The following is a 72089-nucleotide window of genomic DNA, read 5'->3' on the forward strand; positions in this document are numbered from 1 at the left end:
TTTCCAACATAGAGGTTGAAGAACTCACTGGTGCTAGACCTGATAGCATATCAACGAGGATAAGCACAATCACTGACATGGATATAAAGTTTGCAAGCATGATCATAGGTTATAAGGTAACTCAATCCAGCTGATTGAATTTTGTTGCTAGTTCATGCATTCATGCTGCATATCAGATACTGAGGAATAATGTGAAGTATGATTTATGTGATTGGATGAGGAGTGAGTTGATGTTAAACCTTAGAAAGATCAAAGGAATCAAGAAAGACACCTTTAGTTATGGAAACTTGATTGTTTGTTTAATGCTTTACTTCCTAAAGAGCTACCTGGTAAAGGGAGGTAACTTTTGGATAAATCCCTTAACAGGAATACGAGCTTCATTCATATCCATGTTTAACTCTCCTCCCACATCTCTATAAAAATTTCTCCCCAACAATAGGCCATAGGAAGCCGACACATCAACTACCATTACAGTCATCTTAATTTTCTTTTCTGGAAATGCAGTGAACTCAAATTGTGCGTCCTTGATCTGACCTATCAAGGGGGCTTTCTTTTTATCCATAGAGAAACATCTTCCAAATGTTTTGGTCAAAGTTAAACCAAGGGCATTGGCAACTTTTGACAATATAACATTTTCAAATGCTCGAGAATTGATTACACAATTACTAAGCTTATAACCATTTATCAACAAAGAGATATAAAATGGTTATATCTTTTTTATAGGAGAAGGGGAAGTCGCTAAGTTATTTATAAGTTAGACTTGGGAAGATTACTAGGAGAAGTATCTTTTTATTTAAAAACTTAACCAAACGGTCAAATTGATCTGGATTAGATCTCAAAAATTCAACCTTAGACATTTGTATTTTGGTTTTCCTAGAATGGTCTAAAATATCAAATGACTGAAAAGAATTCATCAAAGATTTATTTGGGTTCTCATTTTGAGAACTCAAAACATTAGGTGCACTAGTCTTCGATGTATGTGAAGAAGAATTGACAGGTGCAAAAAAATGGACAACAGTCAAAGAAGCACTTACACTTTTATACTTCACAACATCCTTCGAGATGGAGTTGTCTTTTGAGGGATTTGGTACGGGAGTCGCATGCTTAGCAATAGTAACTAGCAAATGTTGAGAATCCTTGGTTTGAATAGAATCATCACTCTTCACATTGATAGGCGACTGAGCTACCTGTGCTTGCGACCATTGCATCAATGGGAGTGGAGAATCAACAATCTTATTTTCATAATAGATTGGGTCTACTATGTCATCAATATCCTCCATGGTCATTGGGATTTTTGCCAAATCTAGATTTTCAATCTACTCTAGGGTAAGATGAATGAAATCTATTCTTCTTATGTCTTCTTCATCTTGGCAATCCACCCATACATCTTGAAACCTAAAAACATGGGTGTAGTTTTTTTTGAGCTTATTCTTCATGCCATGAAAATCAAAATTATTTCATTCTTTGAACCTCCTCATAGTATTCCATTGCATTTCCTCTTCAATGTGCTTCGCCTTAGGATTAGTCAAAACTAAATATTGGCCAATAGATTTTGGGAACTTTAATCGAGTCTTATGGGCTTGTGATTGTTTTTTATGCATATAAATCAGTTGCCGACATAGCTCCATGAGTATAATCTTGTCAAACGGATATCTTAGTAGAATGAAAGGTTCTCTTGAGAAACATCTTATCCGGATGTAAGTGAATGTTGGGAATTGAAGAAAAACACATCCAAAATGAGAAACCCTATGAGAAAACCTTAGGAGTCAAAATGTGCACATCGAACTTTAAAGTCCAGTGTTCAAGGGTAAAACATCTTACTTGCATATCAGACTTTAAAGTCTGATGTGCAAGGAAGGGCCGTTCATAGGATAAGTACATCGGACTTTAAAGTCTGATATGTAGGATGTAACCCTCCTGCTAACATGTCAAGTTTTAAAACCTGACTTATTAGCAAGAGGGTATCTCCCGCATATCAAACTTTAAAGTCTGATAGGTAGGAGATATCTCAATCCATTAGCACGCATGTCAGGATTTGAAACCCAACTTGTAGGTGAAGGATAGGATGGACCAAGAGATCAAAATGGAAATCAGACATTAAAGTCCGATGTGCCCTCGACCTTGAAGGAAAGGGAAAAAATGTGAATGAAGAACACAAGGAAAACAAACAACATAAAAACCCGAAAAAGAACAAAAACCTACCTCAATCCAAGCAATCGATGAAAATCTGATGAATCCGTGAGCTGATTGGGAGCAAAAATGGAGAGGAGCAGGAGGACACAGAAGAAGGAGATATTTGCAAAATGAAATGAGGAATAAATACCCAAATTTTGATAAATAACCCCAAAATTAACAATCAATACCCTCATTAATTGTTAAGCATGCCATGCGTGTTGGAATTTAAAGTCTGACATGCATGATTAAACCTCTTTTAAGTAAGACTTTAAAGTCTAACATGCAAGCCACAACAAACAACCTGCACATCGGACTTTAAATTTTGATGTGTAAGGGCAAAGACCCTGCAAGTCAAACTTTAAAGTCCGATCTGCAAGAGAAAAAACAAAACATTGCACATTAGACTTTAAAGTCAGATGTGCAATTCATTCAAAAGGGAAAACCCTATAGGTTGGACTTTAAAGTCTGACCTGCACGCAAAACTGCAAAAACAAAAGAACTTAAAAACAACAAAAATAAACAGTGAAAAGCCAAAGGAGCTAACCGACGAAGTCAGTCAAGCTCTCCCAGAGGACGTGAGGTATGAAATGGACCAGTTTCATAGGATTGCCTCATGATTTTAGCTACACTGAAATCGAGGATAACAATTGGCTCTAGTTGGGGAACAAGCTACACCACTTGAAGCTTGTAGAATCCAAAACTTTGAGTGCCTGTATCCATTGGGCCATAGAGTTAGGCGACGAAAAGACTAAAAAGAAAAAACTATACAAATTTTACAATAAGTACAACTTCCTTTTACATTTCTCTTAATTGAGTAAAGAACTTCAAATTTTCTCCACTGTAAGGTAGCGAGAATAGGGTACCATCCGCATATGCAAGAAAGAAGCTATGCTCACCACATATTTTATGAATAATGAAGGGACCTCTGCATAAGGAGTCAAACTTTCCATGCAAACCCTTTGGTTCCCTCCTCTTGTCCCATAACAAGACTTGATCACCAACTAAGAACTCACAAGAAGTTGTTTTCTTATCAAATAACACCTTCACTTGGCTTTGGTGTGCAAAAATCCTATCCACCACTTTTGCTCTTGTTTCTTCCAATTGAGAAAGAAACATAATTTGCTTATCAATCAAATCTTGATAGGTTTCATCCTCAACGGCCTTGGCAAGTTTCAATGTTGGAAGTTCCACAATGATAGGAATCTTGGCATTCAACACATACAGAAGTTGAAAAGTTGACAAACCGATTTCTCTTTTTGGAGTTATACATTCCACCCATAGCGTATCATAAAGAACTTTATGCCAAGCCCATTGCCTCTCATCAACAAGCTTCCTCATAATAGTAACCAGATTCTTGTTGCTTGACTTGGCTTGACCATTTCCATGCGGATAATAATTGGATGAGTGAGAAAGGGTAATATCATAATCAAAGCAAAAGTTAATGATCTCATAATAAGAAAAACATGAAGCATTATAAGTTACTATCTTATGAGGAACACCAAACCTTGAAATGATGTTTTCCTTCAAAAATTCACAAACCACAACCGAAGTAGCTTGGTTTGTTGCATTTGCCTCCACCCACTTAGTGAAGTAATCTATTACTGTGAGAATGCACATGTGACCAGCACTAGATGGTGAATTGACAAGTCTAATGAAATCCAACCCCACTGTTGAAATGGCTCTTCAATTACGACTGGCTTAAGAGGGAGTGCAACTAACTTAGGCTTACACACAAATTGCTGACATTTCTCACATTTACGATCCCAACTGTATGTGTCCTTAAACAATGTTGGCCAATAGTATCTAGCACACAAAATTTTGTGTGTAGTAACAAGGGCAATAAAATGTCCACCACAAGCAAGATCATGAAAAGCTTGAAGTAACCTTACTTGTTGTTTGTCCACGTAGCGCAAGAAATTACCATCTAAACCCTTCTTATAAAAACCATTGTCCCATAGGACAAATTTCACTATTTTAAGCTTCAGGGTTCGACTTTCATTACGTGACAAGTGCACAAGATAGTCTCCATATGTTAAGAGATACGCCAAGTAAGAATACCACTCATCAGTGGTGCTGACAAATAGAACTTTGGGAAGATCTTGATTCATGCCTTCATTTTCCAGCACCACTTCATCAATTGATTTGTTGTTAGCTATCAACTGACATAGACCTTTCCCATGAACTACCTTAGTGGGCTTGATTTACATGTCATACTCCTGAATCATAGCAACCCAGTTGCCCCTTTTAGTTCCAAACTCTTGTTGTGTTAAAATTAACTTGACAACAACATCAGGAATAAGAGCGATGACATGTGAATTTAGAATATAAAACCTAAAATGTTTTACCTCTTTAACCACGAAAAAAACATGCTTCTCCATTTTTGAGTACTTGAATTCATAAGATTTTAGCGAACAACTCATTAATGCAATGTGTGATTCCACACCTTCATTATTTTTTTGCATCCGTATGGCCGAACAGGTATGATCTGATGCATAACTATACATGATAAACTCTTTGGTATAATCAGGGCATACCAAGACTGGGGCATTTTCTATGGCCTCCTTAATCTGATGGAAAGATTTCTTTCCTTCATGAGTCCAATTGAAAAGAGAATTACCTTTCATCATGTCAACTATGTGATGAGTCTGTTTGACAAAGTCTGGAATAAATCTTTGTAAGAAAGTTACTTTGCCGAAGAAAGAGTGGGCAATAGTCTTCCTTGTTGGCATAGAAAGTTCATAGATAGCTTTTACTCTTTCAACATCAATTTTTATACCTTCTTTTGAAAAAATATTCCCAAGTAACTTACCTTCAATGACCCCAAAAATAGATTTCTTGGGATTAAGGGAAATTCCATGCCGACAAAACTTCCCCAATACTTGTTGCAAATATTATAAATGATCTTGATGTTTCTTAGAATAAACAGTCAAATCGTCCAAATAGACTACAATTAACTTACAAAGGAAACTTTGGAAGGCCAAGTCCATTGCACGTTGGAAAGTTTCTCCTGCATTTATCAACCCAAAAGGCATTCTCTGATATGCAAAAGTTCCCCAAGGTGTGGTAAAAGTAGTTTTGTGTTGATCTTGTTCAAGAACCTCCACTTGGTTGTAACCCAAAAATCTATCCAACATGGATATCATCTCTGATCCAGTAACACCTTGTAGGACATGATCCATGACAGGTAAAGGGTATTTATCTTTTAAGGATGCTTGATTCAAATTCCAAAAATCAACACATATCCGGATCTCACCATTCTTCTTACGTACAGGTACACTATTGGTTATCCAAGAAGAATGATGAATGGGAAAGATTATCCTTTCTTTCAACATCTTTTGAACTTCAACAAAGATAGTATCAGAGATCTTTGGGTTGTATTTCCTTTTCTTCTAATGAAAAGTTGTGATACTTGGCTTTAATGGAATGTTATGACAGAGCTCTTTGTGGTGAAAAGACTTTAGATCTTCATAGGAGTAGGCCAAGACATCAACATATTGTTGCAATAACACAACAAATTTTTGCCTTTCTTCTTGTGAACAACACTTTCCAATGTTGATCATCTTTGGATTGACTTCAGTCCCAATATTTACTTGCTCAAATTCCATTGAGCCTGCAGCTTGTTTTTGTTGCCTTTTTACATAACGGTCATGCTTGTCAAAAATCTTTTCTAAAGAAACTAGACCCTTAGGGATCTTATTTCCTTTTAATTGCAGAAATTTCTCATTGGTTTTTGTATCAATACTTTCAATTGCATCCTTTGAAGGGTAGTGACTACCTTAAAAATATAGATCATTAAAATTTTCAGCAGTTTGCAAGAAATTGATTACTTGACGATCGTCATTAAACACTTGCCAATGATTGAAATTGTGAGGAATACTTGGTCGAAAGACCATTTTGATAATGTATGTTGATCCTAAAAAATCTTTGTGAGGAACCAAAGAGGTTGTTGATACTGCTAATGAGTCTGTCCTGTCATTAAATTCACAGGAAACAATAGATATATCAAAGGCATCAAATGCCTCAATCAAGTCCCATACAAGATTACAATAATGTCGTAGCCTATCACTTCTTGTCTGATATATGTTCTTGAGTTGACAAACTATCAACTTAGCATCTACTTGAGCATGCAAATTTTTAATCCCCTTCTTTTGGGCAACATTCATCCCCAAAAGAAGAGTTTCATACTCAACAGTGTTATTTGTGTTGTCGAACTGCAATTTGAAGGAGAAAGGGAAAAAATTTCCATCAAGAGACACCAAAATAATACCGACTCCTGATCTAGTAGAAGAACAACTACCATTAAATTATAATATCCAAACATCATTTGAACTACCAATATGGACTGTATCAAAATCAAGAATTTCTTGTTATGAAGTAGAAAATCCCTTGGATTCCGCAATAATACTCTCACAATCAGCTGAAACCTCATTGAGTGGAATGACATCTTCAATCTCAAGAACAACCTCTAAACCATCATTAGCATACAAGAAATAATTACCCATAGCTGATGACTCAAAAAGAATCTAAGCCCGCTGATCATCAAATTTGACAACGGTATATTTTGAATCCTTTTTCAGAAGTAACTTTTGGATAACTCCCTTAACATGAATACGAGCTTCACTCATATCCATGTTTAACTCTCCTCTCACATCTCTACAAAAAATTTATCCCCAACAATAGGCAATAGGAAGTCGGCATATCAGCAACTAATACCGACATCTTAATTTTATTTTTTGGAAATACAGGGAACGCAAATTGTGCATCCTTGATCTGACCTATCAAGGGGACTTGCTTGTTATCCATATAGAAACATATTCCAAATGTTATGGTAAAAGTTAAACCAAGGGCATTGGCAACTTTTGATGGCATAACATTATCAGATGCCCCAGAATCAATTACATAATTAATAAACTTATAACCATTTATCAACAAAGATATATAATGGTTCTATCTTTTCTATAGGAGAAGAGGAAGTCACCAAGTTATTTTGAAGTGAGTTACACTTGGGAAGATTACTAGGAAAAGTATATTTTTCTTTAACAAACTTGACCAAACGGTCAAATTGATCTACATTAGATCTCAAAAATTAAACCTCAGACATTTGTATTTTAGTTTTCCTTGCATGGTCTAAAATATCAAATGAATGAAAAGAATTCATCAAAGATTTATTTGGGTTCTCATTTTGAGAACTTAAAATTTTAGGTGCATTTGTCTTCGATGCAGGTGAAGAAGAATTGACATGTACAAAAAAATTGACAGCAGTCGAAGAAGAACTTACACTTTTATCCTTCACAACGTCCTTCGAGATGGAGTTGTCTTTTGAGGGATTTGGTACATGAATCCCATGCTTAGCAATAGTAACTAGAAAACATTGAGAATGATTGGTTTGAATAGAATCACCACTCTTTGCATTGACAGGCAGCTGAGCTGCCTGTGCTTGCGAATGGGTGAATACTATAAAGACATCTCCATCATGTGTATCTGGTGTATCATCTTCTTGATATTGCATAAACCTGATATTAGGGTCGCCAACCAACTCTGCATCATCTTCTTGATCCAAATTGGCATCTTCTTCACCAAATGGGGGAAGATCATTGTGTTCAACTTCATAATAACCCGTAGCTGAATTTTGGGGTGGTGCTTCCAATGCAAGCCTCTCTAGAGTGGGAGGTAGTTTGTTCTGATTACGCATGGCATAATTGGAAGCATTATTTGGATAAGTCCTTGGGACATCTTGGTAAGAAGTATTTCCTTTTGAGGAAATCTACTTCTTAAGGGATAACAACTCATTCGCTAGCTTTTGTATCATGGGATCAATAAAATTCATTGAAGAAAAAGATGAATCAACAATTTGAATATTCCTAACCTTGTTAGGACCTCTCCTTTTCTTACCAGCAAGAATAAGATCATCTTCAACTGATATGGCCTTCTGTTGTGCAATGACCAAATCTATAAGATTATCCCTTCGCAAAAGAAAACTCACCTCTAGCAATTGAGCGTTGATAAAGAAGCATTTAACATTTCGAGTGGTGGGTTGTGAAGGGACTGGAATGCGATTGTACAATCTGTTGAACTTTGCTAAGAACTCATGCATAGGTTCCTGAAGTTCTTTTTTCATTTGAGTTAATTGCGCCAACACCGCATGATCATCTTCGGTCGACTTGAACCTTGCCTAGAATAGCATTCTAAGAGTTGCCCAATTTGTGATACAATTCTTTAGAAGATGATAGAACCAATCAGCACTGACTCCATGCAAATTTTAAATGAACAATCTCACTAAAACATCTTCATGCTCAACACCCAGAACCCCACATGCGATGTAGAAGGCAACAATGTGTTCGTCCGGATGTTGAGAACCATCCCCCAAAAACTTAAGAAAATTTTTTCATGTACCTTTGGGAAGTTAATGTAAAGGCGCAGTCAAGATCAACGGACCAAAAGTAGTACCCCAAGGGCTAGCAAAAACCATCCTTAATAGATTATATGGTGGTATTACAAAATAATTTGCAAGTGGAACAACTGAAACTTGCAAACTTGATGCTTCACTTGGTATGGGAGATCTCCGTGCAAAAGGAGGAAAACTTTGTGTCCGCTGCAAAGGAGAACGTGTCCATGGAGGTGTCACAAAGGGAAAATTATGTTGTTGCAAAAACTCAAAAGTAGGATCAGCAACTCTTGCTAATCATTGCCCATGAGTGTAACTTCGATCAAGCAGATTAGGATTTTTGAGAAAATCAGCAATAAGGATATTACAATGAAAAGCGCACTGCAACCCAAAAGGAAAGTACCGGTTGCACATTGCTCCCCAGCAAAGACACCAAAAATTTGTTGGGTGAATATTTTGTCACTAGGGTACGAATGACAAAATATATGATTCACACACAGCTATGTTGAGAAATTAATCTCTCCTCTCATCAAGGGGAGGTTCCCTTTGAAATTTCTTCTCTAATTAACAAGAAATTAAAATCCGTGGGTTAGTTTTGGGCATATAACTCTCTTTTTTCAGAGTCTATGTATTATCCCTCCACTTTGTTATAACTCCCTATCACTTTTGATACTTAAAGAAATAATGAATTAATCCAACAAACTATACCAAAATTTACAAGCAAGAAGCACAAAGTCTTTCTTGAATGTAACACTAACTTAAACTAATTATCACAAACGGTAAGAAATCCAACTTGCAGCTCAAAGTCTTCAAGTGTACTTCCGCAATCCTTAAAACTACAAGTAAAATTGGCAATACAAAGCCTACCACTAATCACTTAACATTGGAAAATTTCCCAAATATGTAAGGAGCACAAAGTCTACTTCCACAATTCAAGAGCTCTATTACCCACATAACAATATCTCCAATATCAAGGAATTAAAGGACATATATAAGCAATGAACATAGGAACATTAACTCATATAAGCAATCTTTGACACAACACAAAGTTTGAGATCAAATAGAATTGTTTTCTTTATTTGCTTGATTGAATGTTCATAACAAAAGCTCAAAGTCTTAGTTGAGGCAAAAATTCGGCAGAGTTTTGCTTAGCATAATAAAAGATAAAAAAATATATAAATGAGGGTCCTCCTTATATATGTAAAGAGTGGAGAAAAATGTGGGCACAATTGACTAATTCAACTGCATAGTCCCAATTAACTACAACTACAACATAAACAAATTATGCAACTACGAGAAAACTTGCAGCATCTAACAATGCAACTACATGAAAAGAAAATGTCAAAAGGGGAGACTTTATTCATCTCTCTCCTCCTCATTAGATTTGTGGAATTCTTCTAATTTGGTCAGGATGGACTCCATCTTAGCTTTTTCTGGCATTGGGGTAGAATCTGTGATAAGACGAACACGGGAAATTGCATCCTCAGCCTTCACATATTTCTTTTTTCCATCTTTCAACATAGATGCAAGGACCTCAAAACTAATTTTTATGGAGGAATGCGAGCCATGCTGGACACCCAAAGACTCTGAAATGTCTCACAATCAATTTCCTACCAGCACAATCCTCAAAAGGAGTAATACCCATCAAATCTTTGTGAGGAACCCAATTTTGGATGTGTGTAGCACAACTGATAGTCTCTACCCAAAAGGAGGGATTAAGAGAACGTGCATGTATCATACAACTAGCCATTTCCTTGAGAGTTCTATTCTTGCGTTCTGCAACTCCATTGTGTTGTGGAGTGTAGGCAACTAAATGCCAAAGATCAATCCCCTCAAATGTACAAAAATCCTCAAGTCTTTTGTTCACATATTCCCTTCCATTATTTGTGCAAACAATCTTTACCACTTTCCCTGATTTCTTCTCCACATTAGTCTTGAAGTCTAGAAATCTATCAAACACTTCACTCTTATGAACAAGAAAATAGACCCAAGTGAAATGGGAGTAGTCATCAATGAAGGTGAGGACATAGCGGGCCCTACTAAATGAAGGTGGTGAAAATGGACCTGCTACATCAATGTGAACAAGTTGAAGAACTTCCAAAGCTCTCCAAGCTTTCCTCTTATCAAACTTCTCCTTGGGATGCTGGCCCATGGAACATCCTAAACATACACCCTCTAAAAAATTGATTCGAGGTAGACCTGTGACCATGTCTTTAGTGCTAAGCTGCTAAAGATAGCAGTAGTTGAGGTGACCAAACCGCTCATGACATAGCTTACTTTCTAAATTTGAATGAGTAAGCAAGGCCCTAGAAGGAGAACTTGGCACAAAGTGGGAGAATGAATAAAGCCTTGAGTTGTCATTGACTTGTCCCACTACTACCAAGGCATCATTATCAAGTTCTTTACCACAACTAAATTAGGTGTAAACTCAACATTTTTCTCATTCCCATAGTGAGTGATTTGGTAGATAGAGAGAAGATTGGTAGACAAGTTAGGAACATAAAGAACATTCTCAAATATTTCATCATCCATGACAACCGAACCTTTCCCTTCAACCTCAATTTGAGTATCATCACCTATGTAAATGTGAGGTACCTTTGATGGCTCCAATGAAGAAAACTGCTCCTTTGTAGAACCCATGTGATAAGAGGCACCCGATTCAAGTATCCACTACTATGAAGAACGTGTTTTAGCCACAAATGCTTGCCCTTTTCCCTTAGACTGTGAGGAAGTGGAAGGAGATGATTCCTTCTTGTTGTAGGTGGATAGCAAATTGATGTTGTTCTACTTAAGGAGATGTGTCAACTCATCAACTTTCTTGGTGTGGCATTGATGCTCATCATGACCATACTTCTTGCAATAAGCACAAGTTAGTTTTTCCTTCTTAGGTGGAGCCCCCTTCTTGGAAGAGGATGCAGAATCACCTTGTGATGGAGAGGATGATTGTCCTTTTTCCTATTGTATCTTTGACTTAGATTGCTTCTTCTTCTTGTTAGAATCTTTTCCTTGACTCCCTTGATTCCCTTTATTGGCCACCAAATCCTTGAACTTTGAAGAATTGAGAATCCCCATGTTCAACAACTTAGATTATTCCAACATCAACAATCTTGTGAAAGCATCAAATGAAGGCATAGTGTAGGAAATCCCTACTGTCAAATGATGAGTTTGGAAGCTAGAAACAAATGTTGCATATTCAGGTGAAAGCTTGTCCAACAAGTTGAATAACAACTAAGCATCCTTTTTGTCAATTCCACAATCCTTAAGATTTGCTCTTAGCTCATTTTTTTTGGTGACATAATCTTGGATTGTATCAAAACTCTTGGGATCCAACTTGGTGAGCTCATTGTAAATCTTGTAGCCTCTAATTTCATCAACTTGACCATACAATTTCTGAAAGATATCCCAAGCCTCTTTGATTGTAGAACACTTCTCAATGTCAAAAATGAGGACATCTGATACATACTTATGCAAACTTCCAAGAGCCATGCAATTTTTAGTGAGCCATCTAATTGAGCATTTGGATCAGCCTTAGGATCGGCTAGTGCTGCTATTGTTCCATCTATGTAATGTGTGAGTCCTTTTTCTGCTCCATGCTTTAATTTTCCAAGATGCATAGTTATGTGGAGTTAAAGGTGGAAATTTATGAGGACTCATAGAAACAAAAAAGAAAGAGCACAAGGAAAGAGAGGCACAATCACACAACACACCCCCCAAAATTCACTCAATCAAATAACCACCCCCCCCCCCAAAAAAAAAGGATGATTTGGCACTTTATACTTAGTGCGTGTACAATGGGCCACTTGCAAATAATGGCAAAGTGGACTTTTGATTTCAACTTTACAACTACCACAAAGAGGCCAAAGGAGACTCAAACTAAAAATGCAAGAGATCTAAACTAACATCCAAGAAAATTACAAGTATCAAGTAGGCCAAAAAAGACCAATAACTGAAAGTACAATATCCACTCAAAATATCTGCAAATTGATGACAGATTATGAAACTAGACAAAAAAATATGCACTTTCAAAAAAAATGGAAAAGGAGGTCGTATGAGCCCAAACGAAGCCTTTGAAGTTGCAAAATTGAGGATTGGACAAGTACTGCTGAGAGAATTTGAAAATTCTGAAAAACCTGTTCACCAAAATCAAAAAATAACCACACCACTGCAGAGAGCACGAAAAATTAAACCAAATCAAAAAAAAATTGCACCCAAAAAAGAGCAAAATTGAACAAGTTATGGGCCTCCAAAGTTGACCCAAAAAATCAAACCACTCAACGGAGAGGGGTCTTAAATTTTCAAAAAAGTGTTGATGTAGGCTGACCTTAGCAATTCACTGTGTTAAATTTGATGGTCGTATGACCGTCGCACCCCCTGGATGACCGTACGAAAAATGCTAACATGGTAGCTGACTGTGCAATGATCATACTGTACAACGGCGATGACGTGTCACATAGTGTTTTCCCTCAAACCAGTGGCCACTTGTAATGAGGTGAATGTGGGCCCATCAAAGGGAGGTTATGTGTCCCAGAGTAGGTTGGCAAAAGGTCGCCGGCAGCAGTGGTCGGGGGCCGATGCTAGCGGCAGTGGTTGGGGGTCGTGGCCGGCAGTGGTGGCCAGGGCAGGAGATCGCCAATGGTTGGGGTGGAGGTCATCAGGCCGGCAGTGGTAGACAGATCAAAGGTCACTAGTAGATGGAGTCAACGGTGGTAGATGGAGCCGGTGGTGGTTGCAGGGGGCTAGCGGACGGCAGGGGTCTTGGAGTGAGGCAGCACGACATTCGACGGTGGAGAAAGAGCGATGACAGCATGGCGTTCAACATTCAGAGGAAGGACAATGCCAGCAGGTGATATGGCCCTATGATCTATGTAGAGTATGGCCCCTACAAGAAGCCTGCAGCTTGGTACGATGTGGATCGGGGGTGGGGTGAATTAACCCCCCCCGAAACCCAAAAAAAAATTCTAATAAAACCTTCTTTTATTTTGAAAAAAACTTTGATCACTATTTCTACAAAATAAATATATATTTTTTGCAGAAAATAATTTATTTTTAATTTTTTGAAAAAAATACGTACGATTACCCAAATAGGTGAAATTTTCCTCCAAGCCTGAAAATCAACTTCCTCCAAAATAGGTTGAATTTATACTTGATTTTTATGGAAATGGCGTCCCGGATGCAATGGTGAGGTTGAAAACGCTCTAGGATGCCTCCAAAATGCGCAGTACCTTAGATCCAAAATTAGAAGTCTTCCAAGATGTCTCCCAAAACCAATCAATGAAGCCCCAATAGCTTTGATACCATGTGATATTTTTCGAAGATCAAGGGCACAATGAAAAACACAAAAGAGAGACAATTGTTTGACAAGAACAAACTATATTCTGATCAATATGCAAATGATCAACTAGATTAACCAATACAATGAATATGGGCCTGCTTATATAGGCAAGGCCAAATGGATATGTGAGCACACAATCATGACATGTGGCTCAATGATAAACAAGGGTAGGTAAGAAAAAGTAGGGGTAGGTAGGGAAAATAATATAATATTCCACAAGAGGTGGATCACCCACAGAATGTGGAATGTAACAACAATATAGAACCACAAAAGGTGGAATTTCTCCTACAAGCATCATCCCTATATGCACACTTCCCTAAGTGTCTCATATCCAAACTATGATGAGATGCATTATCCTAAGTTAACTTAAGTAAAGTATAATTATATCCTATAAGAATAAATAATTACACCAATAGAAATCAGTTTCAAAGCAACAATTTCACAGGAAGGTGAAATGTTAAAAAGAAATATTTTGAAATTAATTATCTTTTCCAAGAATCAGTTATGTTAATTGAAAATATCATCGAAAAATAAAAGAGGATATATATGTAATGAAAACAAAGAGTTAGGAATTCTTTATCTGCTATAAAAATAAATAAAAATAAATAAAAAAAGAGGGTAGCGTAGTTTTCTGGACTACACAGTTTTATTTTTCAGAGGTGTTGAGTCTATGAGCCCACATTTTGGCATTGATGAAACAAAGAATATTTTGTTGATTTGTGCATCTTTCAATATTTTCTTTTGATTACCATGAGCTTTGTTTCTCTTGTAATTACCTTTCATTACCTTTTCTGTTACATCAAATGGTGTATATGCATTTCATTCAGAAACTTTGATTTCAGAAATAACTTGTATATTGGAAAGAAATCTGTTGTTAGCTCTTTGCCTAGGCATTCTAATCCCCCTTGTCTTTTGAGACATGAGAGAGACCCCATCAGAATCTAGGGTGTTTTACTTATCTTCATTCACTTCATTTTAAATTAGTTTTTCACATCTACTTTCATGGTTATGGGTAGATGCTAGTTTGCCTTTATTGCTTTCTGGTTAAAAACATATTCAGAAAACATACATTTTATCCAATGAATGGAGTTGTACCTTCATATAAAAATTCAGAGAGCACTTGCAATTTCCATCACAAGTGACTCAACTGTTGGTTTTTTTTCGTCTTTCAATTTGGGCATTTGGGAGTCATTTTTTAAAGGTATTTAAGAAGGACAAATCTGTTAACCAATAGCTTTTTGGCGACTCTGCTGGGGAAAATCGAAAACAAAAGATCAGTCCTTTCTTCCCTTAAGTTTTAAATAAATCTCTATGTGCAAGGAGATTGGTGACTCTATTGAATAACTATGCAAAATCAAAAAGTTAGCAGAAATGGGAGAAGACCAGACCCTGCTGTTAGAGAAATTCTTCAAATGGATGACAAAGTGTTGCATGACTTTTGGGATCGCTACAAAGAAAGTAATACTGAAGCTGTAAAAAACAAGAAGAGTATGGAAGATAATCATGTATCTGAACTCTTACGGATGAGCCTTTGCACTAGGTTTCACAAGCTGAAAGAGCTACAAGAAAGAACAAATTTGATGCAAGCACATGAGAAGAGAATATCTCAGCTTAAAGAGGAATTACAAACTAATGATGAGGATGCTCCAGTTGTCTCATTTTATTTTCTTCCTTGCAACTATCCATTCTTGAGTGAGAAAGAAGTCCAGGGAGTAATGATTCAACCTCATGAATATTTAACATTATTAAGCAAAAATTATCAAGACAACATTGGATGACTTGTGAGCCTGAATGATAAAGATTTGTTGAAATCTTTTTCTTCTCCAAAAGTATAAACTTTCAGTTTTGAAATTATTGAAAGTCAACTTGTCTCAGAAAATTTGAAAGATGAAAGTTTTCAGATTAACACACAGCTAGAATATGCAGCCTTCAATTTTATAGAAGAAGATGGTAAGAATGATTCTTTACAAGATTTTAATGAATCTATTCTGGAGTCATTTCACTTTGAAGATACAATAATGTTATTTGAAGGTTTATCTAATGCGATTTATGTTAGAAATAAAACAAAATCTTGCTCTGTTGCAGATTTTTCTAAAAATATGAAAGAAAAAGAAGATTTTGAAATGAATCTAGAGCAAAAAAGCAATCAAGTTGTTAAAGCATTGCAGTTTCTAGAATTCCTTGAAGTTTTAGAAAATATTTCTTTCTGTGAAGAGGAAATCATATCTCAATTCTTGTCATCCATTGAAGGAGAAGGCTCTTCTATAGTAAGCTTAGGTATTGATACATTTCATGGTTTTCTTTTGGATAGGGAGTTTTTCAGATATGATTGCAGTAAAGAAAGATGAAGTTTTTTTAACCACTGTAGATCATATGCTTGATGAAGTATTTCTTTATTCCAAGATCAGTAGAAATGTTGAAATTCCTTTTAAGAGTGATGATTTTAATAGTAGAAACTCTAAAGATGATGCAGCCATTCCTTTAGGAATTTCTAAGTATTATTATTTACAATCAAAAACTAAAAAGGGTTTGAGTAATGCTATACAGGGGCCTAGAGAAGATTCAGAAGTTTATGATGAAAAATGGCTTTTTGAAGATGAGCACATATATAGGTTTTTCTTCAACACATTTAATCTGAGAGTTAGCAGTGAATCAGTTGCTAGAGGGTCATTATCATTTGCTACATTTCATGGCCACAATCCATTGCTAAGGAAGGGCTTATATTTTTCCCAGCCAGTTAACGACTTTGCATAATTATTTGGGAATTGGTTTTGCTGCACCTAGTCTGGGTTTGTAAGGGTCTTAGTTTCCTTTTCCTGTTGTATGTCTTTTGGCTTGGCTTTCTAGTTTTGAGTTGTGGTTAGTTTAGTCTCTTTTTCAGCTTGGTCAATTTTGGCATGTCAGTTTTCAGTTCTCGCCCTGTTCCCCTCTACCCCTTTGCAAAGCAGCGCCCTTTATTCCTGCAATTTCTTTGACTTTGTTGCCCAATGGATAAGGCACTAGGCTCACCCAAACATGTTCTGCATTCTCTTTGTCCTTTCAATCCTCATCCCCTAATCAGAGCCAATTGTTACCCCCTATTTTTGCACTCATTGATTTTTCTTGCATTGGTTTATTTGTACCGAGATAATGTGTGTTTAATTCAACATAATTAATTCTCTTAAGTTGTCATCTTTCGGCTTTAAGTTTGTCTCAATCAATTCCTCTTTATGCCTAAGTGTTCACATCTTTGAACCTTTTTTTTGAACCTGGAGTTTAGTTCAAGAGTCCATCAGTTCATCGATTCATTGAGTCTTTGTATGTATCATGCCTTAGTTGTGGCAAGTCTAACTTGTGCAGAAAAGTTTGTGCGGAGAATGAACTTGAACCTTTGAACCTTCATTGGTTCAAGAGTTCAAGGTTCAAAGATTCAATGCCTACATAATGTATAGGCAAAGTCATTAAAGAAGCATATTGTGGGTGAAGTATGTAATTTTGAACCTTCTGATTGAACCCTACAGTTCAAAGGTTCAACTGATCATTTTGTTGTCCAAATTTCATGGGAAATGGAATTTTTCAAGTTGAAGTTATGAATTTTATTTCTGTGTTGAACCTCCAAACCAAAATAAAAAATTTCAACGGTTCAGTCGGTTCAGTGGTTCAACAGTTCAGTCTTACAGTTCAATTCTACACATTTATCCGCTAGTCCGAAAAAGCAGCCAAAAAAAGTTGCAAATTTTCAAAATCTAAAGACAACCCACCTAATATTTTGGCCTTAAATTCTCCTAGATTTAATTTTATGACCATATGAGCTTACATGATGCATTATTTTAATATTTTCTCAGTGCAACAATATGGTTGGCAGAGTCAATTTACAAAGGAAGTACCATTTTTGGTGAGTTGTTCAAAAATGGTTAAAAATCCATCTGTAATTTTAAATATCATTATTGCTCGCAAATTTTCATGGCACCGGGATACCCGATTAATCCGTGGTGAATTTAATAAAAAATGGCGACATGAAAAATTAAAACTTTCTCAGTCATTTATGTGCAGCAATTTAAAACATTTTAGTAATGTTTTAAATCAATTTGAAAGCAGCAATTTCACAGGAAGGTGAAATGTTAAAGAGAAATCTTTTATAATTAATAGCCTTTTACAAGAATCAATTATGTTAACTGAAAATCTCATTGAAAAAGAAAAAAGGATATATATGTAATGAAAACAAAGAGTTGGGAATTCTTTTTCTACTATAAAAAAAAAGAGGGCAGCATTGTTTTCTGGACTACACAGTTTTATTTTTCAGAGGTGTTGAGTCTGTGAGCCCACATTTTCGCACTGATGAAATAAAGAAGATTTTGTTGATCTGTGCATCTATCAATATTTTCTTTTGATTACCATGAGCTTTGTTTCTCCTGTAATTACCTTTCATTGCCTTTTTTGTTACATCAAACTATGTATATGCATTTGATTCTGAAACTTTGATTTCAGAAATAACTTGTATATTGGAAAAAAATATGTTGTTAGCTCTTTGCCTAGGCATTCAGATCCCCCTTGTCCTTTGAGGCATGAGAGAGACTCGATCAGAGTCCGGGGCATTTTGATTCTATTGGAAAGGGTATTTTTGTGGGTGTGGGTAATTAAACTGTGTTTTACTTATCTTCAATCACTTTATTTTAAATGAGTTTTTCACATCTACTTTCATGGTTATGGGTAGATGTTAGTTTTCCTTTATTGCTTTCTGGTTAAAAGCATATTCAGAAAACATGCATTTTATCCAACAAAGGGAGTTGTACCTTCATATCAAAATTCAGAGAGCACTTGCAATTTCCATTACAAGTGACTCAATTGTTGTTTTTTTTGGTCTTTTAATTTGGGCATTTGGTAGTCATTTTTGAAAGGTATTTAAGAAGGACAAATCTGTTAACCAACACATCCTAAGAAATGATAAGTCCACATAAAGTGGAAATACTCCAATTACTCCTATGCAATTCCCTAAGTAAGCTTAAGTGTAATTATATCCTAGGAGATAAATAAAATAAATTAATTACACCAACAAAACTAATAGAAGTACAAAACAAACACCATTTTTTAAATAAACTTATAACTCTCTAAGAAAATTATTTTAAAAATTCATTTAAAAAAAACATGAAAATTTTCATTAAAAAAATGAAATAATTTATTAAACTACTTACCTTAGATTAGTAAATGTTCCATTTGCAAGCTATATTTGATGACTCAATGATGAACCACTAGTACCAAACCGGTACTGAGAGGGGGGGGTGAATCAGTACAAACACAAATATAGTCCAAAACCGGTTTGACAACAAATACTCCAAACAACTGGCAAACGGGAATACCTATTCAACACAGATTGCAACCGGTAAAACCAAGAGTGTCTAAAACAAGCATTGATCGGTTGAACACTTAGCTTTTCATTTAACTCAAAACAAAACTACCATTTCACCCTCATGCATGAACAGGTAAACTATCCTCTGATCGTCACAACAGTTAGTTCAGTATGCTTTATAGACAGGCATAAAACACTGAACCATCATATGCTCAACAGGTAGTAACAAAGCATCACAAGATAAAATCATCACACATGACACACATATTTTTCACGTGGAAACCCAACTGGGAAAAACCATGGTGGGGATGAATACCCACAAGTTGCTTTAGAACTCTTTTGAAGTCCGCTCTGTTAGGAGCCTTGTCCGGTTAAAGACATTACAATAGCTTCTGCTAGGAACCGATCTTGTTAGGGATCACTCGGTTAAGGGTTAAACCCAGTAGGGTCACCTTGTTAGAGGATTTCAAGAACTCAATAGCTAAAGGATCTCTAGAGCTCTATAGCTTCTCAGAACTCATTAACCTCGAGTTACCCGGTTAAGGGATTTGAATCAAGCCTGTTAAGACCACCCTATTAGGGGATTTTGCAACAAGCCAGTTAAGGCTACCCTGTTAGGGGATTTTACAACTGTTGAAGTGGTTAGAGAACAACAGGAATTACAATGATCTGTTAATAGCACTCAATGCTAATGCAGATCCGTTTAGGCTCCTCTTCTCCTTCTGCACATTCACTTTGTAGGTGTCTCTTCTCTCCTTTGGTCTGGCAAGAATCACATATCACTTCCCTTGGATACACATTCACAACTTTTGCCAATAACCCTAGAAAGAAACACAACATCGACCTTATAGGAAACAGACAGGTCGATATAAAAAACCTAAACCCTAAACCTATTAGGTTAAGCAATTCAAGTGATTCAATCCTGACTGTTGAATCATACTGCATTAAATGCAATAGTATTGAATCGATCTCAAGACATTCTCCATCATCCATTTTCCACCGATTTCATGGTGGCTAATAACCCATCACACGTTATCACCGTTTGACAGACTTCGCACATTCCTGAGGTAGTTAGAAATAGTCTTCTATATGCAAGATCCTTCATGCACACAGAGCTTATGTGGCAACACAATCTGTCCTCCATTATGCTGCTAAATCATCACACAAATATCACCGATTGAGTCACACAGACGTGAGGTACTCCAACCAGAAATCCTAAAGTGGAAGCTACCTACCAACCGGTAGTCATACAATGCTTCCATGTGCCGGTTCGCATAACTACATGCTGGTTCACCTTGAACAAATATACTGCTTCACTTTGGCATATAAACCGGTTCATACATATGCCAGTTCCCTCTTCTCACATATCACATATGCCAGTTCACTTCATAACACATATTGACATCAATGACAACATACAATGTCATTATATCTTCATGTCAGTTCACATAATGCCAACAAGATTCATCTCTATAACACTTTTCAATCGTTCTCCTTTAAAAAACACCAACAATAATTTAAAATGTAGTAATAGAGAAATAGGAATGAGTTTGAGTGAAAACAAGTTTTTTTTGTCAATAACAAACATAATGACCATGTTTTAGGGTTTTAGACACTTTTTAGTTTTCTCAAAATCTTTAAATGTTTTAATTTTTTTTCATTTTTGACATTTCTTTTTTTTAAATATATGCTTGTAGGTCACATGAGAACTCAAGAGCATCTAGCACGTGTCCTTGCCACCTCAAGTGTACCTATAGGGAACCCATGACAATAAGGATGTTTTTAGGTTGCTCTTAATGTGCTCTTGAACCTGATTAGAACCTAGAATAGGACAGGGCGAAGAAAAACTTAGTAACTTAGGTTTTAATTATTGCAAGGGAAAAATAGTGAGAGGTTATCATTTCCTTTGCTACATGAAAGTATTTCAAGGTTATGGGACAAGAAATCAAAGATTGTGGTCCCTGATATTGAAAATTGATGCTAAATTTATAGATTCTAGATATTTGAATATACAGTCAAGATTGATTTCAAAACAGAAGAAAGAGATGGCTAAGATTTCATGAAAGAAGATGAAGATGAAAAGGATAAAGCAAAACAGATGAAAAAAAAAGATTTATGGATGTGCACCTCTTATTTTTCAATTTAAAATCGAGAAGATAAAATAAGTTGCCCAAAATCATTGTGATTCTAAAAATCAATAAAACAAATAAAGGATATTTGTTTCTATTGTTCAAAATTTGGAGAAGGAAATAAGAAAAATAAATAAATAAATAAAAGATTTATTTAATCAAGATGACACAATTTAAAAATTAAATAATTTAAAGAAATCATTTAATAATGGGAAATAGAAATTTGAATTTAATTAAATAATTATGATTATTATTATTTTTTAAATAATGCCTTGTAAACTTTTTAACATGACTGGCGACGCTGGCATGACATGCCCTCCAACTTCACGTGAAACGCTTTTGACCTAGAGCTATAAACCGGTGAGGCCACAACAAGGGGACCTCATCCCCACACTTCACTTGTTCAAACCTGTGAGCACAACGACCCAGCAAAGACACAAGGCCTGCAAACACAATGGCCCAGCAGGGGTTTGAACCTTGATGGTCACTTCACCAACGAAGTGTTTTAACCACGACACTACATGTCTGAAGACAAATAATTATGATGATTTAATTAAATAACTAAAATTACTTAATTAAAGTGAAAATCAAAATTAATTAAATAATAAGGTCATTAAATTAATATTAGAGAAAAAATGATTAATGATGAATTGATTATGGAATCATAGGAATAAAGGTTAATTTGGAAGAATGAAGATAAAATAATTTAGATTATTTAATTATCAAGGAGAAAAATTAGTAAAATTGGTGTTCAAAGTGTAGACCAATTCTAGGTGTCTACACAAAGGATCACCTTGGGAGAGACTAGGATTGTAAGTTCCTAAATTTGATAATGGTTTAAGGTGTGAGTATTCACTCTTTGAGGACAGAATCAAATTCAAGTAACCAAAATGGTTTAGTTGTTAGAATTTTTCAAGTTTCTTCAAAGGAGTTGTCATGAACAAATTGTAAGATCCTCAAAAAAATCATCATTAAGAGTGAACTGTTATATTAGTTATTTTTGGTCATAACCTATTTACAACCTATGTTATTTTTAACTATCACTATTTTTTAGAATATAATCATATTTTGGGAAATCTATTTTTATGATGGTTATTTTTGGATCAACCATTCTTAGACAACAGACAAGGTGTCTTTTAATTAGTAGTAATTGTTGTGCCTCACTCACATCCCACTTTTCCACTTGGTAAAGTGGGGACCCCTCATTTTCTTTTTTCCTTTCCCCCTAATGGATTTTCTCCTAAGTGTTTCCCTTGTTTTTTACCTTCCCCTTTTTGTTTTGTGTTGCCTATTGTTTGAGGTTCAGGATATTGGTTTCCCTTGTTCAATTGTCGCCTTGTGAAAATAGGAAACCCGATCTCCAATCCCCACCTCTACGCCTTTTAGGCATTGGGGATTGAAGGTTTTGTGTTCACTTGGCAACAAGTGAACATATCACCCCTGACCCCCAATGTCATTGTCTTTCACATTCATTGTTGATGGTGCCCCTTACACCCTCGAACCCCAACCTTCCACATTTATGAGGGTAGGTGGCCTACTTTTATTAGCACAGTTACTTATATTTCTAAGGTTTTCTTTCCCAATGTCAACCTTTTGTGACCAATGATTGTCCATACATACTTCTCACTCCTTTACTTTTATAGCAAGCTAGATTGGACCTGCAGAGTGTACAGGTTGGTTTTGTTCCTTTTCTTTTCTTTGTGTTTATTTTTCAGATGGGATTGAGGGTTTTGCGATTAGTTTATTGTTGTTTCTCATTTTGTTCCCTTTCATTTTATCTTGCTAGGCCCCCCTCAATTACCTCCTCATCCTTCCTCGATTTCAACTCCTTGCCATTCTACCCTTTTATGTTTTTTTTACTTGGTGATGGTTTTGGTGTCATGTGCCCTCATTTTAAAAAATGAATAATCTAGGGTTTCTCTCTACAAAACCTTCAAAACTAAATTTGAGCTTGCAAAATGCATTACAAAATACACACTATGGTAGAAACTAAAAAATGTATGTAAGACAATCAAATTGATATCAGTTTTAAGCCAATAGAGAATGAAATTTTGAAATCACCAAATGTTGTGATGGTCAGACCTCGAAGTTACCATTGATTGAAGGCACTAGAATTAGGAATGCCTAAAAAGATAACATTAAACTTGATCTCAATAAATAGGATGAGAAGAATGAAAGAGGAAAAACCAAAGTGTCTAAATGATTAGAGATCAAAGGTATACATTACAATCTTCTCAATAAACATGTTTAGAAACATGTTTAATTATAATCCCCTACCTCACCAAACTCTCAAAAGACAGCACATGATTGTGAATCAATGATCGGGGATAGGTTATCCATTGTCCAAAAGAGGCCAGACTTCCAACAAGGTCACATCAACCCCTAAAGCCTACTAAAATTAACACATACAAAATATTTGTATATTGGGGATACAGATTAGCCTATTCAAGTTTTAATCAGAAGGTTACAATGATCGAGGAAACCTTGACCCCCAACACCAACAATAAGCATAAGAATGAATTAAAGAGACCCTCACATATCGATAATTGGGATTGCATTGTAAGTTGTTCTATATAAATAAAATATTGGCTATTATACTCACAAAACCCAACAATGATGATATGCAAACTAAACTTCATGATCATGGGTATTAGTGATCAGGGTTAGAGTGTACAAGGAGGAAACCTCAACCCCAATGAGGATATTTTCTAACACATATGGAGGATGTTTAAATTAATCAATCTAATAGCTTGAAATCATAATTGATGAGTTGTGTTTTTTATTGATAAAATTAACATGTACTCAGTTTCATAAAGATTGACAATAATCAATAATTCAATGACTCATTTGGTATCTTAATTCTTGTTTCTTCTTAACTTGGCATGTTTTCTTTGCAATAGATACTATGTCAGAAGAGAAGGAACTAAAAGGATTTCGTCAAAGGACATAAACATCTTGGACACAGACCCAAGGCATCTAAACATGAAAGAACTTCTTAAAATAGTGAGTGATTAAAATAGTAAGATTCCATGGGTCACATCATTGGCCAAATCAGGACTAGTCCAAGTAGTTTCATTCCCACAGCTCTTTAATCTCTAGACCTAGTGAAAGCATGTGAAGAATAGTATGATGCAGACCAAAGAAAATTATTTGGGCCCATGGGGGAAGTGGCGTTAGATGATTCTCCTAATAATATTGAAAACATCTTTGGGATACCTTGCATATAAATCACTACTCTTTTATTGACATCAATGTGGAGACAAATACTATGCAGAGTTAACAAAACCCATATACTACAACAAGAATATGATGGATAAACCTAGGAAAGTACTTACAAAATTGGCAAATACCATTCATAGAAGCATGCTCCATGAGGACACGAAAGACCGAGCCACTAAAAGGAAGTTAAGGTATTAGAAAAACTTCCTACACTAATCTTGGGAGGGTAATGCAAAAAAAAATCATATCTTTACAATAGTTACAAAATCTTAACAAAAAAAAACATAAATAGCTTGTATACCACAACATAGTAATTTACATCGGGAAAACCATTTTAGGAGAAAAACCTCACACTCCAAAGGATTCCCAATACATTATTCAAAAATCAACAACAGATTACAATATTCCTATAGAGAATTCTTGTCATAAGAGTATTACGAACAAAGATCTAGAGGTAACTCAACAACTATCAACCTCTCATACATCACAATACAAAGTCATAATACAATTCACTCATATAATAGGGATGCCTTCTAGGGAAAGAAAAGGACACAAAATATACACCATTAGATCTATGACCTAATGATAAATGGTCAATATTTACAATGATGAATTATACATAAAATGTGTCTTTTGGGGGCTATGCCCCTGAACCCCCCATCAAGGGGGCCATCCCCCTAGACCTCATAAGGGGGGTACCCCCTACAAGTCCCCACACTCATTTAACAACAATAATATTTTATTATTGCAAGATTGAGATACCATTTTCCTAAGAGCCACCCAATGAGTGCCTAAATATGATAATTTTAATGATATTTTATGCTTTAAAACTCTTAATATTTTGTTAATTAATGTACCTAGTAGCAGACTATGTACATGCATGTTTATTACTTTTGCTTTTATACTCTACTAATTAGATGATATATATTAGAAATATTATTTTATGTAAATATATTACTTTATGACTGATTAATGAAGAAACAGACGATCTTTTGAATTTTTATTGTTATATCTCGTGCTATCTTTCCTAGATATGTTTCAAATATGCTTGGAATTTATTGTAAGACATGGAATCATGAACTTCTTGTTCAAATAGCATGGAATGTCTGGTCAATCCTAATCACTCCACCTAGACGAAACTTTCATCTTCTCCAAGTCTACTATTATTGGTTGTTTTATGAAACATCAAGTTTCGTTTGAATAATAAATGCATTGTAAAATCTTCTATAGTTTTGGCTAGTTACTATTACTCCTCTATGCAAGTAACATTTCATTTTGAATTTGAATAAGGATATGTATATATATCCTATGGCTTTCATTAAAAAGCTAGCTAGATCATAAGTTAGCCGCCAGTTCAGAGTCTCATTTTTTGTATTTCCAAAACTTGTTTCACACCCTCATGGGAGCCAATTGCAATGAAAATTGAAGTTGATCTAAGATATTTGTTTTCACAGATCCCACCAAAGGAAGAGCGGGGTCTTCTCAATCGAAGGGAGGTGATCCTAAGTTAATTCTCCATTTTGTTCAAATATTGCATGTCCAATTTAGTTACATTCTTTTCTATATGTTCATGATAATTTAAGAATTAAAAATCAATTGCAATCTATAGTTTTCATTCACAAGTTCATTCAGTATCTTTTGAGATAAAATAATTCATTCACATAGGTTCAAATTTGTGGTTTCTTAGTTTGGCTCAGATTGATCAAATGTTGTGTTAGCACCTTCAAAATATATCAAGAAATTATGATGCCCAATTAGAAAATCAAAATTATGTCCCTACAAGAATTCATATGTCCCTTTGGCGAGCATGTTTTTTTTATCAATGAACTCTTGTTCCGGTCACTCATGACTTAAGTTATTTTCTCATGGGTTTCTTATCATTTGAAACTAGTCCCAAGTTCTTAGTCCTTATTTTCCAGCCAGTAACCTTAGGATTTTATTTACCCTAAGTATTTATCCCCACTCATTCAATGTCCTAGGGACACGAGTTATATGCATGTGCTTTAAATTCATTTTAAAGGGGGCCACAATTTAAAGGTTATTAGTGCATGTTGAGTGGTTTGCACACCTTGTCGAGGCTCCGAGTCTTGTATGATGTGGCCATTTGGTCATGTTTTGCAAGGTAACTCAAGACTCAGTGAGAGAGGAAAGTACATCTCAATGAATTTTGAGTAATGATTATCAGTTGTGAGGTTTCCAACCATGCAACTCAGATGCCCATCAGACTATTCCCAAGCTTTGGCTGAGTGTCGAGATAGTGCCACAGGGTGCATGTGATTGTGTACTCAAAGCTTAGTGAATTCATGTGTTGTAACATAACGAGTATCTGAGAAGATGGTCCCGGGGTGATCCTTGAACTTGGGGCACGACGAAGTGCATAAAACAACTTTAGGGAGTCTCAAGTAGAGGAATGAAATGTTGAAGATACATGTGAACTTAGGGAAGGATTAAAGGGATGACATGTGTCAAGATCAAGTGTCAATTCAAGCCTATGTGGGCAGCCATATATTTTTTTTAGATCAACATATAAGGATTAAAAGGATTGACGTGAGAAATATTTAAAGGGAAGGAATTGGGAATGTGAGATTTATGACTAGGGGATAGAAAGATTGCAGCTACTCGCTCACACAAAATCAGCTCCAAATGGGATCGTCAGAAAACCTTGTGTGCAGCAAGCCCGAGGAATTTAAAGCAGTGGTGTAAGAGGTTTCATGCATACAGGTGATGGAGTTTCTTGAAAAAATTATTGAATTGGTGATTGGAATATTAATAAAGATGAGCTTTAGTCTTCTAATAAGACATAAAGCAAAAAAGATTGCTTGCATGCAAGGTACTGTGAAGTTTATCTATTTGTAGAGCTTGTGAGTTCTTCTCAAGTCGGCAGCTAGTGCATTGACCAAGTATGATTTAATTTTTAAAGAAACCCTCTATGTCTATTTTAAGATCAATTTTAGAAATGGAGCAATCAACACAGAAAAGGACTGTGTGTTCGCAAGGTCTAAATTATGTGACATTGGGTGGACGATATTTCAATAAATTGCCTTGTAGCTAAAGGGATATTGAAAATCCAAGGGGTAGCTAAAGGGATATTGAAAGGATGTCTCTATTGCAGAGCAACTTTCAAGAGCTTCACATCATCATCCCTTCACCATCAAATGACTAAAAGGCAAGGGGAGAAGAGAGGAGAACAATAAGGACATGTTGTGGATGGCTCAAATGCAAAGCCTATTAAATTTAAATTGAATACTAGAGTTGGAACCCCAAATCTCATTACAATATTGTTCTTTGAGATCTTCTTTCAACTTTACTAGCTTTTATTCTAGTTCGATGAGCTTCTCCTCTAGTTTTGAGGATGTTTCCTTCATAGTATTGTGGAGCTCCTCTACTAAACTATCTAGCTCCTCTTCTCGCTTGTCAAACTCCTCTTCTATTTTTTTTTAGTTCCTCAGATAGCTACTATAGTGTGAAACTTTTCTCATTTGAGACATCTGCAACGTGATGGTGGCACGGCTCAAAGTAGTTGGACTTCAACGGTGTTATATTCTCCACCCAGGTGGTTTCTAGTACATGTGGCCTAATTTTATCTTGTTCTGAATTTGTAGTAGGGTTTCTTTTCTACATATAATTTGAAACATGTCAAAAGGAAGAGGAGCCAGTTGTAAGCAGCCTGAAGCTTGTTGCATTCGTTTCTATTATAAAAGGAATTCCAAGGCTGTGAGTAGGAGGATTCTAGTCAGTCATATTTTGGATACTATTGGAAACTAGTAACAGAGTTTAAATCATGAAAAGGGTCCAAAACAAGGAAGATGTAAATTTCCTATGGGGCAACAAGAATTAGTTTATGGCTTACTATGATTTCTGTAAAAATTGTTGGAATCAATGAACACTAAGACGGGGGTGAATTAGTGTTCTACAATTTACTAGATTATTAAACTGATTCTTGAATCATCAGATGCATAAGATAGAAAGTATAATGTAGAAACTCAAAGAAAATAACCATACAATCATAACACCAAAATTTTTACGTGGAAACCTAGAAAGGGAAAAACCAAAGTGGGATTTGAACCCACAATATTATTATACTATGGCCAGTAGTAGAATAATATTATAAAAGAGGAATGCACTTGCATTCAGGCACACTACCTAGAGCTCATTGGTCAATTATAAAATAGGGTTGCAACCTCGGAGGACTCATTGTTCTACAAATGAGATATAAAAGTAATTACAAAGCTTGAACTGTTATATAGCATCTACAAATGCCAGAAATCGGTTTCGGTTAAGCTCAAAATGATCCAATGCCACTGATATGAAAAATTGTTCTATTTTTCTCTGCTACCAAATACTAGATCAACAAAACTCAAGATGCACATGTGAAACTGTGCTCAATCACACCCAAAATAATTTAACACACAGAAATTCACAACAAAATGATCACCCAAGTCCATCTTATATATCTGCATCACTGAAATAGATTTCCAACAATTCGGCTTCACAAAATTACAAAATACGAAATGTGTAGTCCCATGTCGGCTCAATCCGATCACAAATCCAAATGCGGACCAAAACAAGATGATAAAATGCTTCCCATAAGTCAGCCCTATCACCTCAAACACAAAACTGATCATCAGAATCATCCTAACATATCTGCAACACATGCTACCAAAATAACTCTATCCTAACTAAGTTACCAGATACCGAAGCTCTAAAATTGCACACAATTCAACATCGGATGTCAGATCATGAAGTAATATGTCTTGAACCTCGAACCAACTACCTTGATCACCGCAACCAAAACTGCATCACCAGAAATGAGTTGTGCTCACTGAATCTGCACATTATGCTTACACTCTATTGGACTTATGCCTAAAGTAAATATGACTTCCGGTAGATCAAATCTATAGGTACCAGATAGGATTACTAGGATGAGTTTCCATCAATGACAACCCCTAAGTAATTTCCATGCATCTAACATCATCAGAATAGTATCTCTTGCCAACAATCTCCCCCTTTGGCATTGGTGGCAACACTGTGAAAAATGACAAGTACTCCAAAATTCCAAAACTACAATCAATCTGAAAATCTATACACTCAACTAACTCCCCCTAAGAATGTGCACCATTTTTTATTGTTCTCTCTCCACCTTTGACATCAATGGAAAAGGTAGGAATCCACCAAAACTTATATACAAAAGAATGTGTATAGTGAGCTACAGAAACTTGAAATGTCTGCATAAGTTACCTTCAAGGACTTCAGATACTCATTCCATCATCTTAGGAAACAATCCAAAACATTTATTAAGGCACTAAACATGTATGAATGCACCTCTATGCCCTTAAGATCTGTCGGTACATTTCACGAAACAATTTATGCATCCTACTGAGAACCAAGAAAAGTGTCCAACCGAGGAGTGATTAGACTCCTCAATTCTCCCACTCTGCCTATTAATCGCTCCTTTTCTGCACTCAAGCTGTTGATTTTTTTTGTTAGATTCATAATTTGGGCTTCAAAACTACTAGAAAAATTTGAAAGAGGGGCAAAAGATTGTGCAATGTTGGCCAACTTCCCTTCATATTCTCTTATCTTTTTGTCAATGTCTACTATAAATTTAGGTAAAATGAGATATGACTTAAAGATCTAACCACCTTTAGTTAACACATCCTCAACACTCTTTACCGCAGATTTCAAAACTTCCCTATCAACCTCAATTGTTTCTAAAAATGTTTGGAGTCTCATCTCATTAAATTTGTTCAAGACTTTTATATCCACTGCTTTCTCCAATGATATAAAATCTGATTCAACTTTGTTTAACATGCCCTTAATCTCACCGAAGGGTGTGTCACTGGAATCCTACTTAAGGTTAGGCAAAATTTTCTCCAAAACTGTAGTAGCCAGAGATATAATCTCTTTTTCTTCAGATGTGGACTTAAGTAAGTCCTCACTAGCTTTTATTTGAGAAAGGGTGGCTAACTTCAGTGCTTGTATGGGAGACAATGTGCTCAAATCAATTGGTCCATGGGAAAATTCATCTTCTCAAAAATAATCTACTTCCCTTTTATTAGGAATAGTGGATCTTGCCATGATCACTAGTGCCTCTTCAACCTTTTGTTTTCCTTTATCTTTCTCAGCACTAGCACTAGCATATGTATCACCCTTTGCTACATCACCTTATTTTTCAACTTTCTCATCTACCCTCTTCTCATCTACAATTTCCTCAGCCTCAATCATTGGAGCATCTACTACAACATCACCAGAGTCATCAAATGATAGATTAGCAGTAGTCAGCTCATCCCTTAGAATTATGATCTACCTTTCAAGTCCATGTCCATCATTATTTGTTTGCATCAATTCAAGCTTTAGCTAATCATTCTCATATGTTAATCTGCAACATTAATTAGATATATCCTTTAGTGTTTGAGTTAGTGTTTCTTCATTCTTCTTCTAGTCTTCAATCTCCTTTGTCAGCTTCATTGCAATGGATTGCATCTCATTCTTTAAAAATGTGTTCTCCCTAGACAACTTCTCACATTCATATGTCTTGTCTTATAGGGCTTGATTGTCAACACTTTGATCTTCTTCCTCCTTCATCTTATCCATCAGCTCCTTTATCTTTTCTCTAGAAATGTTCAATTGATCTTTCCATGTCTCACTGAAGTATAATGTTGCGTTCACATTTCTTTTCAAGCTACTATTTTCCTTCATTGTTGCATCAAGATCTTCAAGTACCACAGTAAGTTGTTTCTACAAACTGGAATCCATTGATTCAATTTCCCATATCTTCCTCAAGCTATTAGGATTCTTCGGAGGAGCTAGGCTCGGATACCAATTGTTGGAATCAATGAACATTGAGAGGGGCGAGTGAATCAATGTTATATATTTATTAGATTATTAAATTGATTCTTAAACCATAGGATGCATAAGATAGAAAGTATAATGTAGAAACTCAAAGCAAATAACCATACAATCATAACACCAAAATTTTTATGTGGAAACCCAAAAAGGGAAAAACCATGGTGGGATTTGAACCCACAATATTATTATACTATGGCCAGTAGTATAACAATATTACAAAAGAGGAATGTACTTGCATTCAGGCACACTACCTAGAGCTCACTGCTCAATTACAAAATAGGGCTCCAACCTCGGAGGACTCATTGTCCTACAAATGAGATATAAAAGTAATTACAAAGTTTAAACTGGAATATAGCATCTACAAATGCCAAAAATTAGTTCTGATTAAGCTCAAAATGATTTGCTGCCACTGATCTTAAAAATTGCTTTGTTCTGCTCTGCTACCAAATACTGGGTCAACAAAACTCAAGATGTGCATGTGAAACTACACTCAATCACACCCAAAACAATTTTGCACACATAAACTTATACCAAAATGATCACCCAAGTCCATCTTATATATCTGCATCACCGAAATAGATTTCCAACAAGTCGGCTTCACAAAACTATAAAATATGAAACGTGTAGTCCCATGTCAGCTCAATTTGATCACAAATCCAAATGTGGACCAAAAAAGATGATAAAATTATTCCCATAAGTCATCCCTATCACCTCAAACACAAAATTGATCATCAGAATCACCCTAACAAATCCACAACACATTTTACCAAAATAACTCTTCCCTAATTGAGTTACCAGATACCAGATCTCTAAACTTGCACACAATTCAACATCGAATGTCAGGATCATGAAGTAATCTATCTTGAACCTCAAACCAACTACCTTGATCGCCACAACCAAAACTGCATCACCGAAAAATGAGTTATGCTCACTGAATCTATACATTGTGGTTATATTCTATCAAACTTATGCCTAAATGAAATATGACTTCTAGTAGATCAAATCTACAGGTACCGGATAGGATTACTAGGTTGAGTTTCCATCAATGAAAACCCCTAAGTAATCTCCATGCATCTAACATCACTAAAACAGTGTCTCTTGCTAATATAAATTGTCTTTATTGTGTATTTCTTATTTTATATGAATGCCAATATCCAAGATTTTTTTATTCATCTTTACAAGATTTCATGAACGTGTAACATTGTTTGTGGGTTTTCTTCAAGGAAGAAATTAATGTCCTTCATTCATGTTGCAATAATCTCATAAATATTCTATAGATTAATTAAAGAATGATCTCTATAGTAACTAGAGGGTTTTCCATCAATGACAACCCCTAAGTAATCTCCATGCATCTAACATCACTAGAATAGTGTCTCTTGCCAATAGAAATTGTCTTTATGGTGTATTTATTATTTTATATGAATGGAAATATCAAGGATTTTGTTATTCATCTTTACAAGAATTCATGAATGTGTAACATTATTTGTGGGTTTTCTTCAAGGAAGAAATTAATGTCCTTTATTCATGTTGCAATAATCTTATAAATGTTCTTTGTAGTAATTGAAGAATGATCTCTATAGTAACTAGCAGATTTTGAATGGAGCTGGGCAGGAAAGATGGTTCTAGTAATTGTGTTAGAATCTTTGTGCCTCCATCACATAGACAGAAGGATTTAGACACACATGGTGAAGTGCATGCAGATGGAGACAACAAGAAGGATGGGGATCCATCTGGGGACCCTCCTTTTGACCCTGGAGATAAAGGGAAATCACATGATGGGGTCTCGAATGGGGAGGGAATCTCGAAAGAGGGACCTGAGCAGAAAAAGACTTTTGTACAGAAGGATCCCTCGAGATTCTGGGTCAGTATTGTTGGATCGATGGTTGGAATACATGAGTTGAAACCCACTGGAAAATCTTCCTTTCCTTATGTTTCTGACTTATCCAACAAGGCGACGGGTAAGTTTTCTATCTCTATTCCTGACATTGTCATTGATCATAACATATCTCTAATGGCCTTCACTTTAGTTAGAAAATTTGTTGTTCCTAGAACAAATATTTATGTGGTGAGAGATTTTGCCAAAAAGAAATGGTGATTGAAAGGCCAAGTTGAAATCTCTGCAATTCCTAAGGGGTTTTTTGCCTTCAACTTCTCATGCTTGGAAGATTTGGAAGGTGTTCTATGTGGAGGTCCCTCGATGGTTGGGAGATCGTCGCTCTCCTTAAGAAGATGGTCCCCTAACCAGGAGTTAAATGATTCCTTTTTTGACAAGGCTCCTGTCTAGGTTAGGTTGCCTAGTTTGTTGATGGAGTTTTGGTTTGAAGATGTCTTCAAGAGCAATGTCACTTCCTTTGGGGATCTTCTTGTCATAGATTTAATGATTGGAGCTATAAAAAGGTTGGTGTATGCTAGGATATGTATTAATTTCCACTAGAATACTGATCTACCATCTTCGATTGAGATTTTCTCCAAGATGGGGAAATGGGAGCAAGCCATAGAATATGAATCTTTACCCTTTGTTTGCTTCCATTGCAAAAAGGTAGGACATTGGGCCAGGAGGTGTCCTAGCATTAAGAGGAATCTTTCAAATAGCAAAGGGTCTTATAAACATATTTGGAGAGAGAAACAAAATAAAGATGATGGTATCTCACAAGGGGAGAAGCAACAGAAAAAGGGGATTTTGGCCCCGTCCTCTATAGGTTTTGCTGAGGAAAAAATGGTAAACATTGTGGTGCAAGAGATAGCCCCTTATGTAAACAAATAGGTCCCTTGTTTCTCTCAAATGCACATATCAGAAGATCTAGGGGTTGAGGAACTTAAACCTATAGGTGATGACTTCTCTGCCATGCCTTGAGGCTTGAATTTTATTTCTATTCTTGATCATGAGGGTATTAAAGAAGTAAATAATCTTGAAGAAGGAGAAATTGAAGTTTCTCTAGTTAGTGGAGATGATCCAATATTGGATAAGGGAATGTGTGTGGTCCCTGAAACTGACTTAGCCCCTAATGGGTTGGATGGTTTGGGATCTCAAGACTTAATCAAGCCGACGAACCCTAACGCTCTTAACGTGAATCCCCAAACTCCAGGTTATGATGGAGGTATCCACCAAGATCAAGATGATAAAAGAATTGCATGCAATGAAGAAGATGATGAATAATCAGTTACAATGGTTGGAAGAAAGAAAAATAAGAAAATGGGTCCTAATAGTGGAGTGCAAACCAGAACCAGAGCTAAAGCGGATGTTGGATATTTTAAATCACCACCAAGAAGGAAATATTCTAGATGACATAAAGAATTTGAAAGCAAACAAAACATTGCTGATGGGAGCTAGTGGACTATTTGGGAAACATGTTCCCCAAGTACAAAATCAAGATTATTTCATGGAACATCAAGGGCCTTAATGGCCTCCACAAACAGGATATTCTCTGGAATCCAATAAGAGAACATAAGTCGGATGTTGTTTTAATCCAAGAAACTAAGATGAGCAAAGATAAAGTTGAAAAATTAACCTTTTCAAACTAGGAGGGGCTATTAGTAGTAGCTCTGATGGTGCTTCTGGTGGTTTTTCTATCTTCTGGAATGAGAATACCATTGAGGGTGAAGCTATTATAGTTGATTGTAACTTGGTCTCTATTAGGTTACACCATAAAAGGGATGACTTCTATTGGGTCTTATCTAATATCTACGCCCCTAATACAAAGGTGGCCAGGTATAAGTTTTGGAAAAAGATTGAGAAGATGAGGGGGTTTTTTGCTCTTGAAAGTTGGTTGATTATGGGAGATTTTAATACCCCTCTCTAGGAGGATAAAATATTTGGGGGATCTCAAGCTCATTTGGACAACAGAATGGATTTTATGGATTTTATCAATAATATGGCTCTTTTAGATGTTGAGCTGCAAGGGGCTTCCTATACTTGGTCTAATAGGAGGGATGGTGATGAGTTGATCTAGGTAAGGCTAGATAGATCCCTGACTTCTAATGAATGGCTTGCTAAATACCACTATTCTTTATCCAGCATTAACAGAGCTGGATCGGATCTTTCCCCATCTCCTTCACTGCTGATAATCTCATTAAAAAATGCAACTTTCCCTTCAGATTTGAGAAAATGTGGTTATCTCACCCTTCCTTGGAGGAAAACATATTTAGATGGTGGAATATTAGTGTGGAGGACACTGCAATGTTTAAAGTGGTTAAATTTTAAGATTTGTCAAGGGCAATGTCAGATCTTAGAATAAAGAGGTCTTTGGAGACATTTTTGCTAATAAATCTGCTTTACAAATGGAGTTAAAACTAGTTCAGGATAGTATTCAGAAAGAAGGATACAAGTTTATGTCAAGAGCTAAAGAAAATGAAATCCTTGCTAGATATCATATTATTATTGCCAATGAGGAAGAATTCTGGAGACAAAGGTCAGGAGCTTTGTGGCTTTCAACGGGGGATAAAAATATCAAATATTTCTGCATGCCCACTATGAAACACAAAGATGCAAATAGAATATCCCAATTGGTGATAGATGGAAATGTCATTAATAAAAAGGAGAAGATTGCAGTGGAGGTTGTTCATTTTTTTGCTACTCTTCTGACTGTTGAGCCTAATCTCTGCATCAAAAGTCTAGATTCTTTGCTGGAAAATATTCTAAAAGTTATTAGGGATTATCAATATTAAATCCTATAGGCTATTCCTATGGCAGAAGAGATCAAAAAGGTTGTCTTTTCCTTTTAGGGAGATAAAGCTTCCAGTCCTTTTGGCACATTATTCAGAAGGATATTTTTAATATTGTCAAGGAATTCTTTGGGTCAAAATCTCTTCTCAAGGAAGTCAACTCAACTTTTCTGGTTCTTATTCCCAAAATCTCTAGGGTAGACTCTTTGGACAAATTTAGACCTATTAGTCTTTGTAACTCCTTGTACAAGATTATTTCCAAGGTTGATACTTCTAGGATGCTGGCAATTCCCCCCTCCCTCATTTCCCCACAGCAGAATGGTTTCATTCTGGGGAGGTAAATCCTGGATTCCATTATTATGGTTCATGAGAATATTCACTCTCCGATTGCCTCTAAAAAAGAGGAGCTTCTTATTAAGCTAGATCTTCTTATCAAGTTAGATCTTGCTAAAGCTAATGACAGAGTTGACTGGTTTTTTCTGAGAAGGATCCTCCAAGCTTATGGCTTTGATGACAGAGTTTCTAGTATTATGTGGCACCTTATCTCCACTCCTCCTTTCTTTGTTATCATTAATGGATCCCCCTCTATATTTTTTAAGACTTCAAGAGGTTTAAGACAAGGGGATCCCATCTCCCCCATCTTTTCTACTATAATGGCAGAAAGGTTGAGAAGATATCTTCAAAAGCTGGCTAGTACAGGGGAAATCACAGTTCTGAGACCCTCTTCTTCCAATCTTGTCTATTCACATCAGCAATTTGTGGATGATACCATACCCCTTGGTTTTTCTACTGTCCATGAAGCTAGATCTTTCAAATGTGCTTTACACTTCTATAATCATGCCTCTAGTCATAGTATCAATTACAACAAAACTTCAGTCTTCTTTATCAATACTCCACCTCGGAGGCAGAGAAAAATTGCTAACATCATTAGATTTTCAATGGATTCCTTTCCTTCAATTTAATTAGGTCTCCCACTGGGATCATCCCCTCTTGATTCCTTTTGGATCTCCATTGTGGAAAGGTTCAATAAGAAATTGGTAGGATGGAAAGGTGCCTTGCTTAGCCAAGCTAGGAAATTGTAGTTGCTAAAATATTCGCTTCAAAATCTTCCTGCATACGCTTTGAGTCTTTTTATGATCCCCTCCAAATATGTTGATGCTATTGAGAAAATTCATAAAATATTCCTATGGTCTGGAGTGGAAGATAGGAAAAGGATGCCTTTGGTTGCCTGGGAGAAGGTTTGTTTACCTAAAGCATTAGGGGGTCTAGGCTTAAGGGCTATTAAAGAGTTTAATAATGCTTTGCTTGCGAAACAATTTTGGAGGTCTTATGGTGATAGAAAGGATTGGAATTCAATGTGGTTTAGCAAATATCTTAAAGGTATTCCTAATATGGTGTCTTTCTTTCATTCCTCTAATATCTCCCATGGTTATTTCATCTAGAATAGCATTCTCAAGGCTAAAAAGGTGGCTGAAGTTGGAGCTGGTTGGGTTTTAGGTAAGGGTTCTTGTATCATATTTTGAGATGATGTATGGATTTTTTATCAACCCCTTTGTTTGCACCCTGATCTATTGCCCTTTGTCAATATTTGCAAAGCTATATTTGGCTCTTTTGTCTCTGACTACTGGTAGAATCCTTCTTGGGTTAATCTGGAGGAAATCAGCGTTGTCTTTTCTCTAATTCAACAAGCTTTGTTGTCCTTGTTTGTTAATCCTTCGGTTGAAGATTTTTTTATTTGGAGGTTAACCCAGTATGGATCTTTCTCTGTGGCTTCAGCTATTAATAAATTGTTTTCTCCCCTACCCCATCCCCCTATTTGGGCCAAGGATTGGGTTAAAAACCTCACCCCTAAAGTTAATATTTTCTTCTGGCTTCCACTCCAAAATAAAATCCTTACTACTGACAACTTAAGTAAGAGAGGATTATTGATCCCAAATAGATGTCATTTGTGCTTTAATGCCAAAGAATCTATCTCTCACCTTGTGCTTCACAGCCCCTTCATGACCAAGATTTGGAGTCTAATCTTGAAGAAATGGAAGATACCTTGGGTGTTTCTAGATAAGGTGGAAAATTTCTTTGTTCAATAGAAGTGTCCCTCTTCCAATTATTTTATCAAAATTCTTTGGTCCATGTTGCTTCCCTATGTATCATGGCATGCTTGGAAGGAAAGAAACAACAGAATCTTTAGGGAATCATTTTGTTCAGCTGAGATTGTTTTTGACAAGGTGTGTAGATCAATTAAAGAAAAATATGAAGTTAATTTGTAGTGGCATTAACTACCTTCCTTCCACTTCTATTTTTGAGGAGGATAAGAGGATCTTTGTGGATTGGGGGTTAGAGGATGATATTAGAAAAAGAAAAGCAAAGAAATCTAGAGACAATGTTGTCTGGAATTACCCCTTAGAGGGATGGGTGAAAGTTAACTTCAATGGTGCAGCTAAGGGGAACCTTGGACCTGCTGGAGGGGGGGAGTGGTTAGAGATTCTAGAGGGTTTTGTGTGGCTATGGTGGCCCTACCTTTTGGATCCCAGTCCAATCATATAGATGAAGCTATGGCTTCTATGGAAAGTCTTATAATCATTGAGAAATTGCAATTTAAAAAAGTTTGGATAGAGAGGGATTCCTTAAATATTTTCAATTGCCTAAAAGGTTTGGCTAAGCCTTCTTGGAAAATTAAAAATACTATTACAAGAGCCCTTAAGATTATTGAAGGCTTTGATAGGTGTGTTATAATGCATACCTATAGGGAAGAAAACAAGGTTGCCGACACTTTTGCTAACTTAGGAGTTAAATGTGGCAAAGTGAAAGCAATATGTCCTTAGAGGCTAAGGAGAAATTATTTTTCAATCGTATTAATGGAAAGGTTGCTCCCTTATTATCTCATGATGGCCCTTAGATCAAGTTGTATCATTAATGATGGTCAAGTTGGTGAGAAGTTTCTAGACTACATGAGGTGGGCTACCTCGCACACTTTGTGGGCGATTATGTGTTTGCTCTACCTCGGCTCTACTATTCTCCATTGTTTTTGCAGAGTCTATTTTTTATCTGGCGAAGGAGTTGAGGTTGGAATTGCTAAAACCATGGGGGGCAATATTAATAGGAATGAGCTGACTAGTTGTCAAGGTTGGAAGAAGGAATAAAAAGTTTGGAGAAGACTACAGAAATGGGGGATAACCAGTTATATGGAGAAGCTTCATGGGAAAAAGGACCAGGCTTCCAAACTCTTCATCAAGGGATGGAACAAGAAGAGACTCACTCTATTTGGGCAAATGGTGAATTTGGATGAGAAGATGGTTGGAGAGGTGACAGGGTTGTCAAAGGAAGGGGCCAAATTCTTCAGGGATAGAAAATTCTCTGACAATGCAAGGAAGACTTTTCCCAAGAATGAAGACAAAAGGAGAGGCTTGTCAAGCACGACAGGACTTACCTCATTCCCAACCAAGTAGAAAGCTTCTGGCTAAAAATACTGAAAGTGATTATGGAATTTTTTACGGTTGATGGGAGGTTTACTAAAGTTTATAACTACCATTTTATGTTTCTGAATCATTTTAGATATGGGAACAAGGTTTCCTTTCCCTTTTATCTGGTTTCTTCCCTTAATGATTGTCTAGCTGACCACAATAAGAACCCTAAGTTGAGCCTTTTGGCTCATTAAGGGTTAATCCTTTTAATTTATGAGAATTTGCAAACTAGGGTTAATAGGGTAAAGGCTAGTCTGGATGATAAAGAGGAGGATTATATCCCTAGTGATGGTTCGGATGATTCTGAGTCTGATGACAAGGTCGCTGCCTCTAACCCTCCCAAGAAGAGGGTTAGAATCCCCAAGGTCAACAATGATATTTTGTCGGTAGAGGAAACCTCTACTAGCAAGGTGAAGCCCAAAGGGAAGGGTAAGAGGATTATTTAATCCAATTCTGATTCTGGGGATAAGTAGCATCCTAAAGTTCCTAAAAACCAGGAATTAGAACCAATGGACTTGGATTCCCATGACTTACAAGATAAGCCAGAAATGATGTTCGATATCTTGGGAACTGCTAGAAGTGCCTCAGTTGATATGTATTGATTCCAATGTTGGGTGTTTCATGAAATTAAGACTCTGTGTCTTAAGCATAGAACTTCCTCAGCTAAAATGGAAAGGATTGAAGGGGTTGTGGAGAAAGAGGGTCAAGCGAGAACAAAGGAACAGGGGAAAGGAAGTGTTTCTGAAAGCAATGAGTGTTCCCTATGGAAAGAAGACAAAAAAAGAATGATGTTGGAGTTCCTTCGGAAAAATGGTGAGGCTATAGAGCTTTTTAAGTACATATATGATGAAAAGTTTGGGGAGATCAGCGTGAAAATGCAGAAAATTGAAATTGCCCTCAAGAAGATCATGGAGAACAGTGTGGTTATGCTGAGAGTGTCCACTACCAATATGTCGGCTATGGTGGCTAGATTGGAGAAAATACACAATGACAGGAGTTTTGTGGATCTAGAGATGGATGCTTGGGTATCTAGCTCCAAGGATATCCCTCGCACCACAAGGACTAGACAAAGAACTAAGGCTGTGGAGGTTCCTATGCCTCAGGATCTTCTTGACCTCAAGGAATCTACAAAGACCATGTTAATGTTGGAGAAAGAGGTTACTAATAGTCTCAATATTTTCATGTAGTTGGGTGGTTGTTTTTTGTTGCTTTTTTGCTAGTATTTCGTTGGCTTTTTGTTGTCTTTTCCTCTAGCTATTGTGTTTATGTTGTCCTTCTCTCTTGCATCCTGTTTTGTTTTGTTGTTGTTAATTTTGGCCTAGATACTTTATTGATCTATATTTGGATATGATGTACAAGGTTTCGGGTCCCCTCAAAACCTGTTTTTGCTTAATAAAACACTAGAGGGTTTGCTTTGATGTAAGGTGTCAATGTTACTACAACCCACTAATTTTGATGAGTTTTTGTTACGTATTTGCATTCAAATATGGTCTTGAATCTATTTCATGGAATAGATACTAGTCTACAGGGATTTCATGATCAGGCTCAAAAAAAATTTAAAATTTTCATTTTCATTTTTCCTTGCCCTTTCTTTTGTTTCTTATTTATGTTATTTTGTGTTTAAGAATCTTCAAGGCAATTGAAGGATAAAGGGACATGTCATGAGAATGTTTCTTTTATGTGACTTGTTCACACGATATTATTGGAGAGGAAAGATTGTTGTTATCTATGATTAATTAAAATAAATGGTGTAAACATTTAGCAATTGGTGAATCTAAAGTACCCATTATTGGTAAACTTGAGAATTATCCACCATTAAGTAGCCTTTGACCATTGTGTAAAGATGAATAAGCAATTTTTTGAAATATTTAAAAGGTAGGAATACCCTCCTGAGTCTGGTGGAACTTGAAGTGAAGAAGGCCATAAAAGTCCTATTAAGCTGTGTTTTCTTGTCCTCAATCTATTGATAGGGTTAAATGTATGACCTAGATATTTGATTGCATGGTCTAAGGTTTTGCAATTTCTGAATGGGGATAGCAATAAAAATCACCAGCAGGATGGCGACTCTAGTTTAGTATTAATCTTATCAAAATAGGTGGAAATGGTGATTGAAATTGCAATTAAGATAGAAGATTTGTTAAATTTGTTCATTGTATTTAGTTTTCTTTAAATGGTCTGTAGAATAGATTTCTAATTTCCTACAAGTGTAAAATGGATTTCATTTTCCAGTAAGTAAAATAGGATTTGAATTCATGTTGTAATCAAGATGTGGTTATACCTAATTAAATAATTTCATGAATCTGTTCTAATTAAAGCTCTATCTAGATTGCATTAGAAGCACCAGAGTCCTCTTTAGAATAAATTTTTCATCTTCAGTCTTAATTTTAAGAAAGTGTCAAAAACCTAGAATTGAGTCATTAGGAAGAGATCTCAAGATCACCTGACGAAGCATGACTGAAACATAAGTCACTATTCTCAATGAAAAAACCCCTAACTTAAACACTTCCTTATCATATATACCTCAAAGACACACCCGATTCGATAATGATAAATTAAATGATGCGTGTTGTGAAATTAACGGTCTCGCCCATCATTTTTGGTAGCGTTGTCAGGGAACATAAAAGATCTAGCTACTAAAAGTTTGAATCCTTAGTGTTGATAAGGAAGAAGTTAGGGTGTTGATGAGAATTGGTAGAGATCCTTTTGGAAGATTTCTTCCAATGCATTATAATCTTGATCAGTTGCAGGAAGAACAACAAGACTAATTTGAAGAACAATAAGAAAAACAAGCATCATTTGAGCAACAAGAATAAGAAATGGGTGATTGAGTAGCAACTGAGGATCCTCCACCTAATAGGACATTTTCATATCCTATTAATTTGAATGTGGGAGATCATGAGTCCCTTATGAAAAATATTTCACCCTCAATGTTACCAACTTTTAGAGGAAAAACTTTTGAACATCCTAATCAATTTCACTTTGAATGTAAATTCCTTTGTCAAACTTATGATTACACATCTAATAATCAGAAGTTGAAGTTATCTCCTTCTAATTTGAAACAACCAGCATTACGATGGTTTATGGGTTTACATGTTGGTTCAATCTCAACATGGTAGGAGATGGAGATTGTGTTCTTGGGTAAGTACCAAGATTATTATAGGGTGAGAGATGGGAAGGATGAATTGTTTTAAATGAACCAAATAGAAGATGAAACTTTGGAAGATTATGTTGATAGGTTCTTATTCATATATAAAAGATGTGTTGATGGACTCAATGATGAGATTACTAGAACAATTTTCTTAAGAGGAATCAATGACAAGTCTCAAGAAGCTTTGAATTTAAAGGGAAAAGGAGATATCAATAAAATTCATTTGGAAGATATTATTGGTATATGCAGAAATTACTCTAGAACCAGAGTTGAGACTAGGGATTCTAGAAGAAACAAAGTTTTAGGTCCTAATGTATCCCAAATGATGGATGAAATAGAAAATTTTAAAACCGATCCACTCCTTCATCTTAATATTTAGGTAGATAAGAAAAACATTGAGCCCTTAGCCATTTACTATTCAAAATATAGGGGAAAACATCTTTTGAAGGAGTGTCCATTAAATCAAATTGATCTTTGTGAAATTTTTGAAAAGCCACATGCAACAAGCTCTTGTAATATCTTACCAGAGATTAATTTAAACCATTTGAAGAAACCTCCTATTGTGGAAGAGGAGCTCAACTATGTTGGATAAAGACCATAGAATTTAGGTTTTAACTCTTATTTAGAACAATATGGCCCTGGAAATAATTGGAATTCAAATCAGTGGAAGAATGTTAACCAACGGACCCCTCCTTATGCAATGTAACTACCTCCTACATCTTAGGGACCTCTAGAATGGGTTAGTCCTCAATTAAACAAAACCATAGTGGTAACCAAATCAACCATAGTGGCAACTTCAGTGGTAGCCCAATCCACCACTGTGGCAGCATAACCAACCTCAATTTCAACCATGGTAAAATCAAGGGCCAAAATGACCTTGGGAACAACCTCCACCCCTTATTATTGAACCAAGTTCTACTAATGAGCAAGTGAATAAACCTCAGATATTGGCACAACCAGTTCCAAACCTAAAGAATAATCATCCTCAACAAACATTTAACATTGATTCTAATCCTCTTGGTCTGTATGTAATAGAAGTTGAAGATATTCAATTAAGGAATCAAAATGTTCCTCAAAATCTGATGCTTTAGACAAGGGAGGGGAGAAAAATGAGGAGACTCAAGAAAAAGATCATATTTCTTATAAAATGAAGGAAGTAACTGATAGAGCACCTTATCCTGAATATTTTAAAACAACACAAGTAGCTCTCAATTCCTCCTAACCTAATCATCTTGACATGGCAGATTCTCCACTTCTTCATGAGCTGAAAAATATCAATATAGAGATACCTCTATTACAAGCCATTGGGACATACCGAAAATTAACCAACTCGTTAACTCAATTTGTATAAAAATGCTTGGAATAAAAAGAAATTTTCCTTATACAATTCAAGTAGGGACCAAGCTCACTGATTTATTGCTAGGGAGATTTCTTCCTTTGAAATATAGTGACCCTAGGACTCCTGTAATTACTTTGAGCAGAGGAGTTGAGATACCTAATGTTTTGATTGATTTGGGAGCAGTTATAAACATTATTATTGTTGATACCACAGAAATGCTAGGAATGATAGGGCTTCAACCCATAACAACTATTCTTCAGTTGGAAGATCAATCTATTGCCAAACTCAAAGGTGTTTTAGAAGATGTGAATGTCACAATTGATACATGGGATTACCCAGTTGACTTTTTGGTACTCAAGGCTAGGAAGAAAGAATCAAGATATCCAATTATACTAGGAAAACCTTGGTTAGCAACTACAGTAGCATTAATAGATTGCAAATCTAGTAGTATTGTTGGATATTGTTAATATGTTTGTTGGAATAATGTGTTGCCATTGATGTCAACATATTCCTCTATGTTCTTGTGTTGTAGTCAGATTAAATGAGTTGGTTTGGCCAGTGTGTTGCAGATGACTTGTTGCGGATTAAAGGGTTTTGAGATAAGTATCTCTAATTGATTCAACTATAGTTTTAGTGGTTTGCATAGTGGTTTTATCCAATTATGAAATCTGGTATTGTGGTTGGTTTTTCAGTTGTTCGATGTTGATCAGTGTTCTGAATTTTGCTCCGCATTGCAATATCTTGGTTTACAGATTTGGTAGAATGTTTGGGATGTTTTGGTGTGTCTTTAAATCATATGGTTCATGATTTGGAGGTTTGGAAGTGAATCTTTCAATTTGATAGTTATTGCAGTTTGTGTTCTTGAGGTTCAATATAATGATGATGAAGATTCTAGTAAGTGGTGATGTTGTGGTTGTTGATGTGGTAATTCATGATGCTTGTGGATGTTTCTAGATCATGTCCTATTTGTTTTGATGGTCCACATTGATCATTATGCTTGTTATTGATGACTTCCTCAATATGTTTGTGTTATGCAATGTTATTGGCCGACCGGATGATTGTAGCATATTGTAGATGTTTGTGGCATGATTGTCAAAGGTGTTGCATATTCAAGGCAGTTGATTTAGGCCCATACTATGTCTTAGCTGACTTTGTTCTTGTCTGCATGTAATATTGTTATGTATGCGGTTATATTCTTGTAATTTATGATGTGTGTTCAGTCGACCTTCAAATATAGGTTGATGATTTGTATAATATATATAATAATCATATGAGAGATGTATCTATGAGTGTATCTGAATGTGTGTGATCGGATAAGTGTGCAAAGAAAGTTTTGATCTTTCATAAGTGTGAAGAAGTGTGGCAGAGAAGATCATATTGTGTGCTTAACCAGAACTCTAACCAAGCATGAAGAGATGTTATTTTATTAGTTCATGATCTTTCAGATGTAATTCAATTTTTTTTGTAAGACAATGAGTATTCCCCAGGGTCGTAGCCCTTGTTGTTTATTGTTTTGAGTAGTGAGCTCTAGGTAGTGTGCTTGAATGCATGTGCATTCCCCATTGTAAAATTTTATATACTTCTAATAGGGTATCATCGTATTGTACTAGGTAGGTTCCCACTATGGTTTTTCCCTTAACCCTACTTTCCATGTAAAAAATATTGGTGTTATATGTGTTATTGATGTGGTGTTGATTTGTATTTTCATTTTTTATTGACAAACCTAAGATTAAGTTTGTGTTAGGTAAATTTTGTGAGCAAACTGATTCACCCCCCACCTTAGTTTTTTGCTTTGTTTCTAACAATTGGTATCAAAGCTAGATCCTTTGAAAGAAGCTTGACCGCTTGAGGTGATTCGGGATGGCATCCTATGCGTACAAGAAGGATAGTCTGAGATTTGATGGAACAAACCACACTCTTTGGAACAACCGGATGGAGTGTCACTTGAGATGCATCAGTGAAGATTACTAGAAGATTACTAAGAATGTGTAAATGTTCCTCTGAATGGTTTACAACTCCGGATGAGATAAAGGATGTTGAATTCAATATTAGAGCTAAAAAAGCATTGTTGAGTGCCCTACCTGATTTTGAGATGACTAATGTTATGGATTTGCAAACTACTCATGAGATCTGGAAGAAGCTAGAGACTTTGTATGAAGTTGACAGTCATGTGAAAGTTGCTAAGTTGCAGAGCCTAAAGGGAAAGTGTGAGTTGTTTAAGATGGGCGAAGATGAGAACATTACTTCTTTTATGTGGAAAGTGAATGAGCTTGTGTTGAATATTAGATGTGTCGATGGAGTGTTGGAAGAATTGAAGATTGTAGCTAAAGTGTTGAGATCCTTGCCTCCTTACAAGCACAAGGTTGTTGCTATTGAGTAAATTCGGACAATGACAAATATGACTAGAGACATGCTGATTGGAAAGCTTTCTGCCTTTGAGTTGAAAAAATTTGGTGAATCTCTTCCTAAGTCAGAATCTGCATTCAAAGCTATTATTCCAGAGAAGCATAAATATGATCCAAGCGAAAGTTATACAAGGGTGTCTAGATATGAGAAGGAGATGAGAGAACTTGAAGAAGAAGAAAGAGAGCTTGAGGATCTTGAAGCACTTATTGCCAGAAGAATTCTCAAAGGAGCTGGTAAGTATGAAGGGAAGTTGCCTCTTAAATGTTTTTCTTACAATAAGATAGGACATTTTGGCTCAAGGTGTTTGGAAAGAGTTCCTAAGTCTAAACCATTAAATCCTCAATATCAGAAGAAATTTTATTATTTTATTGATGAAGGTGTAACAGATGATGAATCTGATAAGGAAAATTTAGGAGATGAATGGGTGTTTATTACTATCAAGGAAGATGATCACGTGCCTATTGATTCTGCTAGTTGCATTGATGAGGAGAAAGCTTTGGCTTTTATAGTTGAAGAGAAAGATTAATGGGTTATTAACAGTGTCTCCTCTCATCATATGTCAAGTGATAAGAGTAAGTTTGTGAGTATTGAAAAGTATGATGGTGTAGTAAGATTTGGAGATGACAAAACTAGTATAATCCGTGGTAGAGGTTCCATTTCTCTTGATGGGAAGCACAACACTGATGATATCTTGTATGTAGAAGGTTTAAAGAATAATATTTTGAGTGTTGAATGGATGGTTGACAAGGGTTATGACTTTCAATTCAAGAATGGAGAATGGAATATCTTGAGTAGCTCCTGAATTGAGATTGCACCAGGAACAAAGACTAAAGGTAAAATCTTTCACTTGAATGATGGTGGTAAATGTTGTTTGATTGTTCAGATTGGTGAAAGTTGGTTATGGCATAGAAGAATGTGTCATGTGAGTTCTGATTGAATGGTTAAGATAAGTTCTACTCAAGCAATGAGAGATATTCCTAAGTTGGTGAAACCTACTAATCTGGTATGCAAGGAATGTCAATTAGGGAAGTAGACAAGAGTTACTTTTAAAAGAAAATAGTATAGTTTTAATAGATTATTGGATCTTGTGCATACTGATTTGTGTGGTCCTTCTAGACTAAGAATCTTGTAGGGTGATAGGTATTTCATGTTATTGGTTGATGACTATTCAAGGATGATGTGGGTTACTTTCTTAAGGGAGAAATCTAAATCCTTGGAGAAGTTCAAGATTTTTAAAGTTGTGGTTGAGACTTAAACTGGACTGAAGCTGAAGTGTCTGAGATCTGACAGAGGTAGTGAATTCACTTCCAGTGAGTTCAATACATTTTGTGAAGAGCATGGAGTAAAGAGATAGTTATCTGCTCTATGAACCCCTCAACAAAATAGTGTTGTGGAGAGGAAGAATAGAACAATTCAGGAAGCTGCTAGGATGATGATGATTGCAGGAAATTTTTGTCATATCTATTGGAGAGAAGCTATGAGTATTGTAGTATACACTCTTAATCGAGTGCATATCAAAGGTGATATTGGTAAGACTCCTTATGAGTTATGGTTTGGTCATGTTCCTACAATTAGATATTTTAGAATTTTTGGAAGTAAATGCAATATCAAAAGAGATGAAGATGTAGGGAAGTTTGATGCTAGATGTGATGAAGTAATTTTTCTTGGTTATTCTACTAAGAGCAAGGCCTACTGATGTTATAATAAGATATTAAGAACGATAGTTGAAAGTGCTAATGTCAAGGTTGATGAAGGTAATGAGTATCAGCCCAAATGCTCTGGATATGATTTAGATAATCAAGATGTCAGTTCAAATAAAGGAAACAGACCTAGAACCTAATTTAGATTATTCCAGAAAAGCCTAAGAATGAAGAAGAGACTAGTGCTAGTGCAGAAGAAAGAACTCAAGAGTCAAGAAATCAAGAAAATCGTAAGACACCTAGGTATGTAAGGTTGAATGATTTAGAAAATCAGATCATAGGAGATAAGAATAGAGGTGTGATGACTAGGAGAAGAAATACTGAAGAATATTGCTTGATTTCTAAAATTGAACCTAGAGATGTTAGTGAAGCGTACAAAGATGAAAATTGGGTTAAAGCAATGGAAGAAGAATTGAACTAGATTGAAAAGAATAATACATGGATTCTTGTTCCCAGACCTAAGGATAAAAATGTAATTGGGACTAAATGGGTCTTCCAGAATAAATTGAATGAGGAAAGTGAAGTTGTTAGGGACAAAGAAAGACTTGTTTGTAAGGGTTATTCTCAAATGGAAGGAATTGAACTTGAGGAGACTTTTTCTCTAGTGGAAAGAATTGAAGTTGTTATATTTTTTCTTGATTATGCTTCTAATAAAGATTTCAAATTTTATTAGATGGATTATCAAGGCAGCCTTTCTTAATGGTGAGTTGGAAGAGGAAGTTTATATTGAGCAATAGGATGGATTCCAATTGATAGATCAAGGAGATATGGTTTGCAAATTGAAGAAAGCACTGTGTGGATTGAAGCAAGCCCCAAGAGCTTGGTATTCTAGATTGGATAAGTATTTGTTGAAGCTTGGATTCAATAAAGGTACTGATAATAGTAATCTTTACTTCACGATTGAACATGATAACATTCTAATTGTTAAAAATTTTGTTGATGATATTATTTTTTATGGAAATGATAATTTGTGCAGCAAGTTTGTTGATGAAATGCAAAATGATTTTGAGATGTGTATGATTAGTGAGATGAAATTCTTTTTGGGATTGCAAATTACTCAGTTGGATAAAGGCATTTTTATATCTCAGTCCAAGTATGTGAAGGAATTGTTGAAGAAGTTTGGTTTAGATGATTCAAAGCTAGCTAGTAGTCTTATGGTGACCGGATGTAAGTTGACTAAGGATGATGATTCTTTGAAAGAAAATCAGACTAGATATAGATCTATGATTAGTGGATTGTTGTATTTGACTCTGACTAGACCAAATATTATGAATGTTGTATGTTGTGTTGCTAGATTTCAAGTTGATCCTAAGGAATCTCATGTTACTACTGTGAAGAGAATTTTTAGATATTTGAAAGGGACAGTTGATTTTGGTTTGTGGTATCCTAAAAATGATGATTTTACTTTGAATTATTTTACTGATGCTGATAGGGAAAGTTATGTTGATGAAAAAAAGAGTACTAGTGGTGGTGCATTTTTCTTGGGAAAGAGATTGGTTTCGTGGATGAGTAAGAAGCAGAATGCAATTTATTTATCTACTGTAGAAGCTAAACACATTGTTGCTGCTTGGAATTGTACTCAGGTCGTATGGATGAAGAAAATGATGAAGGATATCAGAGTTGTTAATGATGAGCCTATTGCTATATAATGTGATAATTCAAGTTCTATCAACATTACTAAGAATCCGGTACTGCATTCAAAGATAGCATATATCAATCAAGTTTCATTTCTTGAGAGAAAAGGTGAATGAGAAGGATGTTAGATTGGAGTATGTATCTACAAAAGAACAAATTGCAAATATCTACACAAATCCTTTTCCTAAAGATACTTTTGAGTATCTCAGAGAGAAGCTAGGGGTGATTTCCCCTCCTGATAAGAACTAAGATGCATCAATTTGTATCGGTCTGATGTATTTCACAGAGATATGTTGTGATCTGCATTGATGAGTGAGGCTACTACTTTGGGGGAGTAGTCAATGTTGTGGTTTACTTGTTCAGACTTGTTAGTTTTGATTGAAGTTGTGAGGGAGAGAAATTTTGGATAAAAGGGGAGAGAATCATGATTTTCATATGTGCCTTTTGTATTGTTGTCAAAGGAGGAGAGAATCATTTGAAAAAGTGCCACATCATGTGCTAGATCTTAGGGGGAGATTGTTGAGAGTTATGGGGAAATTGTTGGTACTTGAATTATTTCTTTGCATTGATTGTTTTTCACATTCATATGTTGTCATCAATGCAAAAGGGGGAGATTATTGGATATTGTTAAGAAGTTTTGCTAGAATAATGTATTGTCATTGATGTCAACATATTCTCTATATTCCAGTGTTGCAGTCAGATTAAATGAGTTGGTTTGACCAATGTGTTGTAGATGAGTTGTTGAGGATTAAAGGGTTTTGAGATAAGTATCTCTAGCTGATTCATCTATAGTTTTAGTGGTATGCATGATGATTTGATCAAGTTATGAGATCCGGTATTGCGTTTGGTTTTTCAGTTGGTTGGTGTTGATCAGTGTTCTAGTTTTTTCTCTACATTGCTCAGTGTTGCAATATCTTGGTTTGCAGATTTGGTAGAATGTTTGGGATGTTTTGGTGTGTCCTCAAGTCAGATGGTTTATGATTTGGAGTTTCGCAAGTGAAACTTTCAGTTTGACAGTCGGTTTAGTTAGTGTTCTTGAGGTTCGATATAGTAATGATGAAGATTCTAGTAAGTGGTGATGTTGTTGTTATTGGTGTGGTAATTTTTGATGCTTGTAGATATTTCTAGATCGTTTCCTATATGTTTTGATGGTCACAATTGATTAGTGTACTCATTATTGATGATTTCCTCGATACGTTCATTTTATGCGATGTTCTTGGCCGACTAGATGATTGTAGTGTATTGTGTATGTTTGTGGTGTGATTGTTAAAGGTGTTGCATGTTTGAGGTGGTTGATTTAGGACCATACTATGTCTTGGCCGACATTGTTTTGGTCCGCATGTAATATTATAGCGTGTGTGGTTATATTATTGTAATTTATGATGTGTGTTGAGCCAACCTTGAAATATAGGTTGATGATTTATATAAATATATGTAATAATCATATGTGAGTGTATCTGAATGTGTGTGATTGGATAAGTGTGCGAATAATGTTTTCATCTTTTGGAAGTGTGAAGAAGTGTGGCAGAGCAAATTAGATTGTGTGCTTAACTGAAATTGTAATCAGGCATGAGGAGATTCTATTTTATCAGTTCATGATCTCTTGGATGTAATCCAAATGTTTTTGTAAGTCTGAGAGTCTTGCCTAGGGTTGTGGCCCTTGTTGTTTATTGTTTTGATCAGTGAGCTCTAAGTAGTGTGCCTAAATGCATGTGCATTCCCCATTGTAATATTTCATATACTTCTAATAGGGTATCATCATATTGTGGGTAGGTTCCCACCATGGTTTTTCCCTTAACCGGGTTTTCCATGTCAAAAATCTTGGTGTTATATGTGTTATTGATGTGGTGTTGATTTGTGCTTTCATTGTTGATTATCAGATCAACTGATTCACCCCCCCCCCACCCCTCTCAGTTGGTTGCCTTGTTGCCAACAAGTATGACTATTTCTAATGGTAAATGTAATGCCCCGCCAGGAAACCCCAAAGGGTTTAAGTTAAAAACACTCAAATAGAGTGTAAATATTTTATTTTTTTAAATAATAGTTAAGAGCATTAATGAAAAGTTACAACATTAAGATAGTTTGAATTTATCTTGAAGTTATCTCTAGCTAGATAACACAGCGGAAGGCTAAAAGGATCCTAAGGAGTTTCCCAATGCGATTACATAACCTTACACCTAGCTCAACTTGCGTCAATTGATCCATTAAATCTGGATATCTTAATTGTGAGATAATGCATAAGACATGATTATATATATATGTTCAATGATATGACATCTTAGGATTTTAGGAAGCGTCCATTTACTTTGGGTGGTTAGGCGGCCATCGTGAGGTTATTTACTCAATGCACTTTAACACCTATTTAATTTAAGAGGCCTCCCTTAAGGTTCAATGTGAAATTATAACAAAGTACATTCATTTGGGTTTTAAGATACCACCCACATTTGATGTTTTTCTTAAATATTAAAAGTATGGTTAGTAAGATGAGATACATTCATTAAGGATTAAACTACAATTAATAGAGTGAGGTCCCTTCATTGGATTTCATGCATAGCCAACTAATGAGTTGTAGTTCTTTTATGAAAGATAAAATGTGAGTAGCCATAGAATTCATTGAAGTCTTAATAAGGATAATAGATGGCTAAATTCATTAAGGTGACAATGTATTAGGACCACATGAGTTCATCCTTTAAATTAAAATATAGTTAGCAAGATGATATTCATCATCACAGGGTTAAAATATAAGTTCATAGTGACGTTCTTACATTAGGATTAAAATACAATTATCTTATTGCATATCACTCTTTTTGGTTATATGAAGTTAATATGAAAAGGTACATTTGCTAAGATTTAGATATAAACAACTATACAATTACTCCCCATTTTAGTTCATTTTAGCAACCATAATAGATTCCTATATTAAGGTTACAATTATGGATAACTAGTTGAGTTCACCCAATTATCAAGTTAATTTTGGTAAGGATTATTGTCAAGATTAAAACATGAATTAACTAATCAAGTTCATCCAATGTAGTGAACATAATTAACATGGCGTTACTCATTTCAGAAGATAAAAGTAAATACCTATATGACGTTCATCCTTTAGGTTTCTACTTAGAGTTTATAACACTTATTCTAACTTTGTTTCCCATTTCACATTCGTTCCATTTATATGCTTAATAACAAGTTAATCCAATGATGTAATCTAGCAAGATTATTTCCACTATTACAATTTATAATTCACATTATCAAAGTACTTTCCATAATCTTAATTACAATCCTCTATGAACCTAATTACTACATTTGCCAAGATGAATAATTTTATGCACTTAGATTTAAATTCGTTAATTTCCATCATACACTTTACAAGATAACAACCATACATGATAACTTAAAGCATGAAATAAAGGAAACTAAAACCTCACATAACACAGATATGATCTCAGAGTTCACCCCTAAAGGGCTACATCTCTGGGTCTGCTCAACTGCAAGACCCCTCTGGCATTTAATATAGTTAAGATTACAAATTTACATGTCCTTTACATCTTTGCCACTTAAGTGGATACAACCAATTTACAAATGACCACTTTGATCCACAAATCCTAATTGACTTCCACGTAGAGGCAAAACCAATAGTGCATGCTAAAAGGAAGTACAAGGCCCATTGCCCAACAGTATCCTAGTTAGAGACCAAGACTTAACAGGTGTCCCAATGACAACACGACAGGGTCCAAACAAATACATCAAGGTTTGCCATCACTTTAACAAAGCAAATACAAAACTTAAACTTATAACTTTCCAAATCGATACATTGTCCAACTTCCATTCATTCTACTAGCATATCGATGAAGTAATAACAAAATATACGAAGATAATTTAGATTCAAATTTCATACTCTCCTATACTCTAGTTTTCATTTCTAAAATTCTCGGGAGATCTTAATCATTCAAATCGAAAGACAATGCTTATTTAAAAAAACAACGTCTTGTTAAAATATATTTCATAACATTAACATTGGTGTTTTATTTCAAAAGTCTTCAATTACAGACAATATTTGATCTCTTCTCCAAGGATTACCCTTCCTATTAAGAGAAGTTCCAAATTTAAACGTTTGTTAATACCAATTTAATAAATCCAAGATTAATAAATTTTAATTAATCTACAAATAAAAATAGAATATGCAATCTCCATTATTTGATATATATATATATATATATATATATATATATATATATGGCACTAAAATCTAAATTTATATATAAAAAAAAATAGATTTTTCTATGAACTTATTACAACTTCTTTATTTCATCCCCCATGACATTTTCTTTCATTTTATATTTGTTAATATTATATATATATATATATTAAAATATATATTAAAAAAAATGAAACAAGCTTTATTTTATTGGGGAAACCCTAGCCTATGGGCCCCACCTCCCATCTCGGGAGTGGGTGGAACCCGCGCGCAGGTCCCTGCGGCCCACAGCGTGGACCAAGTCCCTGCGAAACCACACTGTGGATGCAGGTTCCTTGCGGCCCACAGCATGGACGCAGGTCCCTGTGAGCCACACTGTGGTCGCAGGTCTCCCTGCAGCCCACAGTGTGGACGTGGGGCTCCCTGCGGCCCACGTTGTGGACGCAGGTCCCTGCGGCCCACATGTGGTCGCAGGAAGACTGCGAGCTATGGCGGCGCCGCGGGGGAGGGGCGGGTTGAGCTTCGGCTCGACCCCCCGAAACCCTAAATTCTTTTTATTGTTTCTTCTTTTTTTTTTGTATACTTTTTTTGATTCAGTCCAGTTTCGACCCAAGTATTTATTTTTATTTTTATTTTTAAAATCACATAATAAAATCACATCAAACCCCCATTAGCCATTTTACACAGTCACATCTAATTAAAAAGGGGAAAGTTTTTTTGTCTTGAAAAGGGGAAAATTGCATAGTTAGTAATGTGAATGAAAATGCTTAGGGAAGATTGAGAAAGATATCAGAATGATGTAATTTCTTTGTGTAAAATTTGATTGTTGAGAATTTCAGAATGTGTATCTAGAGTAAACTTTGTTTGGTGATTCATGTGTAAAGCATAATTAAAACTTCCCTTAAGTATATGTTAGCATAATGTAAAGTACTCCCCGTAAATGTGACTAAACCAGTAATGGTGCTATTCTGTGTGTGTTGTAAGAAACCCGTACTTGCTATGTGTGCCCATGGGATGGTGAAGTAATCAACCATGGGGAATATGTTTGCTTATGGATATGGGAAACCATACCTATCTATGTGATGTTGCTTAATTGTTTCCTTACTGAGTGCCAACCCACGGGTTGTTGATAAGTCAGTATGTGAAGGGGTAGTAGTAGAAGTCACCATTCCTTGAATAGTATGAACAGCGTACGAGTAATGTCGACGCGAAGCGACTTTAGCTTCCCTATTTTGAGGAAAGGTATGGTTTTGTAATGAACTGTAACATAGGTGTACTCTATACTTCCCCTTGTGATGAACCGATTTACGAGGTTCATGTGTGCCAGCCTAATTCCTATCCTTTATTTTGAGCATATAGATGACAGTTTTTGAGCATATTGATGGATTCTATTAGAGCATCTGTTGCGTTGTCTTCATGAGAGGCGTGTTATTTTTCTTACATAAGTTGCCAACTGACTAGTGTTGGTAGACTTGTGGGTAGACCTTAGCCATGTATACCTCTAGCTTACGGCGAGTATCCTGAGAGGAACATCGCTATGCGGAGTGTGACTGGCGCATGCCTTATCCGTGGGGTACACTGCCATGCAGAATACATCCATTGCGTGCCCTATCTGCTTGGAGTATTGTCATGTCATGCTGAGACATGATGCGGGATGTAGTAGACATTTCCATGTGGCCTACCGCTAGGTATAGGGTAGAGCCATGCCACGTGACGACGTGATGCGGGGTGATGCCGAGGTGCACACTGCCATGCCATGCAGATGTGTGACTTGGCCACACCACATGATGAGCTACTAGGATAGCTAGATGATTGTTCCTTCCTTCCTCGTTGGTGGCTAGCTACTAGTCACGTAGTGATGTAATGTGCAATTATGATGTTCTTTTATTTATTTATTTATTTCCTTGTGGGCCAGCAATTTATTTTACTTTGACCTTGGCAGTTTAGCCATGATCTTGCAATCATGATTTTACTTGATTTGATGTTGCAAATCCAGAAATTATTTTCTTGTCTTATTGTTGGAATTGACAATTATTATCTTTACTCTTTTGTACTTTGGTGGCTAAACTGGTCTATCCTTGTTGTTTTCGTATGCTGGTCTTGTGTTGCAATGTGAATTCCTCTCCAAGAATGTAGGAGACGGACTTGGATGAGTGTATACGAGGAAGTAGATGCAAGGAACCTTGAGGATGGAGGTATGTGAGGCTGTGAAACAGCTAGGATCCACTACCTACCTATGAGTGGTGACTATCTCTTGGAGGCTAAACACCTTACACAACAAGGGATATTCACGAGGGACTAGTATGGAAGGTAGCACCACTATGGTGTACCTTAGCACCATCAAGCCCTCGAGTGAGATGTTGGACATTTGTTGATCATGTATCTATTCTGAGAGCAGGCATAGAGATGTGGATCATATATGTTACCTTTGACCGAGCATTAGACATGCTCACATGTGGCCTATTGTGTTGTGCAAACCAGTCTTGTGGATGGATATTATGGGTTTCAGGTGGGTTGAGCTTAACGAATTTAATGAGTTATGCGTTTTAGAAAGGAAAAATTTAAAGTCATTTGAGAAATAGAAATTAACTATTAAATTGACTCTCTATAACATAATAAAGCGACCTTTTTAAATAAATGACTAATCTAATGAAAGAGTCCTATTTATTCTAATTTCTCAACTACAAATGCATAAATGAGCACATTAAACCAAGTTAAATACCTTAAGCTTGCTACAATAATAATTAAAGCAATCTCTCTAAATTAACGATTAATCATATAAAAGAACACTACCTATTTTAAATTCCTAAATTTCTAATGTGTACATCTACTCATTAAATTGAATTAAATACTTAGAATAACAAACTCCACTTACCCCGCACAAGGCATGCAAATCGAGGAAATCCACCAAATCACATGACACGTAATCCAATGAAATGAAAGCCCCATGAATCCACACACGATGCTCACCTGACCATGGCTAAGGCAAGACAAGAGTTTAATGACCACCAAATCTGAATTCTAAGGATGAAGGAAGCATACTCAACCTTGCAAGTCCCAAAGGAGATGAACCTCGCCCTAAGTGGTGTTGTACCTGAAATCTCCTGCACCCATGAATTCATACAAGCATACATATACATTCACATATTTAATGAGGGCGTTAGCTCAAGATTTATCACAAGAGTTAGGAAACAATTACATTTACACAAGAATCGATGTAAAAGCACAATAATAAGTATGCACAATTATTTATATTATCTAAACTACACATTGCATCACAGTTAACCTACCATTCAAGAATGCCACATAGGAATTCAACCAAGGTCAAACGGGTTTTACAAGTCCGACTAGGGTATGGGCATTACAGTAAAAAACAAAAGGAGTTGACACTTTATCGTCCAGCTAAACCAACATTTCATTCTGACACTCAAATTAGTTTGATGAGGAAATGGAATTAGAAGGGGATGGAGTGGTTGAGCTAGCCATTATTACCTTGACAGAACATGTTAAGGAATTAGTAGAATTTAAGGGGAAGTTTCACATGAGATGGTTAGGACCGTACGGTATTGATCAAGTTTTTTACAATGGAGTAGTTCAGTCGGTACCTATAGATGGAGAAAGAAGAACTATGTTGGTCAATAGTCATTGTTTCAAATTATATCATAAACCAGCATCTAGAGAAGAGTTTCTTTTAGAATTGCAGTCCAGAGTTAAACATTTCATCATGGAAGATGTCACTTCCCTAGTGAAATTCGATTCTGAATAAATCCAGCAAAAAGACACAAATAAAGGAGATAAATTGAAAAGTAGAAATGGGCGTTTATCTCCCAAAAGAAATGGAGATGATTGAAAATGAGAAATGGTGGTCTACCCTAGGGGAGAATTGAAAACTAGAAATGGTGATTCATACCTGATAAAGTTTAAAACCAGAAATGGCAACTTTACTCAAATCAACTTCACTTTCCTCCTGATGGCTCTCAACATTCTCAAATAAGTCTTTTTTAGGTCTGCATCAATGAATGTCTCTATAAAGCTCCTAATCATTCCCTCTAAGGAAGGAATCTCTTCTTTTTCAAGAAGATTATACTAGATCATTTAATGCATCATTTAGTACATTTAGGATAAGCCATGAGTAACTCCTGATTAGCTTATTGATTCTTTACTGATTGAGTTGAAATATATGCTCTAGATGGTTCCTAATTGGTATGTTGCTCGTCTTTTAGAAAAACGGTCATAACTGCATAATAGCTCCTAATTTACATGGTTTAATTAGTTCTGCATAGAAACTCTTGATAGAAAATGCATTAAATAACAAATAGGTATACATTTATTGCAAATATTATTTTCTAATTTAGTGAGTACAAAGTAGGAGTGGTAAATTTTGTTTGTATAGAAACCTCCATCAATTCATTTTTAATATTATTATTACAATTTTTAACTATCAAATTAATGATTATGAAAAGATGAGGATTTAAATTTGAATGGCATCACTTGTCATTTCAAATCTAAGTAATGATTATCGTAAAAAGATTACACACATGCTATGACTTCCACCAACCTAGAAAATTAAAGTATGAGTTTGTAGAAGTGGTGTGTGGATCATCGGGTTAAGTGTGAAATTAATGAGAGAACATGTGAATAAATCATTACTTGTGCTAAAATTTTGACTCTTAAAAGCATAAAATATTCACTTTTTTCATAATCAAGTTTGAACATTCAAAGTGGTAGAAGCATTCATCTAAAGGTTTCAGAGCTAAAGATGGGGAACAAGAGAAAAACAAAGCCAGAGAATTTTAGTTTAGACCCTTAGATAGAGAGACTATTGGAACAAGCAAGCTAGATGAATTTTATAAAAATGTACAAGGGTTTTGAGCTAGATATGGTGGAGGAATTTGTAAGAAATTTTCATGTAAATGTTACTACAATCAATGGAGAAGTCATAGAAGTTACTCCTTAAGTTATTAGTGAATTGTCAGGGATTCCAATAGAAGGAGAACTAGTAAACAAAGGGCATTAATTTTGAAGAGTTGATTAATGCATTTCATGAAGCGGATGGACGGTGACCTGAATTGCAAATCTATAAAGGAAGCACTAATGGAGTAATCAGAAATAGTTTGGAAGAACCTGGGAAGATAGCAGTACTATGGTTGATGAAATTCTTCACCTGCGAGGGCTAATATGGGATTGTGCTAGGATCGAGTATGTGGATATTGACATATTTGAGGTATGGAAATACCCAGCCTAAGACTAGAATTAATATTCCAACTTTCCTATTTTCTCATATTTCCTCTATGATATCCAGAGTGAAGGATGAGGGTAGTTAAATAAGATATCATAGTTTGGTTCACTTAATTATTAAGCACCATTCCTTAAGAAAAGAATATGGGAAAGAAGGGTGGTTGGAATTTTCGTCTTCTCCTACCAATGAAAACGCTAAAAGGGGACCCACGGTTAAAAGGGTTAAACTGGAAAAAGGGGAAACCTTAGAGAAGAAAACAAAAATAGAAATTGAGAATCCTAGGACCACTAAAGGGGAAACATCAGACAAGAAAAGGAAAGTAGAAATTGATGACTCTAGGCCTACTAGAGTTACTCGTAGCTCTTTGAAATGGGTAATTAGGGAGAAGATGAAGAAAAATGCAGCCCTGCTAATGCTATCCAGCAAGCTTCTGATGCCCCATCTTCTCAAACTCCTGACGATCCTATTTTCCAAACCCTTATGCAAACCCTAGATGCTTCTTAGCCTACTGGGACTCAAAAACTAATGTCAACTTATGCTCCTAAATCAGAAACTTCCGATGCGCCATTTGTCAATCAAAGAAATGAAAATCGTATTGAAGAATCTTTGCATAAAATTGTTACTATTGATGATAGCTCTTCATATTCTAAAGCTCAACAATTACCCTAGTGCTCCTCACCATCCGGAGTAGGAACAAAGATACTTGAAGCTTTTGAGGAATTTGAAACAAGTCAAAATCAGTCACCACCTTCCCAGCCACTTGACCAAACCCTGTCACCTTCGTCACCTTAGCTATTTATCAGAAAGGAGGATAAGGAAGTTATGGTCGAAGAAGAAGTTCCAGAGAAAATAGATAAGGGAAGAATGGGGGAAGATGTGGAGTTGATGAAAGCAATGGTATTATTCAGAATGGAAGCTAAGCTCATTGAAGCAAAGGAAAAAAAGTGGTTCCTTGAATAGAGTTTAAGGTAGAAAAATGAATAACTCCAAAAGACTATTCAACAAATAGAACAAATTCAGGAGGTGGATGTAAAAGAAAATAATGGAAATAGAGGAGGAACTTTGTCAGGCTAATGCTCAAACATTGGAAAATGTTGAGGAATTAAGAAAGTTGAGAGAAGAATTGGAAAAAAAAATAAGATCGATTGAAGAGACCAATGATTCAGACTCATGACCAAGAAGCCTCAACTTCTTTTGCTCCCCCTAAATATCTCTCTTTGACTACTATAAGGTACAAACAAAAAAATGTTGAATTGACTAAGCAGCTTATAGAGATGGAGAAACAAAAAAATGATGTCACACAAAGACTAGAATAGGTAGCCGAATTGTCCTCAACACTGCTAGCAATGAGAAAACCCTCTAGATTTTATGCTCTATTTTTAAGGGAAAGATTTTTACAATGGAAGATAAATCAATTAGTGTTGGACATAAAAATTGAATATGATGATGATGATGATTTTCTTGAGGATTTTTATAGAAGTGACCCTCGCCGTCAAAATCAAATGTGTGAATATTGTTTGCATGGTTTTCTTTTAGGTCACTTTTATCAATCTTTCCTAAATATCTTTGATGGAGAAATTGAGATTAGAGCATTTGTGTCTTTGTTACAAAACTAGGTTGAGTGGGAGAATAGGTTAAATCAATATAGAGAGGCACAAAACAAATCAGGCCTCCCTATCAAAGATGAAACACCCATATCTATAGTCTTTAGGACTAAATTTACTTCCATTTCTTAGCTTAATAAGGTACAACCATTCTAAAAGAAAAATCTTGTAGCAAGTAGTCAATCTTTCAGGGATGCACAAAATCAACTTCCTTATCGATCTCTGCAAGCATCCAGTGTGAGGTATAATACTATTCCAATTCAGTTAAGAAGGAGAGAACCTATTTCCTCTTATAATATCACCTAGAGCTTGGCTAGACTGAGATCAGTGGTCACAATTATAGAAGAACAGTAGAAATATTGGATAGGGATGAGATTCAAGCCACCATTGATCCTTAGAAGAATAATAGACATATTGGATAGGAATGAGATTCAAACAACCATTGATACTTATGCCATTGCCAAGGTTGAATGCACTAGGCATCTTTGCAAGAGAAATTCTAAGGGGTTGGACAAACAGAGTGGAATAATGGAATGGATCTATTCCTCCCGAAGCCTACCATGAGTACAATTTTAATTGTCTTTCTTTAGTCCTCTAGATTGAAGCTCAAAATAGGGGTCTACTAGATCCACCACCATGAAAACCTAGTTTATAGCAGGAGGGGGAGGATGATGAGTGCCTGAATATGACATTTTTAATGATAATTTATGCTTCAAAACTCTTAATATTTTGTTTATTAATGTGCCTGAAGGCAAACTATATGCATGAATGTTTATTGATTTTTCTTTTATACTCTGCTAATTAGATGATATATATTAGAAATAGTATTTTATGTAAATATATTACTTTATGACTGATTAATGAAAAAATAACCGATCTTTTAAATTTTTGTTGTTATCTCTTGTTCTATCTTTCCTGGATATGTTTCAGATGTGCTTGGAAGTTATTGTAAGACATGGAATCATGAAATTCTTGTTCAAATAGTGTGGAATGTGTGGTGACTCTTGATCGCTCAACTTGGATGAAACTTTCGTCTTTTCCAAGTCTATTTTTGTTGATTATTCTATGAAAAATCAAGTTTTGTTTGAATAATAAATGCATTGTAAAATCTTCTGTAGTTTTGACTAGCTGATGTTTTTTATTACAGTAAAAGAAGGTTTTGAAGGGGCCCTAAAACCCTTTACAATAGATCCTTAAGAAAAAAGAGCATTAAGAAACATGAAGGAACAAACATCAGAAAAACCAGCATAGCAACTAGCAAAAACCAGGAAAAAAGCCCCACAAAACCAACATGACCAGCCAAAATAGACAAAGCACAGAAAAGGAACTACTTTATGTTTTTCAAGGCACTAGCCAAGTTACCACTAATCCCATATAGTTCTTTAATATTATCCCTAAGTTTAGTGATTTCCTTAGATGAGGCCACAACAGCTTTCTTCATGCTAGCCCTAGTTCTCTTTGTCTCTCCACCAGGAGTACTTTCCGCAATCCCAGTCTTGATGCGTCTTCATCAATGTCAAGGTCCATGACTAGTTTCAGAGAGCTATATCTTTCAGGGACCTTAGATATTTCCTCTAGGTTCTTAGTGACAGATGTCAAGATATCCAAAATCATTCCCAACAGGTTTTTCATTGTAGCTTTTCCTTCCTCCAAATTGTCAACTGAGCTTCCATCTTCTTAGCTTTTTCCTCCATGTCCTTCTTCCATTGCTTCTGGTACCTTTCATCTTCCTTCCTTTTCTCTTCCAACTGCTTCCCATTTTTTTCCTTTTTCTTTATAAATTCATAAGTCCACCTGTCAAAACCCAATCTAGCCTCAAATAGGTTTCTGAGATTATCCAGAAATAACCCTTCTCCAGCACACTCCTTATCCTTGCTCAGATTCTCCTTGACTATTTCCTGCTCAGGTTCCTTATTCCTCTCCTTCTCAATATTCATTTATTTTTCTTCATTAATCTTATCATCCTTCTCCTCCATTGGCTGGCTATTGTCATTGCCTAAGCTAGCACTGTGAGTAGGACTATCTTGGTTAGACACGTCCTCAGCTTCACCTTCCTCTTCCCCCACGTCCTCATCTTTCCAACTTTCCTCCCCTCCAGACTCATTTGTTTCCATCTCACTACCATCTTTTTTGGTATCCTCTGAATCATTCTTGTCCTCTTGGATTTTCATCTCAGTAGCACTTTTGCTCTTTTTGCTCTAAGTTGACTCTTCCTTCCTAGGTCCACCTTCCTCCACCTTTCTCTTGCCTTTCCCTAGAGACGCAGACAATCTCTTATTTTCCTGAAAAGTAAGGATTTTGCAGTGCTAATAAATGAGCAAGATGAGGCCACAATGAAGTACCAAATTTGAAGGATTCTTGTTGTGCTTATTAAGAGACCTCGACAAAGACCTGAAGAGGTAGTAGGGAAGGGAAACCCTTTTCTCATGCCTGAAATGATTTAACAACACAAAATGGTATGTGTGGGCCCTAGTAAAATGACCCTCCACTGTAATGTATTCCATGATAGCATTCAACACACAGCCCCAAATTTTCTTAATGTTGGAAGCATCATAATAACCCCCTGTTGCTTTACCAATTTTTTCCCTCTCCTTCTCCTTGCGCATAAAAATCTTAACCACGTTATTAGAAACTTTCAAATCTCTAAAAAAATTGAGACCTGAGTGGGGCATACTTGTTACATTCGCTATGAGGCCTGCATCCAATTTAAACCTCACAACATGGATTTTAAATGACCCGTTACTCCAATTTTCAGTAATTTTAGAGACTGCAAGATTAACCCTACCTTTATCGTAATCGACCAGCTTCTCCATGAAATTCATCATGAACCCTTTTTCCAACTTAGTCCATACCTTTGGCATTTCCTTCCATCTAGAGATATTATCTGGTTCCTCCCTCCTTAGATCCTCTCCCATATTCAAGTTCAAAATACCAACTTTGTTCTTCTACAATTTCGGAGCTTCCTTCTCATTGTCTCTCAAAATTTTGAAAATGAACCCACAAAGTATGCGGAGGATTAATATCTTTGATTAGGATTCTGCCACTTTGCCAAGTAATTATAACCTTTCTATAAATGTATAGATTACTCATTACAACTATCATAATTGATTGTGTGGTCCCTCTTCCCCCATGAATCTATCCTTTCTTAGAAGATCTTTAATATTAAAATTAATATTACCTTCCCCGTACCAAATGCTTTGAGCTTCGGAATTAACGCCTAGGTTGGCCAGGCCATCTACAGCCAAATTTTTTTCTCTAAAGGCATGTTCAATTATAATAAATTTAAAGCTAGCAATAATTTATCTATCTTTCAAAATTATGTTTTCTATAGACCACGATGGCTTGGTTTCCCCCTCAGGCACTTGATAATATTTAGTGAGTCTCCCTCCAGCCATAAGTTATCATAATTTAGATTCTTAGCAATAATCAAAGTATTCAAATCTGCAGATGCTTCTACATAATGACTATTTTGACTACCCAGGGGGCCTGTGACTGCCACAAGGCAACTTCCAACAAAATTACTGACTATGCCCCCATAACCAGCTTTACCCAGGTTCCCCTTCGACGCCCCATCAAAGTTGTCCTTTATCCATCTCTGAGATGGAAAGCACCACACCAGACCATCCCTATCCTTCTCCTTACTTGATTTGATAATTGAAAGGTTCCATCTATCATTAAAGTCTTCTTTAGCCGCTAAACCATGATCAGTTCTATTTAAACATTCAAATATACCTCTATAGATTTTATCCACCACAACTTCAGGATTAGCACTTTTATCCCTAAAAATCTTGTTGTTGCACTCCTTCAAGATGTTCCAGATAAAATTAGGGAGAGTAAGTTTCCATAGCTCAACATTCTTAGGGTTGGAATTAGGATAGTACCATTGTTGCCAGGACTCCCCCAGAGAGTTCAGGAAAACCCAGCTCAACTTCCACCTACTAAAAATAATTTTCCAAATTTCCTAGCTTAAAGTACACTGGTAGAGAATGTGATAAGTAGACTCCTCTTCCCTGCAAAAAAGAGAACACCTATTAGGAAAAACAAATCCATGCTTTTGGAGGTTGTCAAGAGTCAGCACCTTATTTTGGATAAAAATCCAAAAAAAGATATTAACTTTAGGGATTAACTTCTTATTCCACACTTTAGCCCAAATAGGAATCTCTAGGTTGATTAACTTCTTGTTACTCCTCTAGGTGGGTAGCATTTCATTTTTAATATGAATAAGGATATGTATATATATTATATGGCTTTTTTCATAAATTTAGTTAGCTAGATCATAAGTTAGCCGTTAGTTCAAAGTCTCATTTTTTGTAATTCCAAAACTTGTTTCACTCCCTCCTAGGAGCCAATTGCAATTAAAATTTGAAGTTCATCTGAGATATCTGTGTTCATGAATCCCACCAAAGGAAGAGGCCCACTCAACCAAAGGGAGGTGATCCTAATTTAATTCTTCATTTTGTTCAAATATTGCATGTCCAATTTAGTTACATTATTTTCTGCATGTTCATGATAATTTTAAGAATCGAAAATCAATTGCAATCTATAGTTTTCATTCACAAGCTGATTCGATGTCTTTTGAGATATAATAATTCATTCACATAGGCTCAAATTTGTGCTTTCTTATTTTGGTTCAAATTGATCAAATGTTGCATTCCAGTTTAGTATTAATCTTGTCAAAATAGGTGGCAATGGTGATTGAAATTGTGATTAAGATGGAACCTTTGTTAAAAAATTCCATGGAATTTAGTTTGCTTTAAATATTTTGTAGAATAGTCTTTTGATTTCTTGCAAGAATAAAATAGATTTCATTTTCCACTAAGTAAAATAGGATTTGAATTCATGTTGTAGTTTAGATTGTTGGAATTAAGGAACATTGAGAGGGGTGGTCAATCGGTGTTCTGCAAACTTTATTATTATTATGTTCTATCAACCACTTAATACATTTAATCAAAATAAAGATGCAATAACATAAAGCAAACAACCGCAACACCATAACACAAAGATTTTGTACCTGGAAACTATTGTCACAAAAGTTTGTACCCTTAGTGATCAGACTTGATCAATAACCTTGTGAAACATGGAAACAATCTCTCAAGTGTGGGACCTTGCTAAATGTGAGGTTGAATCTTCGAAGAAGGTTGGCTTTCTATTCAATCTTAGTGCAGGCGTTGGACTAACCCAACACTGATAAAATCTAATCTATTGGTTCTAAGGTAAAAGGGAGAGAGAGAAGGGTTGCATGAAAGAAGGGAAAAAAGGTTTGCACCTAGACTGAAAATTGATCTACCCCCACCTGTAACTGCACAGAATATCAATAAAACTACCCAAAAGATACACTAATTCCTATCTAAATCTAGCTTTCTAAGATTGAATCGAGGTTGGAAATCTTCACAATGGAAGAACAAAAAATATTCATAGATACCACACTAAGAGGAGTCAACACTATCACAAACATTGAGAAAACAAGAAAAAGATGCATTCACACAAATAGGTAAGAGAAATACACAAATTTGCATAAACTGAAACAAGGTAAGGAAACCAAATTCTATTAATGCATAGGTAAGGTAATTTTTAAAGTTGCAAAAGTCATAGACTATTGTAAGAGAAAAAAGGAGAAGATCCTTTGGAAAATATACAAAAATTGCCTTTATAGTTGAGGTGTAACTCAAAATTGAACTACTGATTGGAAACCTGAACCCTCCTAGGCTTAGGTTACAAAATATTTGTAGGGGAGGAGGAGATCAGATCCAATATCTGATGGCATGTTGGATTTCCTCTGCAAGTGGTCCTCTACCTAGGAAAGAGAAAAATGACTAGCCAGTGAAGCAATCCCTATCAACAAGCATGGTCGAGCACACTTGCAAGGACAAAAGGTCTCTGGTCTACATTGAAGAGGGCATGGTGGCGTCAAAAATTGGCCTGCAGGGTCCAATATGGAGTAAAGAAAGTGATCCTTGGTGGTTGGATGAGAATCTAACCAAGAATGAGGCATCGACTGAGCAAGAAGAATGTCTCGACCATCGGGTCGACAACAACCCTCCTGCAAAAATTTTAAATGCTAACAACTCAAAGGAAGTTCAAATTCTAGTCATTGATTTGGAGAGCCAATGAAAGAACAAGTCACGGCCATTGGATAGGATTTTAAGTTGAGATAGATGGCGAAGATGCATCAAAGTAAGGGCGGTCCCATCGAGCCCACAAGGTCCTTCATCGTCACTGACGTGGCTGTTGAGTCATCGGTCCCATCATTTGCTCCTCACCCTTCTTATCCTGCATGGTCCTTAGCCTTGTATTCTTCATAGTGTGGGATAAAGGGGACCACATACTTGTCTTTGGAACTGCTTACCCTGCACGAACCTGTGGGATGGCCACTTCGCCTTGCAAGATAAGAAAAAATGCTTATCATTCTTATCCCGCATGACCTTCGTTCACTGAATTTTACCCCTATGGGATAACAAAAGAACACTTTCTTTAGTATTCCTTATCTCTCACGGCTCCTTGTTTGCCTTTCTATGCCTTGCAGGATAAGAAAAATGATTATCATTCTCATCCTTACACGATGTTGCTTTGTGCCTTTATCTCGGTGTTGGGTAAAGAGGGGGAGCATTATTTTTTCCTTGCTTCCTTATCCTGCACGGCCCCTTTGAGCTCTACTTTTTCCCTGCGGGATAACAAAAGGACTTACTGACAACGAAATAACACACTGCAGTAAATAGCTTGATGCAGTCAATAACACACAACAATCAATAACACGCAATGTCGATACAAGATGGTGAATAACACAATGTGTTATTCGCATTAGATGTCAGTGTTACTATAAGGCACTGGTTGATAACATATCGTGTTATTGACACCCACATAACCCTTGTGTTATGTGCTCTAAAAAATATAAGGAAGCAGTTAACTCTGTTGAGTGCGATAACACGACATGTTAGCTGCACCGACTAACATGACATGTTATATGACACTAAACCTTCTGAACCGATCTTTACAAGGGTTGGCACAAAACTGCCAACAGAAACTCGGTTAAGGGAAAAACCACAGTGGGGATGAACCCACAATATAGGTATACTCTATTAGAAGTATTACAATGGGGAATGCACATGCATTCATGCTCACTGCCTACAAATAAATTACAAAATATCACTAGAGTGTTTGAACTAAAGAATAGCATCTACAAATGCTTGAATATAGTTTCGGTTAACCACATTATGCACATGTTTCTACTTTATCTTATCCTGCTTTGTTTCACTGCACTACTATGATCCGAAGCACAAATCTTTATCTCATGCTTGTGAAACTATGTATAATTGACCACTAAAACCTTTTGCCTCACCAAAATGATCAAAAACATCGATCACATATATCTGCAACCAGAGATTAGATCAACTGTGTGTCGGCTTAAGAAAACTTAACACGTTATTAAAATGTGTACAAACTGTCGGCAAAATCTGAATACAAATACTAATGCAGACCAAAATAATTGATTACATGTTACCAAAACTTTCAAACAAAACACATGGACCATAAAAATAATCACCAAAATCATTCCACTTAATCCAAATAAGGATTATCCATACAAGTCGGTTGTTCTGCATTCTCAAACCAAAAACTGGTACTCAGAAGCTTTTATCTTACACACCAATCATCACCGGAGACAAAAACTCTGGAATAGGGTAGTCCAGACATCCATCAACCTTCCCTCAGATCCACAACACAAAATGTTAACTTAAAAAGAAGTACTGACCAAAACACTAAACACTGTCAAATGCTTTGTTCTTAGATTTCTAAACTTGAACAAATCTCCAATCTGACTTCTAGTATGATCAAATAATGCAATGCAGATGGGTACACTGACTTGGGTTTCCATCAATGACAACACCTGATAACCTGTGTAGTGTCTCTTGCCAACATAGACATGGTTTAATCCTATTTAGATAATTCCATGAATCAATTCTCTGTCAAATGCTCTGTTCTTAGATTGTCAAACTTGAACAAATCTCCAATCTGACTTCCGGTATGATTAAATAATGCAATGCGGATGGGTACACTGACTTGGGTTGATATCAATGACAAAACTTGATAACTTGTGTAGTGTCTCTTGCCAACATAAATGTGGTTTAATCCTATTTAGATAATTTCATGAATCAATTCTCTATCAGATGCTTTGTTCTTAGATTTTTGAACTTGAACAAATCTCCAATCTGACTTCTGGTATGATCAAATATTGCAATGTGAATGGATACACTGACTTAGGTTGTCATCAATGACAACACCTGATAACATGTGTAGTGTCTCTTGCCAACATAGATTTGGTTTAATTCCATTTAGATAATTCCATGAATTAATTCTAATTAAAGTTTTGTCTAGATTGCATCAAAAGCACTAGAGTCCTCTTTATAATAGATTTGTTATCTTTAGTCTTAGTTTTAAGAAAGTGTCAAAAACCTAGAATTTAGTCCTTAGGAAGAGATCTTGAGAGCTCTCGACAGAGCATGACTGAAACATAAGTCAAATTCTCAGTGCAAAAACGCCCAACTTAAACACTTCCTTATCATATACAGCTCTAAGACACACCCAATTCGATAATAAGAAATTAAATGATGTGAGTTGTGACATCAACAAACTTGCCCATGATTGCCCTTCTGGGTAGGGTTATGAGCTTACCAAATGCCCGAGACGTCCACCTATGGATGCTCTTGTTCATTAAAACCATTGTTTCCTAGAAAGAATATATTGATTGGGGAACAATCATTTGTGGTTGTTTGTATGAACAATTGATATTGGTTAAGAAGGATCCTAAATTCTACATGACCTCATATCTAGTCTAGTTACTTGGTAGTCAAGCAATATTTTTGGGGTTGTCTATAATTTGATCATGAAAAAGCTGGAGAATGAGGATTTATAGATATTGTCCACAAAAGACCTTAGCTAGAAGAAAAGAATACTATATGTTGTAAATGATTCTTTCAATTTTTTCATAATTAGGAATTTAGAAGGGGATTTTTCTTAGACTTTTAGTTGAGGCAGCTTTGGAGATTTAGAGGTTTTGTAATTATTTTTATTCATTTCAAGACTTTCACATACATAAATAGAAAGTTTTATTAGGAAAATTTCTATAAATAGTAATTTACTTACTATATTTAGTAAGTTGTCTTCAAGTAGGACTCTGCAACTCGGTTGTTTTATGCAACTCGAAGTCATGTTTTGATGTACAGTTTTTGAAGATTGTTGTAACTTTGTAATTCTTGATAATCAATATGAAAGATAATTTTCCCGTGGTTTTTACTAGTATATTTGTACCAGGTTTTTTAACGTATATCTGTGTGTTATGTGTTATTATTCTTCTCTGCAAATTTTTTGCACTTATTATTTTTCTCACAGTAATATTACAAAAAAGTTCCTCACTAGTTGGACATTTCATCAAAAAAGACCAACCATTGGTTCATAAGTTCATTAGTAGAAGCTTCAACAACTTTGTATTTTTTTATTTAATAAAAACACAACAAATTTTTAAAGATATTCCAAAAAAACCTTCATAAATGAAATTTAGCTTTCAAAAGATATTTAGATCTAGACTCTTATTCGATGCTAGTTCTTTCAGAATCTTTGGTATATGTTTCCATGAACCATATGTGGTAAACTTTTCCACAGTTACTTTTTTTAAAATTTAGAAGCCCATAACTCCATTCTTATTTATAATAAGAAAAAATAGAGGACTAAAAAGGTCTTTTTAAGGAGTTTAGAAGTTTTTAAGCAATGTTGCTAGTAGGTGCATGCTTAGGAAGTGTAAACATTTTCTTAGAAAATTCTTGTTTTGTGGATTTTTGAATTTGAGAATCTTAAGAAGTGTGGATAATGTTGGTTGAAGAATTTACTAACTCCCAATTCTACAAACATCAAATAAAATTTTAAGCTGCATATACATAATGATTAAACAATCTTTGGGTTGCATTTATTGCTACAAACACCCAATCTTTGATGGTATTCATTGCTACTACTTTAACTCTTTTTTTTGACGTTGTTTGTAATTCTCATAGCCCCTATTAATTTCTTCCAGTTGGAGGCTTGAGAAAAGGCCATCAATTGGCCCCAATATAGTAACTGCAGTTTGAAAAATGGTTCATGTCCCTAAGAACAATCCAACTTATTTACAATGGCAATTTCTCGTGGTGGAAGGCTTTTGGGACCAAAAGAATGTGAAATGGGTATGCATGCTATTTTTTTTGCAACACAGTCTAGAAATCATATATTGTAGTGAATATATTAATTGCTTATGCAGGAAAGTGTTTGAGGCTATAGAGAGTAGCTCCTAAGATTGTTCATGTGCTTGCAAGCACATGTATGACTCCATGGCAATCTTGCTCCACAATTTTGATACAAAATAGTTTGGTGACATATTGGTCCTTAGGTGTATCTTTTGGCCATATGAATGCTTTCAATATTGGCCATCATTTACATCATTTGTTCTTTTTTTTATAAGGCTTTACTTCAACAAGACTGAGTACTCCTTTGAAATTTTCTTTATTTTATGTTATCATGAGATTGATATGATTTTGGTTATTGCCTAATATATACCCTATTTGAATTGGGAAAAAATGAGAAAAATTGCATACATATTGAAATGGAGTTCAATGTTGGTCCCTTGCATATTTTTTATTCTAATGAAAGGGATTTCCTCAAGAGAATTCGGATTACAAATAATTTAGAGTCTTTCAAGTTTAATGCAGTTCACAAGTGCAAGAACTTGAAATTCACAACCTTCATTGACATATTGCATAGCCTACACTAAAATAAGAATTTATAGCAAAACATAGAAGTTACAACACTGGTGAAGCATTCAATCACAAAGAACAAACAACATCTCATAGAAAATGATTGTTCTATGTATTATAGACACTTGTGCAATTCTTGGCATGGATGATCCAAAAAATGCACATACAATACCAGTGATATCATAAGACAAAATTAATAAATCCTGTATATGTGATAAACATAACTTTCAATGCAAGAAGTACAATTTTATGATGATCACAATAGCACCTAAGTGATGCTAAATTGGCTAAGGTCTTGGTTGTTAATGTATTGAAGTAGAAGGTGATTTGCTTGTCATTATTCATGAATGCAAAAGAAATGGTCTTCTCAACTGTCATCTTCAAAGAATTATTAAAGACGTCTGATGGGAAGTAGCATTTTTTCAGTTTGGTTTAATAAATGTATAGAGAAAACAATGCAGTGGAAGATTTCCTTGCTAATTATAGGGTAGCCCATTACCCATTATGTTC

The sequence above is a fragment of the Cryptomeria japonica genome, chromosome 5 (genome assembly GCF_030272615.1).
Source record: "Cryptomeria japonica chromosome 5, Sugi_1.0, whole genome shotgun sequence".
Taxonomy (NCBI): Eukaryota; Viridiplantae; Streptophyta; class Pinopsida; order Cupressales; family Cupressaceae; genus Cryptomeria; species Cryptomeria japonica.